The 60,948-nt window shown below is 42.7% G+C and overlaps 1 protein-coding gene across 3 annotated transcripts; it reads left to right on the forward strand.

Moving 5' to 3' along the window:
- Positions 1–2,143: 2,143 nt before the first annotated feature.
- LOC133282715 (core-binding factor subunit beta-like) lies at positions 2,144–59,464 on the forward strand. 3 transcript variants are annotated; one of them, XM_061478913.1, is made up of 6 exons: positions 2,144–2,329; positions 2,516–2,602; positions 7,465–7,545; positions 34,147–34,263; positions 34,863–34,958; positions 59,012–59,464. In XM_061478913.1, the coding sequence occupies exons 1-6, from the start codon at positions 2,252–2,254 to the stop codon at positions 59,078–59,080; spliced, it is 528 nt and encodes a 175-aa protein (XP_061334897.1). In that variant the 5' UTR covers positions 2,144–2,251; the 3' UTR covers positions 59,081–59,464. The 3 variants fall into 3 exon arrangements, with proteins under 3 accessions (XP_061334897.1, XP_061334895.1, XP_061334896.1); XM_061478911.1 differs by having other exon boundaries at positions 2,145–2,329; positions 7,429–7,545; XM_061478912.1 differs by having other exon boundaries at positions 2,146–2,329; positions 7,429–7,545; positions 34,863–34,989.
- Positions 59,465–60,948: the final 1,484 nt, after the last annotated feature.

Below are 60,948 nucleotides of genomic sequence, written 5' to 3' on the forward strand. Positions count from 1 at the left end.
AAAATGAAATTAATTCTTTAAGAACAAGTTTCTTAATAATCTGAAGTTCAGGAGTGTTGCATCCCGACTAGAAGGAAATGTTGCAGGAGGGCCAGGAGACCTCCATGGATAGATAAGGAGCTGCTGAGGAAACTTAGAGAGGAAAAAAAAAAGCTTATAAAAGGTGGAAGCAAGGACAGGCGGCCTGCGAAGAATACAGGGATGTTGTCTGGGAAGCTAGGGAGCAGGTCAGGAAAGCTAAGGCCCAGTTAGAATTAAACTTGGCTAGGGAAGTTAAGGATAACAGGAAGGGATTCTATAGGTATGTAGCAAATAAAAGACAGACTAGGGACAATGTGGGCCCTCTCGAGAAGCTATCAGGAGAACTGGCTACCCTGGATTTGGAGAAGGCTGAGGTTCTGAATGACTTCTTTGCCTCAGTCTTCACTGGAAAAGGCTCTGACTGCACCACCCAAGTCTTGGAAGGCAGATGCAGGGACTGTGAGAATGAAGACCTTGGGCCCACTGTAGGAGAGGATCTGGTTTGAGACCATCTTAAGAACCTCAACATGCACAAGCCCACGGGACCTGATGAAGGAGCTGGCAATTACAGGAGCTGGAATTACAGACCAGTCAGTCTCACCTCTGTGCCTGGCAAAATCTTGGAGCAGATTCTCCTGGTAGGCCTGCTAAGGCACATGAAAAACAAGGTGCTTGGTGACAGCCATCATGGCTCCACTAAGGGGAAATCCTGCCTCACCAATCTGGTGGCCTTCTATGATGGGGCTACGGAATTGATGGACAGGGGTAGAGCAGTTGACCTGGAATTGTGCAAAGTGTTTGACACTGTCCACATGACATCCTTGTCTCTAAACTGGAGAGACATCAATTTGATGGTTGGACCACCCGGTGAATAAATAATTGGCTGGATAGCCACACACAAAGAGTTGTGGTATATGGCTCAATGTCCAGCTGGAGACCAGTAACCAGTGGTGGCCCTCAGGGATCGGTGTTGGGGCCAGTCTTGTTTAACATCTTTGTCGCTGACATGGACAGTGGGATTGAGTGCGCCCTCAGCAAGTTTGATGATGACACCAAGCTGTGTGGTTCGGTTGATATGCTGGAGGGAAGGAATGCCACCCAGAGGGACCTCAACATGCTTGTAAGGTGGGCTGATGCCATCCTTATGAAGTTTAACCATGACAAGTGCAAGGTCCTACACCTGGGTCAGGGCAATCCCAGGCACAGCTACAGGTTGGTCAGAGAAGAGATTCAGAGCAGCCCTGCAGAGAAGGACTTGAGGGTGTTGGTTGATGAGAAAATGAACATGAACTGGCAGTGTGCGCTTGCAACCCAGAAAGCCAACCATATCCTGGGCTGCATCAAAAGGAGTGTGACCAGCAGGTTGAAGGAGGTGATCCTGCCCCTCTACTCTGAGACCTCACTTGGAGTATTATGTACAGTTCTGGTGTCCTCAACATAAAAAGGACATGGAACTGTTGGAACAAGTCCAGAGGAGGGCCACAAGGATGATCAGGGGACTGGAGAACCTCCCATATGAAGATGACAGGCTGAGAAAGTTGGGGCTGTTCAGCCTGGAGAAGAGAAGGCTGTGTGGAGACCTCATAGCAGCTTTCCAGTATCAGAAGGAGGCGCCTATAAGGATGCTGGGGAGGGACTCTTCGCTAGGGACTGTAGCAATAGGACAAGGGGTAACAGGTTAAAACTTAAACAGGGGAAGTTTAGATTGGATATAAGGAGGAAGTTCTTTACTGTAAGGGTCATGAGGCACTAGAATGTGTTGCCCAGGGAAGTTTTGAATGCTCCACCCCTGGCAGCGTTCAAGGCCAGTTTGGATGAAGCCTTGGGTGGTATGGTTTAGTGTGAGGTGTGGCAGGGGGGTTGGAACTATATGATCTTAAGGTCCTTTCCAACCCTAACTATTCTATGATTCTACGAAAGGGGGACGGAGTGTAGCGACCCCCCGCTCCCCTCAGCCCCGCGGGGTGATTCACCACACCCACACGTCCGGGGGAGGGGATGGAGATTAGCACAGCTTCACTCCATGTCTCTTCTCAGAGGGCGGTGCTCGGTGGCGCATGCGCGGTACGGTGCTCTGAGTTGTGAGTGGTTTGGCTGTTGGGACGGAGTTTACTAGTGGGAGAGGAAGTTGGGGGGTGGTGGCAGGAGGAGGAGGCTGATGGGCGGGTTAACAAAGGTCGAAGCTAGTGTTGGAGCGAGTCAATAGGCAGCTGACGGTAGGCTCTTCACTATGCCTCGGGTTGTCCCTGACCAGCGGAGCAAATTCGAGAATGAGGAGTTTTTCAGGAAGCTGAGCCGAGAGTGTGAGGTGAGGTGGTGACGAGCCCTTTTTTCTTCCTTTCTATTCTCGAAAGTTTCCGCGGAGGGGCCGGGGAAGCATTTCTTCTCGGTGGAGAGCCGAGCCCGGTGGCGTGGAGAGCTGCAGTCTGTGCACTCCGCTGCGCCCTTATCGCCGCGATTGGCCCTTCCTGATTGCGTGTTCTGTTCTTCGCAGGTTAAATACACTGGCTTCAGGGACCGGCCGCACGAGGAGAGGCAGGTCCGCTTCCAGAACGCCTGTCGTGATGGTCGTTCTGAGATTGTAAGTGGCGCTGAGCTTCTTTCGCGTCCCTGGTAGCCGCGAGTAGGAAGCGGCTGTCCCGGGGTCCGGCAGCTCCTCTGGGGCGCTTCACTCCGTGGATGGGTTTTTAAATTAGAAGTTACAGGAAGTCTTGGAGGGGGAAGCCTTTCGAAGTGTCTGAGCTGACGTGCAGGGTGTGGCGGGAGGGAGCGGTGGTCAGTGTCCGCGCTGAAAAGTTTTGCTTGAGGAAAAGAAAAATTCTGCCGCCTTTCAAAGGGCGAGGGAGAGGAGGTTTTCGTTAAAAGGCAGCATTTCTTCCCCTCTTCAGAATAGCGCTTTCCTCGCTGAAACATGTCGCTCTGCCTTCGCCAGCAGTGAAAATATCGTTGGGAGTTTGAAGGGAAGTGATGGGTAGGTGAGGAACATCTCGGGGCCACACGCGAATATGAACTGGCTGTGCTGCCTGCCCTGTGCACGTGTTAGTCATAACTTGCTTATTTCAATATTCGACTCAGTCTTCCAACCTCCCCCCCCCCCATCTCAAACTAGCTTTCAGAAGCGTGTAAAATTGTTCAGGAGATGCTAGCTAAAAGGTCTTGACCGAGCTGTGTGATGTGCTTGCGAATTAAATCATGGAATCATTTGGGTTGGAAGGGACCTTAAACAAATCAAATACTTTTAAAATTAGGTTTTGGAACTCACCACTTCAGCCCTTGTTTTATCATTCATTAAGATTAGTTGCAGGATACTTGCCGCTTCTTAATTCGGAAGTGAGATGAAGTATGGCCCAGAGTAGTCAAGAATTGACTAGTTATTTCCTCGGTTGATTTCTGCTATATGTTGCTTCTGCAGGATCAGTATCTTATTGTTGTTAAAGTCTTAACTCTTTGCTGTTAATAAAGTTAAGTAATTTCTCATTTATAGAATATAATGAAAGGTAAAAGAGGTAAAAATTCCTTTTCCATAGAAAATAATCCCTACTTTCACCAAGTTTGGTTTATGATTATTTTTTTAATTTCACATGGTATAGGTACTGCTAATCAATGTACGATGGAACTATTCTTATGCATGCACATCCCAGCAAATATAACTGAATACTAGTTACTGCAGCTGATCTTGTTTATTTGCATTTGTGAGTAAAAGGATATGCATTTAAGTACATGCTTATCTTTTATTGAATGACTTGATTTTTAGCTGAATCTTATCCTGTGGTCTTAGAACCTGTGATATTTAGTGAAAAGGTCCCTGTAGCCTGTAGTCAGTCTGTTTAATTTTCATTTATTTATTTATTAAACATTCACCAGGGAAACAATGGATAGGCAAGGAAAACATAATTTGCTAACACTTCAAGTTCTTGAGCAGGTAAAAGTGCATGGTATACCCGAGTCTACTAAAAAATAAAATAAATGGACACGTAGGCTATAACCTAGCTTTCTAATGCAGCCTACAGTTATATAAAAGGGAAATCAGTGTAGTTTCACCTCTGTACTTGCTGCTTTCTTAGCCAGAGCTTCATCTCTTGGGAAGCAACCAGTGATGCTTGTCTTGTGTACTTAATTATGAAACAGTGTCTAAACTATTTGATCTGAAACATCTGGTTTTGGTTTGTGAACAGGGCACAAGTAGTTGGGTTTATTTAGGAATGTGTGTGTAATGACTGATGTTAAAAAGAGCTAGCTATTTTACTTTTATTCAGTCTTGAATAAGTCCTTGATGTCTGGAAAAACATTTTTTATTTTCAAAGGGAGCCTTTGCAAATGACCTTACATATTTTCAAGCAGCAAAAAAATGCAGCGAATAGCTTAGGGATTTAATGTAGAACTGGCAGTAGGTTGTTGGTTACTTCTGTCAAATAACTTTTGATGGAATAAAGAAAATAATTACCAGTGTTACTGAAAAGTTTTACCGAAAGTTTTTGAGCTTACTGGTATTGCTTTGGTAACCTGAAAATAACTTTAGGTGTCCAGTTTATTTTGGGAGACTTCGAACTACCTTCTTTTGTGGAAGGTACTAGTATACAATTACACTTGCATGCAACGTAAAATGTATCTAAGTGGGTTAGATCACCCTTGTACTACCTGATGAGCTTTTTGTAAAATGTGAGGCATATGTGGGATAGTATTTCAGATTGAGCTTTATTTAAAAGACTCAGTAAAAAAAAAAAGCAAAAGCTAACAAAAAACCATTTCCCCCCCCCCCCCCCCAAAAAAAGGAATCAAAACATGATTTTTCAGACTTTCAAGTTTAAGCCCAAAACTTGTGGTGTGATTTTTCTTAATTTTTTTTTTTAATTTGCTTGTTATTAGAGGAAAATTGTATGGTTACTAGCAAGACTTCTCAGGTTTGGTTTTGTGATAAACATGTAAATGTATTGGCTTTCACAAATCGTAGGTGTTGCTGTGTGGATATAACTGTATGAGTTCCCAGTAACAGAAACAAAGCTTGCTAAGGACACAAGATTAGAGAATGAGTTGAAAATGGCTAGAACTCCTGAGCAAAATAGAGTCGCATAGCAAAATAATTTGTAAAGGTAAAAGGGGGCGGGGGATGACTTGATATGAGGAAAGCTAGTGCCTGGAAAGCATAGGGTTAAAGTACTTTTAGCTTAACTTAGGTCGAAGGTAAAGAACAATGTTTGTGTTGTAAGTTTGTGGTGAGATAACAGGATTTGGTGGCCCCACTAAACATGAGTGAATTATTTCACACCATCCTTCTACTTATCAGTTAGAGACTTCTCTGAACTTCTGTTATCTTTGGATACTCCTTGTCTGCCCGTCCTGTTTTACTTGCAATAAATTTTGCACAATGGTCACACTGCTCTAAAACTTAGCCAACTATCAGAAAAATTACAGATATGGCTGGTTTCAGCTAGCTTTGTGATTACTGGGGCATCCAGCTGTGCCAAAGGTGAAAAGTACACTGTGAGGAAGACTGCTTACTTCATCCTCAAGACTCCCACAGTCACTGGTGAGCAATGAGCAGACACCAAGAGGAGGAGACTTATGATAATAAGTTCTGGGAGCTAGATATAATTTTCCCCACCTATATGTGGGAATTATGAATATGTATATGCCTAATGCAATAGTGAAAGTATATAAACCTGTAACAAATGTTAATCAGTGCACCTCTAGCTATGGTCACGTGCCCAGTGCTGTTGCTTTTGCTTTATTGACGTCCCTCAATAAAACTGTTATCTTGATTAGAGGAGTGAGCTTGTATTTCACAGTTTTGATTTAAGAAGCACATTTAATTGGATGGTTTTATCTGCTCAAAGAGAGGGAACAGACTTCAAAAATCCAGAGAATAAATATCTACATAGCTTTTTAGATAGCCTGTGATTTAAAAATTGCCTGCGTAACTTGATGAGGATGTGGGAATTTGTGCTGCTTTTTTCTGATATTTTTCCCATTTTTTTTTTCATAGCACAAGTTTACAGGTGGAAGCAGGGAGGCATGGGCACTTCAGTCTTTTTTTTTGTTTCCCAGAAGGCAAGTATAGTACCCTTGGAGCCTGAAGAAACCAGAGTGGTCCAAAGGGATAAGGATAGTCTGGAAGGGAGCTCAGTTGCAGAGTAAATTGCTCCCCTTGGTGGAGGGGCAAAAAGTCAAGACAAAGAACTTCTATTTTAAAAATGGGAGGTATTAATGTTGTGACAGCATTGCAGTATGTGACTAGATCTATCTTAATGTGTCGAGCTATTGTGTCATAGGTAGCAGTATAGTTACACCAAAAAATTACTGAATTCTGGGTTGCTTGAAAAGAATCTGCTTGTCAGGCGATTCTAACTATAAGAACAGTATTTGTATGGCTTTTAAGGAAAACTGTATTCAGGATTAATGACTACTTAAAGTGATACTGGTAATCAGTGCAGTTACTTGATTGCAACAAATTATGTTTAACCCTGGGATTTTGAGTAGAGTTATTCTGGGAGCATGCTTGAGTATTCACATGCTTACAGGACACTTGAGTGTGCCAGTGAAGGGCATAAATACTGTGAACCTGACTTCTTGCAGAAATATTTTTTAATTGAAATAATGTCTAGAATTTTACATATGCTGCATGGCTTGGAGTTAGGATTACAAATAAATACAGAGTTTATAAAGAGAACCAAATCTTACTTTTATTTGATACCATAGTAAATTATTTACTTGAAAGCAGCTTATGCTTCTGATATGGTTAAGTCATGATCCTTTAATAAATCCTTTAATGATTTTTTACAAAGGGCTGCAGCTGAGAATTCCTACAGTTGCCTATTGTCATTGACACAGCATCTGCTGATTTGGATTTCACTGGTTTCCTAATATGGCAAGAGGGCTTCATCCTTTTAAGTTTAATTGAGCTGTATATTACGTGACAAAATAGGAATACTTACATTCCAATTAAGTGTTTACCTAGGTACAAGGTAGGTTGTGAAAGCAAACAGTCCTTTGAAAAAGAATTGTCCCATGTAACAGGTCTCAGGAGTTAATTTTCCTTCAGCAATACTTCTAGAGATATTCAAGCTCTTTGAAAAGCATGGGCAATGTTTAATGTTGTAGGAACTGTAAGTAGGTGCAGGGTATCCAGACAGAACTGAAAGGACGGATTCTAATGTCAGCAAAACTGATTTGAAAGAAGTATTGATTCTATGTTTTGTTTTATGCCCAAAGCAGCCAATGGCAAATGTCAAAATGGAATTGGATGTTTAACTTTATATTTAAGAAAAATGATGAGTGCCTGTTTTTGACTTTAAGTATTCTCTATGCTGCCTGGCTTCAGACATGAACTCATGTAAAAATTAATGATTGCCTGCATAATTTATGTAATGTTTTGCTCCCTGATTCTGTTTGTATTGATTTTTCTAAAAGGCTTTTGTGGCCACGGGAACCAATCTGTCTCTCCAGTTTTTCCCTGCCAGTTGGCAGGGGGAGCAGAGACAGACACCGACTCGGGAATATGTCGACTTTGAAAGAGAAGGAGGCAAGGTAAGAAGGAAATTGGTGTGATGAAATATACTTTCACGTTCTGCTTATGATTTTATTAATATGGACCACATGTATCAAGATGTGAAATATTAATTTCAGCTCATACATGTAGGTAGTCCCATGAGTACAGATGGAAACTGGTCTGATAAAGCCTGGTATCACTTTGTTTTAGAGCGCGTTAATATTTCTGGAGGGAAACACGTGGGCAGTCCCGGTGGCTTTTTATTATTTTGAAGAATGGAACATTATCTCTGTTGTCATGCTGCGACAAAATTTTGGGGAACAACTTAAATTTGGTATTGAGTAGGTGCTTCAAAAATGGTTCAAAAATTAGACTTTTGTCAGTGTATTGTGGTAGACTAATGAAAATTTGTGCTTTGAATAGGTTACTTCCTTGGGTTTTAAGTTGCCAGTTGATACAGCAAGCATTCACCATGCTGCTTAATGGAGTGAAACTTTTTCTTTCTCAGTTTCCTTGTGAGAGATAACACAGAAGCAGCATTACTTTTGGAATTGTTTTCTGAATTATTATTTTTTTTCTTCCTGAGGTGCCTGTCCCATAGATTGATATTGAAAGCTATAATTCCCTCATGACAGTGATGGTTACTGTGAAGCTGTACTAGATTTAAAGCCAGAAGCCTTGCTTAGTCTCATCAGAATAAAGTTGCTGAAATAGCACCTGCTTCCCCCCCTTCTACAGGAAAAACATGTATTTAAAAAGTGGATGCTGTCTTTTATCTGTGCTGCTGTAGGTGCTTTGGGACTGATCCAAAGGTCACTGAATTCAGTAGGAGACTTTCTGAAGACCTCAGTATGTTTGGACCACCACTTAAGCCCCCACAGCCTTTCTGTTTCAGGCTAACTTCTGTATAATTTTTTCTACTTTAAAACATTTTTAGTAGACCACAAAATGCTTGCTTTTATCTCAAATTTTTACTCCTTCTTGTAACAAGTAACAGCTACTGCTACCAAACCTACTGGGCTGGAGGAAATAATTGAACCATATTTGGGTTTAATGGCATATTGGGTCTTTTAAATGCTGCTAGGTGGAAAATAAATATTTCCTATAGTGGGTAAAGTTGATTGGAAAAAAAAAAAAAATCCTGAGTGCAGTTCTGGCATTTGGGATTCAAGTTAATGAGCTCTTTTGGAAGAAAGTTTTCCATTTAGTCCTGTGAGGCTTGCAGAAGTTTGACAAACTGGGGAGGAGGAGTGAATTTGGCTATGCTGAGTATTGACTGCTTTGCTAAGGAAACTGAATTGAATTTGGCTCTGACTGAGAAAATATTGATTCTGGCTCACAATTGAATGAGGAATTTTTCTTGTAATGTGTAAGAAGACTGAAGTCTCTCTCCTTGCCAGTTCAAAACTAAATTTATTTACTCCAATGATTTTTTTTAACTTTTTTTTTCTCTGAATGAATTCTTAAAGTACTGAACTAATTAATCCATTTTCTTGTGTTGTCTTAATTATGTAATCATGGTAGATATGCTGTGTATTAAAATAGAGCATGAGCCTCACTAATGAATGCCACTCCTTGTTTTATGTGTTTACAGTAAATTCTAGACTGTTTTGTTAAAATGTTTAGAAGAATTCATCTGGATGAGGCTGGAGGTGGACAAACTAATAAATGGGAGTAGCATTATGCTCCAGTATGAACAAATTGCAAATTCACGGTTGTAATTAAACTTTACTAGTGTCAATCACATGTGAATGGGGGCTTGCTCTGCACAGAATTAAACTTCTCTGGGAGTAAGCCACTCCTAGTGCTTCAGAAGAGGAGCAAGTAAGATGAGAGCATGTTCCTTGTATCAACAGAAAGTGTTTCATGTAAGTTGTCCTGAGACTGTCCTCTGTAGATTTTTGGTTGTTTGGCTTTAAGAATTTCCTAGGCTCCAGCAGTCTCAACATCATGTGATTTTTGTAGATCTGTGAAACATTGTTTTGAGAGCTTTGATTCTCGATGCAATGCATGATGTGCTTGTTCATCACCAGATTTAAGGCAGCAATGCATGTTTTTAATTATATGAGTAAAAAAAGTCTTGGGGGAGCTGTCAGTCTATTATTATTTTTAGGCATTAGTGTGAGATCTAGAATGTAGGTAAACTTCCCAACACGAGAATATTTTTGTTCTGGAATTCTGCTTTGGGGTTTGGATGAACAAATGATGGCCCAGAATATTATATCCAGAGTTGAAGTATGTCGCTATTGTGACTAAGCAGTTTTGTACAAAGATTGATAAAGCCACCAATCTGCTAGAATTGCTTCTTAAGTGATTGAATAACACCCTTGTAAATCCATGTGAAAGTTGGCATTCTGTGAATACTTTTTTACAGGCTTGAGGTTTCTCTTTCTGGTATTTCCTAACTGAGGGGGGTTTTGTATGCTTAATTTGCCTTTTAATTTGATGCAACTGATGTTCACGGTGGGTAGGTAGGCCTCTAGTGGGTACACTGTCTTAATTCAAGAATTGGATAGCTAAGTGCTCACTTAATGTTTCAACTTGCTTTAAACTCAAGCTTAACATTTTTTTTTCCAAGATAGTTTTAATGTTCTGTGCTGTCTTTGACCTGTGGCAAATCTAATTGTGTGTTTGCGCACTTTCTCAGGTATGTCATAGCAAAAGTAGAACTAAAGATGGGTCCCTATATTTGTAGAAATGATAGAACAATGTACTTCATTGTGATTGTGGGGGGTGTGGAGGGTACATCAAATTCAGTGTATGTACTGTTTTTGGATATCCAAACCATGCCAAGGCTTCCTAGTTTGTGGAGTTTTTTTTTTTTGTTTGTTTGCTTGGGTGTTGTTTTGTGTGTGTTTGTGTTGTATTTTGTTGTTTTTTTGTTGTTTTTTTGTTTTTTTGTTTGTTTTTTTCTTGCTGTTGTTTTAAGATACTGTTAAGAAATCCAGAGGCAGGCAGTAGTAGTCTAATGAAAAAATCACATAACTGAACTCTGGAATGAAATCGAGAGCTTTATTTTCACCTTGGTTCTCTGGTATTGTTAATTACTTAGACTGGTTTTTATTGTGCTTAATGAAGTCCTTGACTTCAGTTTATATTGATACCATATAAACAAACTTCAGGCAGAACTGTGTGTTTGGCCTTCAGTGCTTCTCAGAATCTGATTTTATTGAAAGTCCCCTTCTTTTGGTAAGAACTGTGATCAAATATCTTTACATGATTCATTTTGTGTACTTTTTACAGTAAGATAGTGTCCTGGGTTCAGCAGTAGCAGTCATTTTTCTCCTTGGTAGCTGGTGCAGTGCAGTGTTTTGACTTTCGGCTCGGGAACAGAGCTGATAGCAATGTTTTGGTTTGGCCAAGGACTTTGTGAGCCTCATGCTCTGCCAGGGAGGAGGGGAAGCCAGGAGGAAGCAGAGACAGGACACCTGACCCAAACGGACCAAAGAGGTATTCCATACCACAGCACGTCATGCCCAGGATGTTAACTGGGAGTTATCCGGAAGGGCTGGGAGACTGCAGGGTTGGAGGAGGTATCTGTCAGAGCTTGGTCGGGCTGGGGGGAACGAGTTATCGGTTGGCTGGTGGTGAGATGTCGTATTCTCTTCCCTTGTTATTTCCTTTATCATTATTATTATTGGTGGTAGCAGTAGTGATTTGTGTTATACCTTAGTTACTAAACTGGTCTTATCTCAACCCGTGGGAGTTGCATTCTTTTCGATTCTCCTCTCTGTCCCTCTGGGAGTAGGGGGAGGGAAAGAAGAGGGGGAGTGAGTGAACAAGTTACCTGGCTGGGTTTAAACCACGGCAGATAGCATGTTCCCAGTTTTTGATTGTTGCTCAGTATGTTCATACAGCTCATTTTTCTTACTAGAAAGTATATTGGGTCTCAGATTTTATTTTTTTTTCTTTTATTGTTTAAATACCAGTCACTAGGCTGATGAAATGTGTGAGGATTGTTTTATTTCCCCTCCCCTTTATAACACTATTTTCCACCTTGCTTTTAATGCAGCTTAACTTCCTGTCTGCTGCTTGGTGCAGCTGCTCATACATACAAGCTCTTCAATACAAGCTCATTTTGGTATAATATGCTGTAATTTCCACAACTCTGGAGGGAAGCACATCAGAGATGATCACAGTTTATTTGTAGTGCCTGGTATGCTGTGTCTGATATAGGCAGGATTTATACTCACTAGACCATTAACTTTGTTCTAGCCATAACCAAAGATTACCACACTTCAGCTTTCTTCCTGAAGATGCTGAGTTTCTACTCATTCAGTTTTTTTTTTTTTTTGTAACTAGGAAATTATATTTGGCTATAAGTTGATGTGAAGTGATTGGATGAATTAAACTGAAAATATCTGTGCTGCAGATGTTACAGCAGTTACAGAATGTAATGGGGGGGGGGGGGAGGAAGATGATATATTTGACCAAAAATTATATTTAAATGGAAGCCAACAGCACCAATTTTACCATTTGTGGCCTCTTCTATCACTAGAGGTTTGATAGGGTTTGTCCCTAAACCAACTTCTTTTCTGACTTCAATAAGATTTCATAGATTATTGGTTGGTGTTTTGGCTGTTCCATTTTCTGTGCAAATTCTGTTTCCAGTCAAACATAAGATCACAGTGTACCCAGTGGAATTTGTTTGGGAAATGGGAATCAATTTATGAGAAATACTTAAGTATCAGTGCTAAACTGTATCAAATCAGAAGTTTTTTCTTTAATTTTCTTGGTACCCACCAATGTTAGATGAAACTTTAAGTCATATAAAGTTGGAGTAGCAACTTCCTTTTTTTTTTTATGTATGATTAATTTAAAAAAAATGGGTAAGGGTGTCTGGGGAAACTGATTTACAGCTTCAGCTCTTGTTTTGCCCTTGCTGTAGTGTGAAAGAGCCAGATTGCTTAAGTTCCTGTGTTTTCAGTCCCACCAATATTTTATGTTTTTGCGTTGTCACTGTCTGAAATGTTCTCACAGTTAGCAGTTACTTGTATGTGTTCCCTGCCATCCACTGAGTCTCTGGACCAATAGGATTTGAGTTCAACTGTTTTCCAGGTCAGGGGGAAAGGATGTCTCATGTTAGGGATTTAGGGAAAAAGAAAAAAGTATGTTAAAGCCATACTGTGGTATGCCACAACATAGGGCAAATGATAGCCATGAGATTCATGTGGTCTTGGCAGTTATGAAGTCTTAATTTTATTTGTAGAAATTTAATGCTCCTTCAAATTATTATGAAGGTCTCTCTTTAAAGCACTTCAGGAGTTTGTGCTACAACCCTGAAGAGGTGGGCATTGCCTAATGTAAAAGTTCATGGAGCTGTTTGTATGTGGTGGAGGCATATGGGATGCAACTTAAAAAAACAAACTAGCAAATGTCACCCTTTAAGGTGTGTCCTGGCATTGTTTGTGGATTGTCTCTTAACATGGACATGGTAGGGTATCTGGTAAGGACACTTTGTTTCCCCAGGAGCTGTCCTGCTCATAAACACTCTCCCTTATGGAACAATCCTGTTACTTCCAGATCTGAAGTTGAGCTGAGGTTTGTTGTGTAGCTCTGCACAGTCCTTGACTGATTTTTAGCTAGTCCCTTAATGCACTGGTGGGTCAAGACAATATTTTGGGATCAGATTTTTATCATGTTCACCCCCTCTTCTCTCCATTTGAGCTAGCAGAATGTTGCAGAATTTCTCCTTTGGCATAATTTCAGCTTGCTTTGGGAATGTGGAGCAGGGAAGATCTGACCAATGACTGTCCTTGGAGCTTGGTGAACAACTGTTCATCCTCCTATTCAGGTCTAATTAATGATCCCGCAACCCCAAAACATTGTGGTAGGTGAGAGATTTTGTGAAAAGCAGCTGTTGGTCAGTGAAGGCACATCAGCTGCTGAATTGTGTGCTTTGGCCTTTGAGGTGCTTTTGCTTGCTTTGAACCAAGTAGTAGTGTTACCATATCCCTGTCATTCATTTTTGTCTTTCCCAGTTTTTTGTGTGTTTTTTTGTTTGTTTGGTTGTTTTCTGTTTGGTTGTGTTTTTTTTTTTGTGAGTTTTAAACAGGAAAGTTGGTGTGCAGTTATCCTGGCAGCAGATTGAATGGGTTTACTGCTGCCCCTCTGCTCTTGTGAGATTTCACTTGGAGTACTGTGTACAGTTCTGGTGTCTTCAACATAAGAAGGACATGGAGATGTTGGAGCAAGTCCAGAGGAGGGCCATGAGGACGATAGGAGGGCTGGAGCACCTCCTATATAAAGACAGGCTGAGAAAGTTGGAGCTGTTCAGCCTGGAGCTGTGTGGAGACCTCACAGCCATCCAGGATGTGTGGAGCAGCCATCCAGGATCTGAAGGGGGGCTATAAGGATGCTGGAGAGGTTTCCTTTATTAAGGACTGTAGTGATAGGACAAGGGGTAATGGGTTCAAACTTAAACAGGGGAAGTTCAGGTTAGACATAAGTAAGAAGCTCTTTACTGTGAGGGTGGTGAGGCACTGGAATGGGTTGCCCAGGGAAGTTGTGAATGCTCCATCTCTGTCAGTGTTCAAGGTCAGGTTGGACAGAGTCTTGGGTGACATGATCTAGTGTGAAGTGCCCCTGTCCATGGCAGGGGTGTTGGAACTAGATGATCTTAAGGTCCTTTCCAGCCCTTACTGTTCTGATTCTATTCAGCTTGTACCCAGCCTGGCTAAACAGCTTAATTTTTTTTCTTGGAGTTTTGTGATGGGAGTCCTGGAAAGGCATGGTTAATGTGAATACACTCTCCTGGGTGGTCACCTTGATCCGTTTTCATCCAGGATTGTCGATATGGTTTGGGCAAGATATTACTTTTCTATAAATGCTTGTAATTCTTGATTTTTATTGTTTGTGCTTAAGAGTTGTTTTATTTAACAGAGGCTGGTCAGTTTCTTGTTTTTCAGATACTTCATTTCTTTATGTTCCTGTTTTAGAGGAGAGAAACTGTTTTACCTCAACACTGAGGTGTTAGTTATTATGATCTGCTGTTGCACAGAAGAGAGCTATTTAACTGAAACTCCCTCTGAAGCAGGGTAGTCACAGTGTATCTTTTCCACTCCATCAAAACTGGAACATGCATCTGGTTTATAAACTCTTTAGAGTTAGGAACTTGGATTTTGGAAAGAGAAATCTTCAGAGCTCATAAGTTCTTAGGTGTGTGTTGTCCTGTGCTGGCAAGCAGCCATTGGCTGAGATTTGGGTAGTTGTTACTGAAATGTGGTTTATCATAGATTGCCTTCTGTCATCAGAGTATGAGTCACACCAGGCATCTTGTGATAAATGTCCAGTTTTTTCCCCTGTAATCCTCTCACTCCTCCTATTCTCCACATACTTTTGTTGCTGCATGCAGCCTTGTTCATGCATTACAGTGTGTGCAGTGACAATGCTATTATGAAACAGTGTATTTTGAAGCATGGCTATGCTGTTTGTGGTGCCTGTCAACCCTTTCTGAAGAACTTAATGTCTGCCATCACTAAACCTGCTTTTGATTAGTTTTAATTACATGTTGTACAGCAGTTATTCAGTCATATTTTAATATATTACCTTGAACTTTTTAAAATGCATTCATTGGAGATGCATAGGCAAGACTTCAAACTTGCTCATACCGACACCCAGAAGATGAATAAAGCCAGAGTTAGTGAGTGAAATATTGCATTTGGGAGCCTTCTTTATTTAAAGACAGTGCTGTGTGGATGAAAGCAGAACTTGATATCTCTGCAGCATAGATACTGGAAGTTATCTTGACATTTGGATTGTTGAATCCTCTTGTTTGATTATTGATCTCCACTTAATAAGCAAAGTTGTTAATGTTATGCTTCTCTGCTGTTCTTATAAATGAATGAGAAAAGAGCATCACTGTTGAGGATGCCTGTTTCTTCATATAAATCACTTAATGCTTTATTTAAAAAAAAAAGATTCTGAAACATTTGCTACAAGAAACTAACTTTTCTGGAAGTTACTGAAATGCTTCTTCAAGTTTTATTGTCCAAAACAAGTAACAAAATGAGCTAATGTGCTTGCATAATTGCATATTTGATGTTTAACAAGTTAGCCTGGTGAAATATGTACTGTGACAATAATATGGGGGGAGGGGATAACTCTTGCACATGACTGCTAATCTAAGAAGATGAGTGCTAATGAAAGGATAATTTTTTTGGCAATAGCTGATGCTGCAGATGTTCTGTCAAAGCAGAAAGCCTGTATAATTTGTTACAGTAATATCTAGACTTGTATATGAGATCCACATTGTAGCTGCTTGAGGAGACTGTGCAGAACTTCTTCCTTTATGTATGTAATATACTTTGCCTAGAGAGTTGCAGGGAGCAGCTGTGTTGTGGGACTTCTGAGTATGCAACTTATTTATGCTGAGATAAACAGATAAAACACTGAACATAAAATCAGTGGAAGGTGACATAAGTTCTTAAACCTGGCATAATTTCTTACAGTGTCGTGGTTTAAACCCAGCCAGACAGCTCGTTCACTCACTTCCCCCCTTTTTTCCCTCCCCCTACTCCCGGAGGGATGGAGAGGAGAATCAAAAAGAATGCAACTCCCACAGGTTGAGATAAGAACAGTTTAGTAACTAAGGTATAACACAAATCACTACTGCTACCACCAATAATAATAATGATAAAGGAAATAACAAGGGAAGAGAATACAACACCTCAGCACCAGCTGACTGATAACTTGCCCCCCCAGCCCGACCAAGCTCTGACCGATACCTCCTCCAACCCCGCAGTCTACTAGCCCTTCCGGATAACTGTTACATCCTGGGCATGATGTGCTGTGGTATGGAATACCTCTTTGGTCAGTTTGGGTCAGGTGTCCTGTCTCTGCTTCCTCCCAGCTTCCCCTCCTCCCTGGCAGAACATAAGGCTCACAAAGTCCTTGGCCAGACCAATACATCAGTGTTATCAGCTCTGTTCCCAGGCTGAAAGTCAAAACACAGCACTACACCAGCTACCAAGAAGGAGAAAAATGACTGCTACTGCTGAACCCAGGACATACAGTAAGGGTCATTAAACATTAAATTTTCAACTAAAATATGGTGACTGAGGACAAAGTGCTGTCTGTCACGTTTCAAATACTTACAGGCCCAAAATCTAGGGAAGAAAGCAGCTCTGGAACACTTGATGGGGCCTTTTATGTCCTGATGAAATATCCCCTGATGGGAGTTGAGGAGTAGTCAGCATTGTTTGACAGAACAGGTTAGACGTGATGAGAATTGTTTGGCCTCTTTTTGGCCAATTTTTATTTTATTTTTTTTTTTAAGGGAGGGGGATTCTTCAGCAGAGGCAATATTGGACTTTTTATTTTTGGAAAACTAATATAAGCCTAAAGAATGCTTAAGAATAGGAAAACTAAGCCAAGAAGACATGTAGAGAAAGTAAAACTTCAGTGTGTGTTTTTTTCATGCTACTAAAAAGCATTTTTGGGTTTCTTTAATAAACTTGCATGCTTCTCTCTCTTCTAATATATTGAGGGCAAGCATTTTCACTTGAGTAGAGGGCAGTGGGCAATCATCTTATGTCCAGATGCCAGCTAGGGGAACTGAAGTACAGTACCCTGCAATGTACTTGTACAACCTGCTAGAATGGTGAGTTTACGGTGCAGAAACAATCAGGAGTTTAGTTATAGCAAACTAGAAAGCTGTTGTTTCTTATCACTTCAGATGGTATGAGACTGTTAATGAAATATACATAATGGTGCTTTACAGACAAAGCATTCAGAGAAGCAGTTTGAAGTGTTTTATGTGTTTTTGGTGTGTGTTTGTTTTTTTTTTTTTTTTTGTGTGTGTGTGGTCTCTGTGTTCCTTCCCCACGAATTTTGCTGTTTGGAGAACTTGGTGTTAAGCATGTATCTGAAAGTGTGTCCTGGGTTCAGCAGTAGCAGTCATGTTTGTTTTTTTTTTTTTTCCTTTGTGCTAGCTGGTGCAGTGCTGTGTTTTGACTTCCAGCCTGAGAACAGTGTTGGTGAAGTTGATGTTTTCAGTTGTTGCTAAGTGATGTTTACCCTGACCAAGGACTTTGTGAGGCTCATGCTCTGCCAGGGAGGAGGGGAAGCCGGGAGGAAGCAGAGATGGGGCGCCTGACTCGGGCTAGCCAGGGAGGTATTCCATACCACAGCATGTCATGGCCGGGGTGGGGGGTGACTGGGAGTTACCCGGAAGGACAGGGGCTTCCAGGTGGAACTCGTCTTCCCTGCCGGTGGTATCGTATTCTCTTCCCTTGTTATTTTCCCTTATCATTGTTGTAGTTGATAGTAGCGGTGGTGATTTGTGTACATTGGTTGCTGGACTGTTCTTGTCTCAACCCGTGGGAGTTGCACTCTTTCGATCCTCCTCCCCGTTCCTCCAGGAGTGGGGGAGAACCCCGGTGGGGGGTGGGACATGGACCTCGATTGTTGTCAGCTCGGCACCACTCACTGGGAGTGAGTGAACAAGTTACCTGACTGGGTTTAAACCACGACAGTTCTTTTTGGGGCCCAACGTGGGGCACGAGGGGTTGAGATAAGAACAGATCTGACTGGATTGGTAGTCACTCGTCACAATGCTGATTTATTGGCTATCAAGGTTGTTCCTCTTGATCTCACAGTTTCAGTATATCGTATCTTACGTCCATCCGGTATTTGCTGTATTAGTGTTTTTCAAGTGTGGGGCTTGGGCTAAGGTTTTTGTCCCATTGTACTTTATGGTAATGACTTGTAATACAATAGAATCATTGATCATGAAACTGATCTGGCTTATGTTCCCAGTGTGGTCACCACCTTTATACTTTGGGAGGTATATGATGGAGGTGCTTAGCAATTACACATCTTTTTCCTCCTTCTCAGGTGCTCAACCTGTGAAGGAGACATTCTTTTACGCTCCCAGTCGTCCCCCCAGACCATTTACATTTGAGAGTTTTGAATTTTTTGAATAGCATTTTAATGCTGTTGAGACTTGTTTGCTGATGGTGATGGGAATCACCACGCTAGCACGCATACAGAGTGTGTTTTGCCCACGACTGATTTCAAGAGTTAAGCAGAGTCAGGTTTGGGTCTTGTCTGGGGTCAAACGACGATGCAGGAGGACCGAGAGATTTTTCCGTGAGGCTGGACAGCCATGAGTGGCAGGGTGTGTGGGATAGTATGGGCAAGTATCTAGGTCAGTGGGCCCCTCCAGTACTTTGGAATTTCACTACTGAACAACTGCAAAATCCAGAAGAATTAGTAAAACACTTAAATGAGGTGTGTGGTCATTCTGGCCATACCAGAGATGGACAAATCATGGCAACGTGCTGGGGCTTGGCCTATGCTTACAGGGCCTTGTTCAACACTATCCAGCACCTTCAAAAGGAAAAGAATGTCGGCGGATCTGAGGGCAAAGCAACAGTCGCTACTCAAACTTTGGCTGCAATGAACAGCGCAGCTACCCCAGCAGCAAGTACAGCAGCTGCTCAAACTTCAACTGCAACAGACAGCGCAGTTACCCCAGCTCCAAGCACAGCAGCTGCACCACCCCCAGCAACAAGTACAGTCGCTACTCAAACTTTGGCCTCAATGAACAGAGCAGCTACCCCAGTGGCAAGTACAGCAGCTGCTCAAAGTTTGACTGCAACAGACAGCGCGGTTACCCCAGCTCCAAGCACGGTAGCTACACCACCCCCAGCAACAAGTACAGTCGCTACTCAAACCACAGTGATAATCACTGCAGCCAAACCAGAGGACCAATTCGTACCAATATCGGTTGCCCCTGTACGCAAGAGAACAAGCAAAAAGGAGGCAAAAAGGGTGAAGCGAGATGAAGAACCAATGAATTCACCACCCGGTCCAGAATCTGATCAGGAGTCATCATCACATGACGAAGAAGAAGAAGAGGTAACTTCTCGACCTCGGACCTCAACCGAGCTGCGGAATATGCGAAAAGATTTTACCCGTCAACCAGGGGAGCACATCATCACCTGGTTACTCCGATGCTGGGCCAATGGGGCCGATGGTCACGAACTAGAAGGTACAGAAGCCAAGCAGCTGGGATCACTTGCTAGAGAAGGGGGAATTGACAAAGCAATTGCAAGAGAGAAAAAGTCCCTCAGCCTTTGGAGGAGGCTCTTGGCAGCTGTGAAAGAAAGGTTTCCGTACAAGGACGATGTTATGAGTCGTTCGGCCAAGTGGACTACTATAGACAAAGGTATCCAGTCTCTGAGGGAATCGGCCATCGTAGAGATGCTCTATCACATCAAGCCGAATAACGGGGATACACCCATAGATCCAGATGAAGTTGAATGTACACGACCCATGTGGCGAAAACTTACACGGAATGCACCGTCATCATATGCCCATTCATTGGCAACAGTGACCTGGAATGACATAGTACCACTAACAGTGGATGAAATGGTTCATAAACTCCGAGAGTTCGAAGACAATCTCACCCCTTCCATCATCTCAGCTGTGAAAAAACTGTCCCAGGGCCTCAAACAATTGAGGGATGATCTATCTGATTTATCCAGCTCCTCACGTGTACCAACACATGTCTCAGCTATTAACAAAAGACGTCCTATTGTTCGAGAGAGGAGATACAGAAGGTATACGCCACGGGGTACCCTATGGTTTTACCTGCTGGATCACGGAGAAGACATGACAAAGTGGGATGGAAAACCTACTTCAGCTTTGGAGGAACGGGTGAGTGAACTGAAGAGGGGAGCAAGGGCCAAGACTGATCATCCCATGAGAGCTACGGCTTCAGTCTCTGGTGAGCAGTTTCCCAGATGGAGTGGAAGAGCTGATTTTACTCCAGCTCCTGTGATAATGAAGAATAATCCCTTTCAACACGACTTAAGTGTCCAATGCTGTGACGACCATTAGAGGGGCCCTGCCTCCAGCCAGGTGGAGGTAGGGGACAATCGGATTTACTGGACTGTGTGGATCAGATGGCCTGGCACATCAGTCCCACAGAAGTATAAGGCTCTAGTAGATACCGGTGCACAGTGTACCCTGATGCCATCAAGCTGTCAAGGGGTGGAACCCATCTATATTTCTGGAGTAACAGGAGGATCCCAAGAGTTGACTGTGCTGGAGGCTGAAATCAGCCTGACTTGGAGGGCGTGGCAAAAGCACCCTATTGTGACTGGTCCAGAGGCTCCATGCATCCTCGGCATAGACTACCTCAAGAGAGGGTACTTCAAAGACCCAAAAGGGTACCGGTGGGCTTTTGGTATTGCTGCTTTGGAGACTGAGGAAATTGAGCAGCTGTCCACCTTGCCTGGTCTCTCAGAAGATCCCTCTGCTGTGGGGTTGCTGAAAGTTGAAGAACAACAAGTGCCAATTGCGACCACAACAGTGCACCGGCAGCAATATCGCACCAACCGAGACTCCCTGATTCCCATCCATCAGCTGATCCATAGACTGGAGAGTCAGGGGGTGATCAGCAGGACCCGCTCACCCTTCAATAGCCCCATATGGCCAGTGCGAAAGTCTAATGGAGAATGGAGACTAACAGTAGACTATCGTGGCCTGAATGAAGTCACACCACCATTGAGTGCTGCCGTACCGGACATGCTAGAACTTCAGTATGAACTAGAGTCAAAGGCAGCCAAGTGGTATGCCACGATTGATATTGCCAATGCATTTTTTCTCCATTCTTTTGGCAGCAGAGTGCAGGCCACAGTTTGCTTTTACTTGGAGGGGTGTCCAGTTCACTTGGAACCGACTGCCCCAGGGGTGGAAACACAGCCCTACCATTTGCCATGGACTGATCCAGACTGCACTGGAACAGGGGCAAGCTCCAGAACACCTGCAATACATTGATGACATTATTGTGTGGGGCGATACAGCGGAAGAAGTCTTTGAGAAAGGGAGGAAAATAATCCAAATCCTGCTGAGAGCTGGTTTTGCCATAAAACAGAGTGTGGCCAAGGGACCTGCACAGGAGATTCAATTTTTGGGAATAAAATGGCAAGATGGACGTCGCCAGATCCCCACAGATGTGATCAACAAGATAACAGCAATGTCTCCACCAACTAATAAGAAAGAAACGCAAGCTTTCTTGGGTGCTGTGGGGTTCTGGAGAATGCACATCCCAAATTACAGTTTGATTGTAAGCCCTCTCTCTATCATGTGACCCGGAAGAAGAATGATTTTAAATGGGGCCCTGAGCAGCAACAAGCCTTTGAGCAAATTAAAGGCGAGATAGTTCATGCAGTAGCCCTTGGACCAGTCCGGACCGTGCCAGATGTAAAAAATGTGCTGTACACTGCAGCTGGGGAGAACGGTCCTACCTGGTGCCTCTGGCAGAAAGCTCCAGGGGAGACTCGAGGTCGACCCCTCGGCTTTTGGAGTCGGGGATATAAAGGATCTGAGGCCAGCTATACCCCAACTGCGAAAGAGATACTGGCAGCCTATGAAGGGGTTCGAGCTGCTTCGGAAGTGATTGGCACTGAAGCACAGCTCCTCCTGGCACCCCGGCTGCCCGTGCTGGGCTGGATGTTCAAAGGCAGGGTCTCCTCTACACATCATGCAACTGATGCTACATGGAGTAAATGGGCTGCACTAATTACACAATGAACTCGAATAGGAAATCCCAGTCGTCCAGGCATTCTAGAAGTCATCATGGACTGGCCAGAGGGCAAAGATTTCGGAATGTCACCAGAGGAGGAGGTGATGCGTGCTCAAGAGGCCCCACCATAGAATAAACTGTCAGAAAGTGAAAAGCAGTATGCCTTGTTTACTGATGGGTCTTGCCGTATTGTGGGAAAGCATCGGAGATGGAAGGCAGCTGTATGGAGTCCTGGACGACAAGTTGCAGAAACTGCTGAAGGAGAGGGTGAATCGAGTCAATTTGCCGAGGTGAAAGCCATCCAGCTGGCCCTGGACATTGCTGAACGAGAAAAGTGGCCAGTACTTTATCTCTATACTGACTCATGGATGGTGGCAAATGCCCTGTGGGGGTGGTTGAAGCAATGGAAGCAGAGCAACTGGCAACGCAGAGGTAAACCCATCTGGGCTGCTGCACTGTGGAAAGATATTGCTGCCCGGGTGCAGAACCTGGTGGTGAAGGTACGTCATGTAGATGCCCATGTACCCAAGAGTCGGGCCACTGAGGAACACCAGAACAACCAACAAGTGGATAAAGCGGCTAAGATTGAAGTGGCTCAGATGGACTTAGATTGGCGACATAAAGGTGAATTATTTTTGGCCCGGTGGGCCCATGACCCTTCAGGCCATTGGGGCAGAGATGCAACATATAGATGGGCCCGTGACCGAGGGGTGGACTTAACAATGGACACTATTGCCCAGGTTATTCATGAGTGTGAAACATGTGCTGCAATTAAACAAGCCAAGCGGTTAAAGCCTCTTTGGTATGGAGGACGATGGTTGAAGTATAAATATGGGGAGGCCTGGCAGATTGACTATATCACACTGCCACCAACCCGCCAAGGCAAGCGCCATGTGCTTACCATGGTGGAAGCAACCACTGGGTGGCTGGAAACATACGCTGTGCCCCATGCCACTGCCCGGAACACCATCCTGGGCCTTGAGAAACAGATTTTGTGGCGACACAGCACCCCAGAGAGAATTGAGTCAGACAATGGGACTCATTTCCGGAATAACCTTATAGATATTTGGGCCAAAGAGCATGGCATTGAGTGGGTATATCACATCCCCTACCATGCACCAGCCTCTGGGAAAATCGAACGCTACAATGGGCTGTTAAAAACTACACTGAGAGCAATGGGTGGGGGAACTTTCAAGCATTGGGATACACATTTACCAAAGGCCACCTGGTTCGTCAACACCAGAGGATCTGCCAACAGGGCTGGCCCAGCCCAGTCAGAACTTTTACATATTGTAGAGGGGGACAAAGTTCCCATGGTGCATATGAAGAATTTGCTGGGGAAGACAGTCTGGGTTATTCCTGCTTCAGGTAAAGGCAAACCCACTCGTGGGATTGCTTTTGCTCAGGGACCTGGATATACTTGGTGGGTAATGCGGGAAGATGGGGAAGTCCGATGTATACCTCAAGGGGATTTGATTTTAGGGGAAAACAGCCAGTGAACTCAATTGTATGCCGTTGCCTGCTGTGTAATGCTTTTATGGCCCATCAACTAGATGTCTCCAGGTCACCAGCGACTGGCCCTGACTTCCCTCCAGCTATCATCCCAACAGAGAATGAACTTTGAACATCATGGACCGAATGGACTCGGCAGCATTGTAGGGATTGGTCCATGCTCTAAGAAAATGATCTTTTCCTCTTGGTCTGTATGTATATGGATGTATATATGTGGGAGAGCGATGGTGTATTGAAAATGTGGGATCTGAGCACGACGTGAATGGTATGGAATAAGGGGTGGATAATGTCCTGGGTTCAGCAGTAGCAGTCATGTTTTTTCCTTTGTGTTAACTGGTGCAGTGCTGTGTTTTGACTTCTAGCTTGAGAACAGTGTTGGTGAAGCCGATGTTTTCGGTTGTTGCTAAGTGATGTTTACCCTGACCAAGGACTCTGTGAGGCTCATGCTCTGCCAGGGAGGAGGGGAAGCTGTGAGGAAGCAGAGACGGGGCGCCTGACCCGGGCTAGCCGGGGAGGTATTCCATACCACAGCACGTCATGCCCGGGGTGGGGGGTAACTGGGAGTTACCCGGAAGGACAGGAGCTTCCGGGTGGAACTCGTTGTCTTGGCCGGTGGTATCGTATTCTCTTCCCTTGTTATTTTCCCTTATCATTGTTTTAGCTGATAGTAGCGGTGGTGATTTGTTGCTGGACTGTTCTTGTCTCAACCCGTAGGAGTTGCACTCTCTCGATCCTCCTCCCTGTTCCTCCGGGAGCGGGGAAGGGGAGAGCCCCTGTGGGGGGGGGGGGGGGGGGGGAGACGGACACAGACCTTGATTGTTGTCAGCTCGGCACCACTCACTGGGAGTGAGTGAACAAATTACCTGACTGGGTTTAAACCACGACATCTGGTCAGTTTCTGGATGATTTTTATTAGTTGCTTGCCCACATTGTCAAAATTTGGTATTTTCTAATTGAATATATTTCTGTTGTGCCTCTCAAATTTTCAGTTCCAGAATACAGGTTTAATAAGCTTTTCTTTGCATACAGGTAGCATAGTGTATAAATTGTGTTTTAGATAAACCTCTCTAACCCTCTGGAGTTTCTAGTTATGACTCCTTTTTTTGCTTTACTATTTTCTCAAAGCTTGAAAAGAATGAATTTCCCAACCAATTTCAAAATTTCCATCTGGAAAATATATTCTATCAATGTGGCAGAAAACTGTTTTGTCCCTGTTAATTAACTGGTTTTGTGAGCATAAGCATTTTTGGTTACATGCATGCATTCTTGTAGAAGCAGACCAGCAGCAGTGTCCTAGCAATGTTTAGCTGTGAAAACATTACTCTTTAAATGTTGCAAGAATGTGGTCTTTTTTGATGAGTGCCATTTCAGGAGAGTAGACGTAAAATCCAGCAATCTTTTTGATGTAGAATCTAGTGGTAAAGATGTACTAATAAAAGACCCTGTAAAGTTTCACAGGGGAAAACCCCATAATGTATTTGCTTTTCAGATTATATTCTCTTCATTGCATTTTTTGTTATTCCTCGGTTTGAGCTGTGTGGTTGGCTTTGTCATTTTGAAGGCAAATGGAGGGAGTCTGAGTACGAGATACTTCACACTGGGAGGCATCGGACCTTTCTGTAGTGACACTGCAAATACAAGAAGTTACCTACATTTTGCTTTGTATTGGGATTTTTTGGTGGTTTTGGTCAAGTGTAGTGAATTTTTCCTGCATTTGCAGTATTTTGAAATGAACTATAGAGATTTATTTGTTAAATGAATAAAATTTCTGTGCAGTAGAATTTTGGTATTTTTCTCTGCTAGCTTCTAAGCATAAATACTGACCAGTGATCTTAATCCAGGAATAAAATGCTGTAGTCTTCACAGATTTGAATTGCATTTACTGACATCCTTAATGCTTCATATCTGTTCTTGTTTATAGACTTGCTTTTTAGTTAACTGAAACAGTAACTTCCATAATCTAATGAAACATGCATCTCCTTTTTAAGAGGAGTCATGATTACATAGCTGAGCAAACTACACAGGAGAAATGTAACAACCAAGCACCAAAGAAAGTAAGAATATCAGATTTTCTTAAAGTGACTTGTAAATTCTGTCACCTCACTAAAGTGAGGATGCTACTTCTGCTATTCTTTGATGTCTTAGAAATCATGGTAGTATTCCAGTACTACAGAAAACATGCTGTAGCTTTAATTATTACACTAGTGAAGGTATCTATTGTGTTTTGTTCCCCAAATAATTGAGGATTTTAGTGCATTAGTTAATGTTTTAGAAAAGCTTTTTTTTATATGTTTTCTTTGGTTTTGTTTTAATAGATTGCTGCTTCTTTCATGATTGACTAGTGAACCTTATCTGTTTATCATATGAAAGTGAGTCTTGGTATCTTGGTATTTGGGGAGTGGGGGGACTGACTCAGCTTTATATTTCAGAACAGTTATGCCAAATCTGTATGGCAAGATCACTGCATTTTGTTTATGAATATATATATATTCTCCTTTAAGAAATCCATTAAAGGAAATGGTTGAATACATAATTTCTTCTCTGAGCATTTTGAATAGTCTCTTTTTACTCAGTAGTGTATACAGGCAATGCAAAGAGAAGCTGAAATGAGGTTAGCTTTAACCAATTTAACATCTTTCTTACTTGAATTAAATGTTTACAGCTGTTCCTTTCTTAGTGGTCAGTGTTTCATCTATGAAGTCACTGAGGAGGCTGCTGTTGAGCTGTTTAAAAGTGGGGTGTGATTCAGGGGAAGATGGGATCGAAACTGGGACATGTGTAGTTGGCTCAAGCAAAAGAGAGGCAGCTTGTGTGAGCAGTTGTGAATGGGCATGTGTGTGTGGTGAGGCAGGCTGAGTCAGAACTGAGCCTCCTCTGGAAGAATGCATTTTGCTCCAGTGTGCTGGGAAAATGAAAACAGGAGGAAGCCAAGATAATTTGGCAGAAAATAAACCCCCTTGTGTTCCAGCTGGCCCTCAGATATTAGAGGGGCTAGGTGTGGCTAGGCTTAGATTTTGAGTGATGCCCAATTTATCACTGTCAGTCTGGTTGCATTCAATATGTTGAACAGTCACAATTCTGGATGTGCTAATAGCGTGCTGCACCTTCAGTCTAATCATGCTTATGAACTAACACAGCCACACTGAGGGATTTGGTTCAATGAGAGAACTATTACGATTAGCTACTTAAACTGCAGTTTATTAAAGCAACAGATACAGGTTCTTATGGATTGCTGGTGATAAATACATTGTCTGCAAAAGCACGTGCAAATAATAAGCTATACACAAAGATGCTATTAAGTTATGAATGACACAGCCTGGCTTTAAAATATAAAAGTGAAAGGTAACTATAGAGATTCCTGATTTTCCTAGGGAAGCACTTAATACAGTGCAAGTTTTATCCCTGGGGGGGAGGTCCAGCACATTGACCAGTCCCAGGAGTCAAGAGTAATCTGTTAATGTAATTTTCCTCGACTGGTCCACAATGATGTCTTCCCCAGTATTCCCCCTTTGTTGGGCCATTTTATACAATTTTTTTGCCTTCAAGGTGGAGCTTGAGTGACTCTAGTCATACATACCTTTATTATTATTGGTATAAAACTCACTTTGCTTTTAAATGTATATACGACAAAGAATTCAAAGAGGAGTGATCTCACTTTGGAGGTGGGTAGCATTAGAGCTGGAGGTTTTTGTATTATAATGTGTTAAAAAGCATTATAATGAAGCAAAGTTCGCACAAAGGACAGCTTTTTGTCAAAAGATGACAGACTGTTGTCTCAGGGTAGCAATTATGCAGCTTATCAGTTTCTAGTACCACCTAATTCCCATCTTTCCTGGTGTTAGGACAGCGTGGCTGCAGAATCTCCACTCTGCTCCATCCTTAGTCAAGGTGGCCACGGGAGCTGTTGTGGAGTGCACTTTCCTGCCACACCAGGTGTAGCTGCATCTTCTCCTGGAAGTCCATTTTTCCTTTATGTGTGATCAATGCTACATTTTAAATATAAGTTTAATTTGTACTTATCCCACAGAAGGGGACTGCACTGTTTCACTGAGGACTGGTGTTTCCTGGGGGTATGACATTGGTGTTATCTGTGGTAGTGGCTGTTGTGAGCATGTTGATTCATTAGTCAGTGGGCGGTGAGGACTGCATGCAATCTCGGGGGGGAGGAAATGGCTTGGTTGCTTTAGGGAGAAGGAACATTCTGGAACTGTAGGATGTGTGGATGGAGCTTACAGATAGCATATCTATAGCATATCAGTTAAATACCCTGGTGTTGCGAGATAAGGACTTACTAGAGGACTAAAATAGGATGTGAAACTGAGGTTTTGCATTTTGTGCTCAAATAAAGCATCTTTTTTTTTTCTTTTAAAGTCATTGTGAATCATCTTCTGCTTCTATATTCAAATCAAGCTTGTTTTTTAAAATATGAACAAATGGTGTTATAGGAGTCATGTCCCTGTCTGTTTTTAACAAAGCTAGCTCCCAAGAAGTTGGAGGTGGGGGTTGCTGATTTAAATGCAGGTTAAAATAAATATCAAATTAGTTGAAAGAGTACAGAAAGCCAGGTGAGACACTGTTGAAAGTGTCCTTGAGATCAAGTGAGCTGGTAGGCAGAGAAAGCACAGAGTTCAACAGCTTAGAGCCCAGCATATTCATGCAGCACCTTCTCAAGTTTAATGGTGCTGTTCATCCTCCATCCAGATAATCTGCCAGGAGGTGTTTACTCTTGCTGGTTGTTCAGTCAGCAAGCAGGATACTTTTTCTAACACTAAAAGCCTATTCCAATGAAGAAGTAACATGTTTACTTTAATTAAAAAATGTAATGCTACTTGGATTTGTAATCAGAGTTTGAAATGGAAGATGCAGTTTGAGGTGAAATAAAACTTACGTAAAACAGTTGCCCAAACAAAAAATTTAGTTGGGTTAAACTAGTAAAACTTGCAGATATTGATATGTGATGTTTTACCTGTGGCTGTACCAATGTGTGGAAAATGAGGGTGCAAAGTGAGTGCAAACTAATTCTGTGTAATACACATTATATATAATAATGCCTAGTTACACAACTGTCTACTCTTGCTGTCAGAAAAGTTGTACCGCATTTGGTTTATAGAATAGTCTGTACTCTGACAGGAAGCAGCTGTATAATATCTTTTCTTGTATGTCCCTATAATGGTGTTTGTAAAATTAATTTAATGCATTCAATCCATCAAAAAAAAAATCCATGAAATTGGTAACTGTCTAATTTCCAACCCTTCCTCCTTCCTACTGCTATCTCGTGCTTTTCACTTAAGGGTTGGAGTTTTAAAAGACTGACTTTTGAATATTATGAAAAGTGCCCAGAGGTGTGGGTAAGAATTATAAAATTACATAAATGCAGTTAAGATGGAGTTAGGAACAAAACCTTGAAAGAGTTATTCTAACAAAGACATCCTTTTATCTACTTCTAATCAAATTGTATAGCTCATTAATACTAAGGGGTTGAGTTGGGGTCTTTATAGAAATAATGTCTTTTTCCTTTGCTTTCTTTACTGTGACTGTCTTAAGGCAACTTTCAGAATAGATAATTCTCAAGTTTTTAAAAGACTACTTTGCTGGATTTTGAGGTACCATAACAGATCATGGGCTCCTAGACAAGAGCAATAACCTATTAATAATTAAGTTTGGAAATTGAAAGGGAACCAGCATGGCTTTACTCGAAAAGATTTGTGGTTAAACTGTTTGGGCAAGCCTTACGTGGTTTCCATTCTCCAGAAAGAGGTGAGTTGGGGAAAAGGAGTCTGTCCTGGGTCCAGCAGTAGCAGTAATTTTTCTCCTTAGTAGCTGGTGCAGTGCTGTGTCTTCTGATGAGTCCTGGTGGTTAAAACACAAGACATGTGAAGCAGGACTCTCCTGGCATATTTTGTGCATTTCTTGCTCGTCTCTTTGACGTTCCTACTTTTGTGCTAACCAACTGCATTATCTCCTAGTTACACTCACCTTTTGCAGTGAGAGAATAACAGATGTTTAAAGATGCATTTGTAAAACATATGTAAATCATACTGAAAGGCAAAAAAAAGTGAAGTCTTAGTAAAACGAAGTCATTACAGCACTCAGCTGTTAATTATTGCTTAGGGGTAGAGGAGAGGCTACAAGTTTTGTGCAGGTTGATGAAGCATGAATCAGCTGGCTCCTACTGCAAGGAATGTCTGAATATCATATGTGCTACTGCAGGTACAGGCATTCCATAGTCTTTGTTTTTAAACTGGCTTGAGCATCGGCATGTGAAAACAGGCCTTAAGGGAGGGCTCTGTAAGCATAGGCCAAGTCCCAGCATGTTGCCATGATTTGTCCCTCTCAGGCATGCCCAGGATGACAATATACCTCATTTAAACGTTTTACTAATTTTTCTGGATTTTGCAGTTGTTCAGTGGTGAAGTTCCGAAGCACTGGAGGGGCCCACTGGCCTAGATACTTGCCCATGCTATCCCACGCACCCTGCCACTCATGACTGTCCAGCCTCAGGGAAAATCTCTTGGTCCTCCTATATCATTATCTAACCCTAGACAAGGCTCAAACCTGACCCTGCTTAACTTTTGAGATCAGACAAAACAGTCATAGGTAAAACACGCTCTGTATGCATGCCAACATGGTGATCCCCATCACAATCAGCAGGCAGGACTCAAGGGTACTCAAAGGCCATTCAAAACCTTCAAATGATGTTGTAAACAGTCTGGTGGGGGAGCTGGGAAGGTAAGGGAATGTTTTCTTTCACAGGTTGACCACCTAAGTAGGGGAAAAATGTGTAATTGCTTAACATTTCTGTTATATACCTCTCAAATATAGAGGTGGTGACCGCACTGGAAATGCAAACCACATCATTTTCTGTTGTGGTTTAAACACAGTCAGCCATAAATCGTGTAGTTGCTCTCTCACTCCCCCCCCCCCCCTTTTGGCCCTCACCCTGCTCCTGGAGGGATGGGGAGGAGAAGCAAAAGAATGCAACTCTCATGGGTTGAGATAAGAACAGTTTAGTAACTAAGGTATAACACAAATCACTGCTGCTACCACCAATAATAATGATAAAGGAAATAACAAGATAACAAGGGAAGAGAATATAACACCTCCCCACTCGCTGACTGATAACTCTCCTTCTCCTGCCTGGCTGAGCACTGACCAATACCTAGTCCAACCCCGCAGTCCTCTAGCCCTTCTGGGTAACTCTCAGTTACATCCTGGGCATGACATGCTGTGGTATGGAATACCTCTTTGGTCCGTTTGGGTCAGGTGTCCTGTCTCTGCTTCCTCCCGGCTTCCCCTCCCTGGCAGAGCATGAGGCTCAGAAGGTCCTTGGTCAGTCTAAACATTTGAGCAGTAACTAAAAAACATGGGTGTTATCAGCACTGTTCCCAGGCCGAAAGTCAAAACCACAGCCCTGCACCAGCTACTAGGAAGGAGAAAAATGACTGCTACTGCTGAACCCAGGACACTTTTATAATCAATGAATCTATTGTAATACAAGTCATTACCATAAAGTACAGTGAAACAATAACCTTAGCTGATAAACACTAAAACAGCAAATACCGGCTGAAGGTAAGATGTGACACACTGAAACTCTGAGAGCAAGAGCAACAACTTTGAGAGCCAGTAAATCAGCATTGTGATGAGTGCCTATTAATCTGAATCAATAAATGCTTATCATAAGTATGATTTGACACACTCTGGTCAGATCTGTTATCTAACCCTTCATGTACCACGTTGGGCGCCACAAAGAACAGGTGTGTTTTAATCCCAGCTGGTAACTCAGAGCCATGCAGCCCCTTGCTTGCTCCCCCCACCCCCATTTGTGTATAACACAAAGCCACTACTGCTACCACCGCTAATTATAATAATGATAAGGAAAGTAACAGGGGAAGAGAATACAATTGCTCACCACCTGCCAGCCAGTACCCAGCCCAACCTGAGCAGTGATCTAGCCCTTCAAGGTAACTGCCCCCTGTTTATATGCTGGTCATGACATGCTGTGGTATGGAATTCTCTTTTACTAGTTTGGGTCAGGTGTCCTGTCTCTGCTTCCTCCCTTCCCTGGCAGAGCTTGAGACTCAGAAAAGTCCTTGGTCAGAGTAAACATTACTTAGCAGCAACTAAAAACATCAGTGTTATCAGTGCTATTCTCAGTCTGAAAATCAAAACCACAGCACTGCACCAGCTACTAAGAAGGAGAAAAATTGACTGCTATTGCTGAACCCAGGACAGATTCTAAATTTCTTTATCTGAAGTCAAGTAGAATGCACCAGTGTGCTTTGTGCTTTTGAGAGAAGTTCCTGCATAAGCATGTCTAGTTTCAATGTGAATTATACTAAATTTGATGATATAGTTTTTTAAAAACTCAGATATCTTGCTAACCAATTCAGCTTTTCAGAGTTGAAAACTGTTTATTATCCGAGTTCTGAAGACCTACCAAGTCCAATGGTGCAAGGCTTTCAGGGCTCTGATTCAGGAACAAGGGTGGAGTACCTTATCTGGAAAGGTCAGTCTGCATGCCAGAGGCTCCTCAGCTGTTGGTCACTGTGCTTAGGGCAGATAGTAGGCATCAGTAATCACATTGCCTCTGTCAACTTGGTTCCCCCCCCTTGACTTCTGAAGACTTTCACAGAATTTTGAGCATTGCACACCTGAGCAAGTGATGCTTAAGGCATTGTATTAGAAGTACTGAGTCCTCAGCAGCTCTAAGCTATGTGCTGTTGCACTGAGCTATGAAGTTTGCATGCAGTGCACTAGCAGCTGAAGTGATCAAGGCAATTGAACAGCCACTGAAACAATGCAGTCAGTGGCAGCATGGCATTCGTTGTTGAGGAAACAAGCAAAAATTACTCTCTTTATAGGTAACTTGAGCAGCTAGATTGTTATCTGTGGGAAGTCCTCTAACTTGATATCCCAGGCTTTTGTTGTTCGCCAGAAGGGTAGGAGAGGCTAGGTGAAAGGTAAATCCTAAATGAAGATCAGTAAAAGGCTTGTTTGCTTCTTCAGAAAGAAATTAGCATTAGAGTACAGACTGTTTTATCTTTACAGACCCATAGTTGATGCTGTGCTTTTTTTTTTTTTAATTCTGCTTTCTCAGAAAATGACTTCTTAATCTAATAGCCTCTTGAACTGTCTTTCATTTCTAAACCACTTAAATGCATCTATTAAATTGACTGTGCCTACTTTGTTTCTTGTGAGATGAATGAGTGAAGATGGTGCTGAAAGGGAGTAATGTTGTATTTTCTATGTTGTTTGAAATTATTAATCTTGAAATGAGGGCTGTGGGACATGGTTTCCTGATAATCCACATCTTTCTAATGCTGGTTCTGACACCACTGCTTGCAAAGGCTCTTGGCTGGTAGATTTGTGCCCTGCATAGCATGCTGTCATGGAAGACAGGTGTGGTGACATGCATAGCTAGTCTGTGAATACAGGACAGAAAACTGCTCTGCTCTTCTCAGTGGAGACCCTGCAGTAGGAATGCTGATAGAAAGAAGATATGCTTTAACTAATATTATTTCTTCATTATTAAGGTACTGCATGTTGTACTAATTAAAACCTCTAGAGTATGTCACTTCATACTGAAGTGTGATAAGTTGTAAAAATGAAGCTTGGAGATTAAAATCTGTATTTTCTTTGGCAAATAACATTACTTGCTTGTCAGTTGGTTTTATTTGTTCCCTTCCGCTCATGGACTGCCTTTCATGTTGTTCAGTACTTAATTTTACCATGACAGCCTTAGTGTAAGGAAGGCTTACCTACCTCCTGTAGCTCTAAGCCTTTGCTTTTTCTGCTTGAATGACCTTAGCTGATGAGTGTGGAACAGAGCAAGTTGGCACATTTGGGGTGCTTTGAAATGCACCATAGTGCTAAACATCAATTATGCTTTGAGGATTTGCCATAGGATAAATTTAGAACTATTGGAGGAGGTGCTGTGTGAAAATTCCCCTACCTAGCTGGGTTGCTACTGAAGGCACATAGATGCTGCAGGTGGTGCTTCTTTTGAAAAGCATTTTCACAAATGCTAGGGTAGATAAGGGAAGCCTAATCTTAGCATGGTGTGTGTATGTATAGTATGTTTTACTAAACTCTGACTAGTTGGTAAATCTGAGGAGGACTGAAACTGGTGCTTGTTCTTTGTTGAAAGAGATTGTGTAGTGGGGTAAAATCCAGTGCTGCTTGAGAGTAGGAAAGCATGTGTTGGTTTAACCATTTGAATGTGCCATAAAGGATTCTCTGTCTGGCAGCATGCTGCTTCCTTTGCAAAACAAGGGTAAGCCGAGAAGAAAAAGTTACTTTAACTGAAAGCAGTAACAGAATTCTAACCAAATCCTGATGTGTGCCAGGTCATAAAATGAGAACACATCTTAAATTTATTCCATCCAGTGCAGTAGGCAAATGTTACATTACTCAGTTAAAATGAATTCTTGGAAAGGAGGCAGGAAAAACTACTTAAGTGGAGTCTCATGTTACCAGCTGGCTTGGAAGTTCTGAGAATATGTATCGAAGCTTCCTGCATCGGTATTGTCACTGTGCAGGCATGTGTGCAAATGCTTTCAACTTCATAGCATGTGTTTTGCTTTTGTTTCAGGTGTACTTGAAGGCACCTATGATTCTTAATGGTGTTTGTGTAATCTGGAAAGGCTGGATAGATCTTCAGAGACTGGATGGTATGGGCTGCCTGGAATTTGATGAAGAGAGAGCACAGGTAAGACAGTCTGCCCACAGCTACTGTGCCTTAGACATTTTTGTTCTGGAAGGAAACACAGGTAGTGATCACGCATTCTAATGTGCTTGTTTCCTGCCTTCATTCCGAGTACAAATTCCAAAGAAAAACTGAAAGCATGGAAGTTCTGAAATAAATGGTTGTAGTTAAACTACTGTTTTAAATTACATAAAAATATTAGGGGCAGGAATCATCTGTAGTTTACAACTTTGCGGATGATTTAACAATATGCTATGGATTAGTACATCTTGACATATTTGAAAAGCTATGTGTAACTTGTAACAATTCAACTGGTTGGTCAATTTTAGCATTTACTTTAGGGTAGTTGTTTTATAAGTCTTTTTTTTTTTATTACATATGGGGGAGGATGAATAGGGTTTTACCATTTGTTATCTTCTTTTCCTGGTCCTGCCCCCTCCCCCCCCCCTTTCCCTCCCCATTGCCATTTGCTGGAATTCGCGTGTGTTCTAGTAGATTGTGTAGGGCATCCTTGTCTTTGCTGTCAAGTGATCCCTAATATTCAAAAGAAACGTGATCTGATAAAAACAAGGGTAGCCTCTTGTGTCACTCTGGTTTGGTAGCAGGAGGATGCATTGGCACAACAAGCCTTTGAAGAAGCTCGGCGGCGAACTCGTGAATTTGAGGATAGAGACAGGTCTCATCGGGAGGAAATGGAGGTGAGGGCTTCACAGCTGATGTCAGTAATTGGTTAGTACTTTCCAAAAACTTTAGATTTGTTTCCATTTATTTGTTTCTGTACTATGTTGTGTTTGCTGTTTGTTGTTGTATAAAAAAAGCAAAATGCATTTTTTAAATCTTAAAATCAATTTCAAGGTTTTGAAGTTTTGAAAAGAATTCTCAGGTTTTATCCTTCTATCCTGGGTTCAGCAGTAGCAGTCATTTTTCTCAGTCTTAGTAGCTGGTGCAGTGCTGTGTTTTTGACTTTCAGCCTGGGAACAGAGCTGATAACACCAGTGTTTTTAGTTGCTGCTCAGTAATGTTTGCTCTGACCAAGGACTTTCTGAGTCTCATGCTGTGCCAGGGAGGAGGGGAAGTCGGGAGGAAGCAGAGACGGGACACCTGACCCAAACAAATCAAAAAGGTATTCCATACCACAGCATGTCATACCCAGTATATAAACTAGGGGCAGTTACCCGGAAGGGCTAGATCACTGCTCAGGTCGGGCTGGGTATCAGTTGGCGGGTGGTGAGCAGTTGTATTCTCATACCTTGTTATTTCCCTTATCATTATTGGTGGTAGCAGTAGTGGTTTCTGTTATACCTTAGTTACTGGACTGTTCTTCTCTCAACCTGTGGGAGTTACATTGTTTCAAATTTCCTCCCCATCCCTCCGGAAGTGGGGGTGTCAGTGAACGGCTGCGTGGTTTTCTGGGTTGCTGGCTGGGCTTAAACCATGACAGTTCTTTGTGGCGTCCAATGTGGGGCACAAAGGGTTGAGATAACGACAGATCTCACCAGAGTGTGTCTAATCATATTTGTGATAAGCATTCATTATTTCATATTAATAGTCACTCATCACAATGCTGATTTATTGGATTTCAAAGTTGTTGCTCTTGATCTCAGAGTTCCAACATGTCATACATTACTTGCGGCCGGTATTTGCTGTTTTAGTATTTATCGGCTGGGGGCCTTGGGCTAAGGTTCTTGTTTCACTATACTTTATGGTAATGACTTGTAATACAATAACCTCATTGATCATGAAGCTGACGTGGCTTGCGTTCCCATTGTGGTCACCACCTCTATATTTGAGAGGTATATAACAGAAATGTTAGGCAATTCCACATCTTTTTTCCCCTACTCGGATGGTCAACCTGTGAAAGAAAACATTCCCTTACCTTCCCAGCTCCCCCACCAGACTGTTTACAACATCATTTGAGCGTCCTGAAGGTTTTGAATGGCCTTTGAGTACCCTTGAGTCCTGCCTGCTGATTGTGATGGGGATCACCATGTTGGCATGCATACAGAGCGTGTTTTACCTATGACTGTTTTGTCTGATCTCAAAAGTTAAGCAGGGTCAGGTTTGAGCCTTGTCTAGGGTTAGATAATGATATAGGAGGACCAAGAGATTTTCCCTGAGGCTGGACAGTCATGAGTGGCAGGGTGCGTGGGATAGCATGGGCAAGTATCTAGGCCAGTGGAAACTTACACAGAATGCACCATCATCATATGCCCACTCATTGGCAGCAATAACCTGGCATGATGTAGCACCCCCAACAGTGGATGGAATGTTTCGTCAGCTCCGAGAGTTCGAAGACAATCTCACCCCTTCCATCATTTCAACTGTTGAAAAACTCTCAGGAGTTCAGATAATGGACTGGGGTAGAGCAGTTGATGTCATCTATCTGGACCTGTGCAAAGTATTTGACACTGTGCCACGCGACATCCTTGTCTCTAAATTGGAGAGACATCAATTTGATAAGCGGACCACTCGGTGGATAAAGAACTGGCTGGGTGGCCGCATGCAAAGAGTTATGGTCAATGGCTCAGTGTTGGGCTGGAGACCAGTAACGTGTGGTATCCCTCAGAGATTGGTGTTGGGACCAGTCTTGTTCAACATCTTTGTTGGTGGTATGGACAGTGGGATTGAGTGCACCCTCAGCAAGTTTGCTGAAGACACCAAGCTGTGTGGTTCGGTTGATACGCTGGAGGGAAGGGAGGCCATTCAGAGGGACCTTGGCATGCTTGTAAGGGGGGCTGATGTCAACCTTCTGAAGTTTAACCATGCCATGTGCAAGGTCCTACACCTGTGTCAGAGCAATCCCATGCACAGCTACAGGTTGGGCAAAGAAGAGATTCAGAGCAGCCCTGCGGAGAAGGACTTGAGGGTGTTGGTCGATGAGAAAATGAACATGAGCTGGCAGTGTGTGCTTGCAGCCCAGAAAGCCAACTGTATCCTGGGCTGCATCAAAAGGAATGTGACCAGCAAGTCAAAGGAGGTGATTCTGCCCCTCTATTCTGCCCTCATGAGACCTCACTTGGAGTATTGTGTACAGTTCTGGTGTCCTCAACATAAAAAGGACATGGAACTATTGGAACAAGTCCAGAAGAGGGCCATGAGGATGATCAGGGGACTGGAGCACTTCCCGTATGAAGACAGGCTGAGAAAGTTAGGGCACTTCACCCTGGAGAAGAGAAGGCTGTGTGGAGACATCACAGCTGCTTGCCAGTATCTGAAGGGGGGCTATAGGGATACTGGCGATGGGACTCTTCATTAGGGACTGTAGTGGTAGGACAAGGGGTAATGGGTTAAAGCTTCAACAGGGGATGTTTAGGTTAGATATAAGGAAGAAATTCTTTACTGTAAGGGTGGTGAGGCATTGGAATGGGTTGCCCAGGGAGGCTGTGAATGCTCCATTCCTTGTGATGTTCAAGGCCATGTTGGACGAGGTCTTGGTTGGCATGGTTTAGTGTTAGGTGTCCTTGCCCATGGCAGGGGGGTTGGAAATATATGATCTTAAGGTCCTTTCCAACCCTAACTGTTCTGTGATTCTAATTGAGAGACGATCTATCCGAACTATCCAGTTCCCCACGTGTACCAACCCACATCTCAGCTATTAACAAAAGGCGTCCTACTGCTTGGCAGGTAGATATAGGGGGTATACGCTACGGGCCACCCTATGGTTTTACCTGCGGCATCACGGAGAAGACATGACGAAGTGGGATGGAGAAACTACCTTGGCTCTGGAGGAATGGGTATTTGAATTGAAGAGGAGAACAAAGGTCAAGGATGATCCCAGGAAAGCTGCGGCTTCAGTCTCTGGTGAGCAGGATCCCAGATGGAGTAGAAGAGCTGATTTTACATCAGCTATTGTGATAAAGGTCCTGTGTCAACAGGACCTAAGTGACCAGTGTGATGATTATTAGAGGGGCCCTGCCTCCAGCCAGGTGGAGGTAGGGGACAGTCGGATTTATTGGACTGTGTGGATCAGATGGCCTGGCACATCAGTCCCACAAAAGTATAAGGCTCCAGTAGATACTGGTGCACAGTGTACCCTGATACCATCAAGCTGTCAAGGGGTGGAACCCATCTATATTTCTGGAGTAACAGGAGGATCCCAAGAGTTGACTGTACTGGAGGCTGAAATCAGCCTGACTGGGAGGAAATGGCAAAAGCACCCCATTGTGACTGGCCCAGATGCTCCATGCACCATTGGCATACCCTCAGGAGAGGGTACTTCAAAGACCCAAAAGGGTACCGGTGGGCTTTTGGTATTGCTGCTTTGGAGACTGAGGAAATTGAGCAGGTGTCCACCTTGCCTGGTCTCTCAGAGAATCCTTCTGTTGTGGGGTTGCTGGAGGTGGAAGAACAACAAGTGCCAATCACGACTACAACAGTTCACCCATGGCAATATCACACCAGCTGAGACTCCCTGATTCCCATCCATAAACTCATCTGTAGACTGGAGAGCCAAGGAGTGATCAGTAGGACCTGCTCACCCTTTAATAGTTCCATATGGGGAAAGTGTAACAGAGTATGGAGGCTAACAGTAGACTATTGTGGCCTGAATGAAGTCACACCACCATTGAGTGCTGCCGTACTGGGCATGCTAGTACTTCAGTATGAAGTCTTGTCAAAGGCAGCCAAGTGGTATGCCACGATTGATATTGCCAATGCATTTTTCTCAATTCCCTTGGCAGCAGAGTGCAGGCCACAGTTGGCTTTTACTTGGAGGGGTGTCCAGTACACTTGGAACTGACTGCCCCAGGGGTGGAAACGCAGCCCTTCCATCTGGCATGGGCTGATCCAGACTGCACTGGAACAGGGGCAAGCTCCAGAACACCTGAAGTACATTGATGACATAATCGTGTGTGGTGATACAGCAGCAGAAGTTTTTGAGAAAGGGAGGAAAATAATACAAATGCTTCTAGGGGCCGGTTTTGCCATAAAACGGAGTAAGGTCAAGGGACTTGCACAGGAGATTCAATTTTTGGGACTAAATTGGCCAGATGGATGTCACTAAATCCCCACACATGTTAACAACAAGATAGCAGCAATGTCTCCACCAACTAATAAGAAAGAAACGCAAGCTTTCTTGGGTGCTGTGGGGTTCTGAAGAATGCATACCCTAAATTACAGTTCGATTGTAAGCCCTCTCTATCATGTGACCTGGAAGAAGGATGCTGTTAAACGGGGCCCTGAGCAACAACAAACTTTTGAACAAATTAAATGCGAGATAGTTCATGCAGTAGCCGTTGGACCAGTCCGGAGTGGGCCTGATGTATAAAATGTACTCTACACCACAGCCGGGGAGAATGGTCCTACCTGGAGCCTCTGGCAGAAAGCTCCAGGGTAGACTGGAGGTCAACCCCTTGGCTTTTGGAGTTGGGGATACAGAGGATCTGAGGCTAGCTATACCCCAACTGAGAAAGAGATAGTGGCAGCCTATATAGGGGTTTGAGATGCTTCAGACGTGGCAGCCTATATAGGGGTTTGAGATGCTTCAGACGTAAACCCATCTGGGCTGCTGCACTGTGGCAGGATATTGCTGCCCGAGTGCTAAACCTGGTGGTGAAGGTACGCCATGTAGGTGTTCATGTACCCAAGAGTTGGGCCGCTGAGGAACACCAGAACAACCAACAAATGGATAAAGCGGCTAAGATTGAAGTGGCTCAGATGGACTTAGATTGGCAACATAAGGATGAATTACTTTTGGCCCAGTCGGCCCATGACCTTTCAGGCCATTGGGGCAGAGATGCAACATACTGATGGCCTTGTGATTGAGGGGTGGGTTTAACAGTGGATGCTATTGCCCAGGTTATTCATGAGTGTGAATCGTGCTTCAGCTAAGCAAGCTAAATGGTTAAAGCCTCTTTGGTATGAAGGATGATGGCTGAAATACAAATATGGGGAGGCCTGGCACATTGATTATATCACACTCCCACCAACCCGCCAAGGGCAAGTGCCATGTGTTTAGCATGGTGGAAGCAACCACTGGGTGGCTGGAAACATATGTTGTGCCCCATGCCACTGCCCGGAACACTATTCTGGGCCTTGAGAAATAGATTTTGTGGGGACACGGCACCCCAGAGAGAATTGAGTCAGACAATGGGACTCATTTCCGGAACATTCTTATAGACGTTCGGGCCAAAGAGCATGGCACTGAGTGGGTATATCATATTTCCTGCCATGCACCAGCCTCTGGGAAAATCGAACGGTACAATGGGCTGTTAAAAACTACACTGAGAGCAGTGGGTTGGGGAACTTTCAAGCATTGGGATACACACTTACCAAAGGCCTCCTGGTTGGTCAACACCAGAGGATCTGCCAACAGGGCTGGCCCAGCCCAGTCAGAACTTTTACATATTGTAGAGGGGGACAAAGTTCCCGTGGTGCATATGAAGAATTTGCTGGGGAAGACAGTCTGGGTTATTCCTGCTTCAGGTAAAGGCAAACCCACTCGTGGGATTGCTTTTGCTCAGGGACCTGGATATACTTGGTGGGTAATGCGGGAAGATGGGGAAGTCCGATGTATACCTCAAGGGGATTTGGTTTTAGGGGAAAACAGCCAGTGAACTCAATTGTATGTTGTTGCCTGCTGTGTAATACTTTTATAGCTCATCAACTAGATGTCTCCAGGTCACCAGCGACTAGCCCTGACTTCCCTCCAACCATCATCCCAACAGGGAATGAACTTTGATGAAACCAGATGAGTTCTGTGATATCATCAGCAGGCAGTGATCCAACACTGCGTACAGCTTTTTCTGCTCTGAAAGACTGTTACAAGAGATGGAGTCTTACATGGCCCAGATGAACTCAGCAGCTTTATGGGGATTGGTCCATGCGCTAAGCAGTGATCTCTCCTTCTGTGTGTGTGTGTGTATCTGTATATATTTCTATGAGATAAGAGTGATGGTATATTGAAAATGTGGGATCTGAGCGTGACGTGAATGGTATGGCAGAAGGGGTGGGTACTGTCCTGGGTTCAGCAATAGCAGTCATTTTTGTCCTTCTTAGTAGCTGTTGCAGTGCTGTGGTTTTGACTTTCAGCCTGGGAACAGCACTGATAACACTGATGATTTTAGTTGCTGCTAAGTAATGTTTAGTTTGATAAAGGGCTTTCTGAGTCTCATGCTCTGCCAGGGAGGAGGGGAAGCCAGGAGGAAACACAGAGAGGACCCCTGACCCAAAGTAGCCAAAGGGGTATTGCCCAATATATAAACTGGGGGCAGTTACTTGGAAGGGCTAGATCACTGCTCGGGTCTGGATGGGTATTGGGTGGTGAGTGTTTGTGTTCTCTTCCCTTGTTATTTCCCTTATCATTGTTATTATTGGTGGTAGCAGTAGTGGGTTTGTGTTATACCTTAGTTACCAGAGTGTTCTTATTTCAGCCCGTGGGAGTTACATTCTTTTGATTTTCCTCCACATTCTTTTGATTTTCCTCCACATTCTTCCGGAATGGGGGGGAGTGAGTGAACGGCTGCGTGGTTTTCTGGATTTTTATCTGGGCTTAAACCAGGACACCTTTCTTTCTGTACATGATCTTTTCTGTGGGTACTTAAGCTTTAAGTGTACGTTCTTTCTGTGCATTTGTTTACAGAAGTGATGTATCTCTTAGCTGATACTTTAATAGCAGAGAGGGATCTTTTCCCCCATGTGTTTCAGGAAAAGGCTTTGCGAGCTGTGGGCACATCATTTTGTAGCTCTCTATCCCATGCTGTGGGCAACATTACCAGTGAGATTAATCAGATACCACAGTCTGCTTTTTTGTAGGGGCTGTTTTTTATTTCCTCTCAGTTTTTTCTTATTGGCAGGGAGTCTTACTCTTCTGTTTCACTGGTGTAGTTTCTGCTGTCTTGTTCTTTGCTTCTTTTAGAGCCCCTCAGTCTTCAATTTTGTTCTCTCTTGATGAGAGCAAAAATTACTGGGATCAAGCCAAGAGGAATCAGGAAAGAGAATGGAAACCAGCTGCTCTGGCATGTCAGGAAGGCAAGAGCTGTAAGAGGATGAGTAATACATAAGGAGAGTTGTTAGGCTTAGGCAGGCTGTAGTTTGGGCAAGAGAACAGAGAGAAAACTAACACTTTAATGTTTTCCCTTACTGATTTCTACTTCCTGCTTCATCAATACAGCCCAATTTTACTATAATCATAGAATATTTAGGGTTGGAAAGGTCCTTAAGATCATTTAGTTCCAACCCCCCTGCCATGGGAAAGGGATACCTCACACTAAATCATATCATCCAAGATTCTGTCCAGCCTGGCTTTGAACACCACCTGGGATGGAGCATTCACAGCTTTTCTGGGCAACCTGTTCCAATGTCTCACTACCCTCACAGTAAAGAACTTCTTCCTTATATCTAATCTAAACTTCCCCTGTTTAAGTTTAAACCCATTACCCCTTGTCCTATCACTGCCGTCCCTGATGCAGAGTCCTTCCCCAGCATTCCTTATAGGCCCCCTTCAGATATAGGAAGGCTGCTATGAGGTCTTCATGCAGCTTTCTCTTCTCCAGGGTGAACAGCCCCAAGTGTCTCAGCCTGTCTTTGTATGGGAGGTGCTCCAGCCCCCTGATCATCCTTGTGGCCCTCCTCTGGACTAGCTCCAACATGTTCCATGTCCTTCTTATGTCGAGGACACCAGAACTGTACACAGTACTCCAAGTGAGGTCTCATGAGAACAGAGTAGAAGGGCAGGATCACTTCCTTTGACCTGCTGGTCACGGTTCTTTTGATGCAGCCCAGGATATGGTTGGTTTCTGGCCTGTGAGTGCACACTGAGGCCAGTTAATGTTCAGTTTCTCAATGACCAACACCCCAAAGTCCTTCTCCACAGGGCTGCTCTGCATCTTTTCTCTGCCCAACCTGTAGCTGTGCCTGGGATTGCCCCAACCCAAGTGTAGGACCTTGCACTTGGCTTGCTTGAACTTCATGAGGCTGTCACCAGTCCACCTCACAAGCATGTCAAGGTTCCTCTGGATGCCTTTCCTTCCCTCTAGCATATCAACCAAACTACACAGCTTGGTGTCTTCGGCCAAGTTACTGAGGGTGCACTCAATCCTACTGTCCGTGTTGCTAATGAAGATGTTGAACAAAATCAGTCCCAACACTGATCCCTGAGGGGGATACCAGTTGTTACTGGTCTCTGACTGGACCTTGAGCCATTGACCACAATTCTTCATGTGTGGCTATCCAGGCAGCTCTTTGATCACATTTGATTACTCAGTGAATAATTTGCTGTTTTTCAGGTGTTGTGGTTTAAGCCCAGCCCACAGCCCAGAACCACTCAGATGCTTGCTCACTTCCCCCCCTTCCTCCTCCCTGCTCCTGGAGGGATGGGGAAGAGAATCAAAAGAATGTAACTAACTCCCACAGGTTGAGATAAGAACACTCTGGTAACTAAGGTATAAGAAAAAAACACTACTGCTACCACCAGTAATAATAATGATAAGGGAAATAACAAGGGAAGAGAATACAACCGCTCACCACCCACTGACCAATACCCAGCCAGACCCGAGCAGTGATCTAGCCCTTCCAGGTAACTGCCCCCAGTTTAGATAGTGGGCATGACATGCTGTGGTATGGAATACCCCTTTGCCTAGTTTGGGTCAGGTGTCCTGTTTCTGCTTCCTCCCAGCTTCCCTCCTCCCTGGCACAGCATGAGACTCAGAAAGTCCTTGGTCAGAGTAAACATTTCTTAGTAACACCTAAAAACATTAGTTTTATCAGAGGTCTTCCCAGGTTGAAAGTCAGAACCACAGCACTGCACCAGCTACTAAGACTGAGAAAAATGACTGCTACTGCTGAACCCAGGATGTCAGGTTTTTAGAAAACTTGATTATTGTTACTGCTGAGCTACTTTTCTTCTGGCATCTTTATAGATAATTGAGATTAGACAAGCTTTTTTCCCTTCCAAGTACAATTGTAAGGCAGTGAGCATGAGAATGAGAGGAAGGAGGCAGATGCAGAGATTAATATCTCTCTCTTTGAAGGAATGACTGATGTGCCTCTCCTTGCAAACATTGATGTAGCCAGGTCAGATGTCAGCTGTAGCAGAGGTGAATTCCTTGCCTTGGAGGCTTCGCTGCCTCTGGATCTTTGGAGCAACAGTGAGATTATCTGAAGTTTTCTGCCTCTGTCACAGCAGAGCTGGTACCTGCTTGTAAGTTCAGTTCAACAGGAAGGTGGAATTAACTTAAAGCTCTTCATGGAGACCTGTGACAGCCTGCCTTAATTGTAACAACACAGTAGCAACTTCAAGCCTGCCTCATGTCCTTGACCTCAATTTACTTCAAGCTTTTCTTGATTTCTTTTTTTTTTTTTCCTTCCTTTTACTGTGCCCTTCTTCACTGTTCCTGTTACTACGGAGAAGCTGACGTGATTACTGAGTGCTGAAGGTTAAAAAAAGAATGAAGCTTCCTGAAATAACTTCTGAAGTTCTGTGCGACTTATTCTTTCCTCCAAGAGTAGAAGAAACTTTTTTGCAGCTAGGATGTGCAAAAACCCTTTTAATTAACATTGAGATTGAGGTAGTATTGGGTATTTGGGGTATCGTGACAGCCATCAGAACTTGTGACACTGAGACGTAAAAAGCAACATCCCTGGCCAGCTGCAGGAGCTGGATTCAATAACTTCTGAAAAGACTGTCTTTTCATAAGGCAGTAGGCAGTTGTTATTAAATATCCTTATTAGCTGCCAGTAGACACTTTCTCTTAAAGCAGTAGTAATCACTGTTCCAGCTCTAAAGCACTGGTGTAGATCACCTACAGAAAGGAAGAAAAGGAGGAATTACTGACTTGAAATATGCTTAAGCAGAATGAAAGTTTGTCAATAGGTACTTCAAATTTGTTATGTCAAATACAGGATTTTAATAATTGAAATAAATTGTTATGCATACTTTAGATTTTATTTTACTGTACATGTGTAATATGTATAACAAATATCTTTGCCTCAGTTACTTGTAGTTCTATAGTCAGTGTTTTTTACATTTCAATTTTTCATTTTTGTTTGGAGAAAGATGTCCTGGCTGTATATCTAGAATGATCTTTTGCAGTCTGGATCTTAAAACTGCATAAAAATTGGGATCTTTTGAAGCAGGGCAGGGGAGAGTGTTAAGATAGACTTACAATACATTCCTAAGGAGAAATCAAGTTTCCAAACAATTGTTTCCTTGACTTTCACTTTTGTTGTGTTCAATGCAGTGTTTGGGCAGAGTTAAATGAACTTTAATCAGTAAGTGCTTAACGTGTTCATGATCATCATACAGAATTCCCAATGGAAAGTAATGCAGAAATTCACATTCTCATGTTGTCTTTATGGCTTGTATCAAATTTTCCAATGCTTACATGCTTGGTCAGCTTGTACTGTATTGATAGTTGTGTTGCTGACAGCTATAAAAACATTAGTCCAAAGTGATTGTGTGCAGTTTATGCAATTTCAGTAGGTGAAATATCTTTGGTTGCACTTGAAGGTTTTCATATCTAGAAAAGGTGGGTTCTAAGTGTGGTAAGTGAATTTTTCATGTATGCTTCACTACACACAGATGAAGATCCCCTCAGCATACATAATCTTTTCAATACAGTAGCTATATACCTTTCATCATCACTAAAACTGAAAATTTTTCTTTCCTGCTAAGCTTAGAGAGTAAAACTCAGAATTGCCAGACCTGGAACAGGATCTCATCAGCATTAGACTGTTTTAAGAGCTGTAAAACTGCGTACAATTGGGATATTTCAGACAGTAGAATTACAGCTTGAAATGCCTTTAATAGAGACCAGATTCTGCTTCAGTGGGGGATGGGAATTTTGCGCTATTTCACCCACTCCTACCCAAAACAGGTGCCGGTGCTTTGGAAACATTTATCCACTCATAGCCTGGCACCATATGAAAATGATCGGATTCAGTTCTTTATACAGCTTTTGGTGTAAAAAACATTCCCTAATCTAAGTCTCGCTGTAGACTTTTAAAACAAAGTGGTATATCTTTGCCTAGGAATGATTAAGGAAGGTTGTTGAAAAGAGTAGAAGTGGTTTGTATGTGGCACTGAATATTAGAATGGTGATACTTTGAAGGGAAAATAGCAAGTGCATTAACAATTTGGGACTAATTACTAATTTTCTTAAGCATCCTAAAAATTCACAAAACCACCCCAAGAAATTAAAAAACAAACAAACAAAACCACAAAAAAACCTAAACCAAAACAAACAATAAAACCAAACAAAACCAAAGCCAACAAAACACAACAAACAAAACCAAACCAACAAAACACAACATCCAAAACCAAGCCAACAAAACCAAATAAAGGCACCAGCAGAAAACAAAAAACAACCCAAAAAAACCCTTGTGCTGTCAAGTTTGTTTTCCTTCCTTTAATCACATAAAAAAAGTTAGTTTTTGTTTTTTTTTTTTTTTTTTTGTTTGGGTTTTTTTTTGGTTTTTTTTTTTTGCATCCAAGGGCAGAATCAGTAGTGGTTGGTAGCTTGTGCTTAAATTTCCAGAAGTGATCAAATTTCTGTGCAGTTACAGCACTCCCCTAATGTAATGAGGGTGTGATTGGATTTAGGATTTTTTATTGAAATTAAGTGCCTCTAACTTGAACTTGGTTCTGTTGTGTTTTTAATGTTTTCAGTTTTAAATACAAGATGCTTTTGGTTTTTTTCTATCAACTTATGTAGCTTGGTCACATCAGCTACTGTGAACCCTGTCTCACTCTTCAGGATTCTTTTGTTTCAAAGATGCTTTTGAAGTCGGTGAGTTCTTAATGGCTTCAAAATTAATAATTCCAATGGCTTTCACTTCTAGAAAAACATTGGAATCCTGAGACAGTAAATATTTAATGATACACATGAAGAAAGTCCTTATCCCTAGTTAAAGACTATGGTAAAAATCAATGGTTGTGTGAAGCTTTGCCAGTTTAGGAATACTGATCTACTTGGCAAGCTTGCACTGTTTAGGGGCTTCATACTAGTTGAAGGCAAAATTCTCTTCCCATGACAAGTGCCTCACAACAGGGAACTTGGTCTAAGGCCATTTGTTTCAGGGTGTGTTCTGGAGCTGACGCCTTTGAACAGGTATATGAATTTGAAGTATTTGTTCCCCTTTGCCAAACTACTAGAAGAGAGGGAGGAGGCTAAAGGAGTATCAGCAAGGCAGATGCTTAATTTTCACTATCTTTCTAAACCAGGACACAAGGGGATAGAGTTAGTACTAGTGTTTTCTGTTTGCTATGGCTTCAGTATGAATGATCAGAGTTCATTGTCAGGATGAGAAGTGGCTTTTTATTCAGTGTTCTGACCATAGTAGCATGATGCAAAATGGTCATGTTTTAAGCCCAGCTGGTAAGGTAAAAACTATGCAGCCGCTTGCTTGCCCCCCCCCCCCCCCCCACTGGCAGAGCATGAGACTCAGAAAAGTCCTTGATGGGGGTAAGTATTACATAGCAACAGCTAAAAACATTAATGTGCTATCAGTGTTGTTCTCGGACTAAAGCCAAAAACACTGCACCGCACCAGCTACTAGGAAGGGGAAAAATAACTGTCATAGCTGAACCCAGGGCAGCATTACACTGTCCAGAGAGAGATTTAAACAGCCCCCAGTTGGTGAAATTAGAATACATTGCAAGTAACAGCCTGTGTTCAGTCCGGGGGGGGATGTGTATGAATATGCATTGCCTCAAAAGGCTCTACAATGTGAGTATAGTACAAGTAGGCCTGTAAGGTTATGACTAGATGGTTTCATTGCTTCACAAGAACTTTCAGTAGCTGGTACTTCTGTAAAAATGCTAATGAATGCATATCTTGCAAAAACAATTTGTGCTGTACAGAGTCAATGCTTAGGGTAGTAGAGAAGAGATCACTTTTGCAAATCAGGCAATACTGTAATATAAGCGTCATCTTTCAGTTAGTGAAGGTTAGAAAGGGTCTGAACAATAGAGGAATACTTTCTAGAGGTAATCAATATTAATGATACCCTTTATACCAGCTTTCAAACAATACTTTCTAGAAGTTTTAGTCTTTATTAAAGCTCTTGAGCTATGCACTTGCCATGTTGCTGCTTTTCTTGGTTTGATCTTAGTCCACTTATCAATGTGGTGGTACTAGAATCTGTAGCTTCATAATAGCATTTAAACAAAGATGCAACTGCTGTGAAGATTTCAGGTAGAAGACCGCATCAGGACTGGTAAGCAAATTATGCTCCTTGGCCTGGTCATGCTCTATAGTTCTCTGTAGCTGGTGGTGTGAGAGCAGACTCTGAATTTAACATGACTGATATGTGTTTAGGAGTACTCTGTTTTTAGAAGTAGATCATTGGAGGCTTAAAATAAAATCTTGATGGAGGTAGGTGCTAAATAATTTTTATCTATGACCTTTATTAAGAAAATTGTTTATTTTGACATTCAGTATAGTTTCTCTTACTAAATTTGAGACCTTTCCATTTCTTGTATAGTGATTGATATTATAATTAAAGATCAAGGTTACTTCTTCCCAGGTTCAAGTGAATAGAAGAGGTGAGTGCAAAATAGCTGTTATGGCCAGCTAACAGCTTTCAGAGACTGGATCTGGGCCACAAAGTCTTATGCTGATATCTATACCTGCTAGGAATGTGGTAAAAATCATATACCCTACTGAGTGCCAGTGGGTTATAGGTGCATTATGTAGTGATGATGGGGTCCTTCTGATGCTGTAGCTGTCGTGGTTTAAACCCAGTCAGGTAATTCGTTCGCTCACTTCCCCCCCTTTCTTGCCCTCCCCCTGCTCTCGGAGGGACGGAGAGGAGAATCAAAAGAATGCAACTCCCACGGGTTGAGATAAGAACAGTTTAGTAACTAAGGTATAACACAAATCACTACTGCTACCACCAATGATAATAATGATAAAGGAAATAACAAGGGAACAGAATACAACACCTCACCACCCGCTGACCGATAACTCGCCCCCCAAGCCCGACCAAGCTCCGACCGATACCTCCTCCAACCCTGCAGTCTCCCAGCCCTTCCGGGTAACTCTCCATTACATCCTGGGCATGACGTGCTGTGGTATGGAATACCTCTTTGGTCAGTTTGGGTCAGGTGTCCTGTCTCTGCTTCCTCCTGGCTTCCCCTCCCCCCTGGCAGAGCATGAGGCTCACAAAGTCCTTGGCCAAACCAAAACATCCTTGTTATCAGCTCTGTTCCCAGGCTGAAAGTCAAAACACAGCACTGCATCAGCTACCAAGAAGGGGAAAAATGACTGCTACTGCTGAACCCAGGACAGTAGCTAAAGCTCTTCTGAGAACTGAAGATTGAGGAGAGTCTCTTCAAGCCCTGCAGAGACCTGAAAGCACACGGGGTGCTTTATCAGGCTGTGACTGTGACCAAAGTAAGTCCTATTATATGTAAGCTGTCATTCTTACTGTATTGTAGGGGCCTGGTTTTGGTGACTTCAGTTCTGAGAAGGCTGAGTTTTTTTCCACTTCTACTCTTCTACTGAATAAAGGTGATTAAAGTGGAGGCATGGTCAGCATTTTAACCATGTTTAAATCTCTACAGGAGAGGTTCTAGCTAACCAGCAGCTTGGAGAAGAGCTTTCAGTTTGTCACTTTTCTTGATGTGGGTCTGCTTCAGCTTAGCAAGGCTAACATGGAGAGGTGTACTTGATTGGAACTGGTCATCTTTGAATGGTGCTCTCTCTTTCAGATTTTTTTTTCTGGGTGTGTTTTTGTCCAGGTGTGTGTTTTGTCCTGTGGTTGTATACTTTTTGAAAAATATCTGCAGTGTGTTCTTAGGCTTGTATTTTGTTTTGGTGTCTTATTTAAATTATTTTCAGGAGGTTCACAGTCCTTCTAAGAGAATCCAAATGTTCACTGTTTAGTTTATCATACCCTCATTTTTTCCCTTATTTAGTAAAATATAGGTGACATGCCAAGGCACATAATGCATCTGCTCTGTTTCAGCAGTATGGAGTTGCCAGAATGCAATTAAAGAATTGTAGTTGAGTTGTCTGTGGAGAGACTTTATTTTGGCTATTCCTTGTGACAGCCCTTCAAATTATCTCCTTCCCTCCTCATTAGCTCTTCACCAGTGTCCCAAGTTATATATGCAGTGCATATTGTTGTACTTGTGATTTCACTGCCTAGTATTCAGAGGTCCCAATTTTGCCTGCTGGGGTATTTTTTAGGTGATTCATTGAGAGGAAGGGCCATCTTCATGGCAGCCCTGTCCATCCTCACTAAATTTACTTCCAACTTTCTCAGCTCTGCTTTCTCAGAGCTATCATGTAAAACACATGGTGGGACTGTTTTATTTTCCTGATGAACTTGTGGTAAAAGGAGTTAATTATTCTCGGGTATGCCTGAGGCCTCTGGACATGCACAGGAAGGGGCTACTTACAGATGCTTTCTCAAAGCCAGCTTAATGAGTTTGATTTGCACTGTGAAATTCATGATCAGCTGCAGTATGTCAGGATTGAGTGGGCAGAGGAGGATGGTGGTGTCTGACTGTCTTGGCTGCTGGAGGAACTGCTTGAGTGCCACCTTCCTTTATCACCATTATGCTTAGATTTGTTTTTCCTAAGTGCCCCAGTAAGAGATGCAAATGCTTCAGTGTGATTCTTGTCCAAAAGAGTAACAATCCTAAGTGAATGATTTGATGAATTGAAGTTATCTTAATTAAGAAGAAAATATTATACAGAGATTACTGCATCATTCTTTTGATAGGTATTTTAGTCTGTACCAGTTAGACTATATTTAAGTTTGGGAAAAGCTCAGAGATCACAGGGTTGAAGAGAGCATAGGTGTAAGAGCATTGAAGGGACTACTTCATGTGTTGGTGTAACCTCAAGTCAAGATTATTTTGTTAGTAACTTTTCTGTTAGTATCTTAGTACTCCTATGTGTCCTGGGTTCAGCTGTAGCAGTCATTTTTCTCTTCCTTAGTAGCTGGTGCAGTGTTGTGTTTTTGACTTCAGCCTGAGAGTAGTGCTGATAACAGAGTGATGAGTTGTTCCTAAGGAATGTTTACTCTAATCAAGGACTTTTCAGAATCTCATGCTCTGCCAGTGAGGAGGGGCATGGGAACCTGGGAGGAAGGAGGCAGGGCACCTAACCCAAACTAGCTAAAGTGGTATTCCATACCACAGCACATCATGCCCAGTATATAAACAGGGAGGCATTACCCAGAAGGCACAAATGTCTGCTCCGGGTCAGGCTGGGTATTGGGTGGTGAGCAACTATATTGTGCATCACTTGTGTTAGTAGTTTTTGGTGTTTGGGTTGGTTTTTTTGTTTGTTTTTTTTTTTCTTTGTTGGTGGTTGTTTTGAGGGTTTGGTGTGCCATCCGGCTGGCCGGTCCCTCCTCCCCCCCCCCCTTTTAGTTTTATGTTCTCTCTCCTTGCTGTTTCCCTTATGATGGTGATTATTGGTGGTGGTAGTAGTATTAGTTTTGTATTATACCTTAGTTACTGGACAGTTTCTATCTCAGCCCCTGGGTTTTAAATTCTTTTGATTCTCCTCCCCATCCCTCTGGGAATTGGGGGAGGAAGAAAAGGGGGGGGGGGAGTGAGTGAGCGGCTACATGGTTCCGAGTTATCAACTGGGCTTAAACCATGACATTTCAGTGCCCAACATGGGGCATGAAGGGTTGAGATAATGACAGATCTGACCAGAGTGTGTCTAATCGTATTTGTGATAAGCCTTCATTGTTTCAGAATTAATAGTCACTTGTCACAATGTTGATTTATTTGCTCTCAGAGTTGTTGTGCTTGGTCTCAGAGTTTCAGCATGTCGTACCTTACTTATAGCCAGTATTTGCTGTTTTAGTGTTTATCGGCTGGGAGGCCTGGGCTAAGGTTCTTGTTTTGCTGTACTTCATGGCGATGACTTTTAATACAGTAGAATCATTGATCATTAAACTGGTCTGTCATGTGTTCTCACCATGGTTATTGCCCCTATACTTTGGGAGGCATATAATGGAATTGCTGAGCAATTAGACAGCTTTATTTTTTTCATCCTCAGAGAGTCAACCTATGAAGGAGATATTCCCTCACACCCTTTGCTCCCCCACCAGGCTATTTAGAGCAGCATTTAAGAATTCTAAAGGTTTTGGATGGCCTTTGGATACCCTTGAAACATGCTTGCTGCTTTTGCTGGGAATCAGCATGTTGCCACAAACACTACATGTGTTCTACCCACAGCCATACCACCTTGAGAACACCCTATTTCATCTGATTTCAAAAGTTAAGCAGGGTTGGGCTCAGGTCTTGTCTATGTGAGGACCACCAAGAAATTTTCCCTGAGGCTGGACTGTCACGAGTAGCAGGATGTGTGGGATTGTATGGGCAAGCAACTAGGCCAGTGGGCCCCTCCAGTGCTTGGGAACTTGACCATTGAACAAGTGGAAAATCTAGAAAAACTAGTAAAACACTTAAATAAGGTGTGCTCTTGTCTTGGCAATACAAGAGAGGGACAAATCATGGCAAAATGCTGGGGCTTGCTCTACACCTATAGAACCCTGCTCAACACTATTCACCACCTTCAAGGGGAAGAAGATGCCTCTGGATCTGATGGCAAAGTGACAGACAATGCAGCTGCTCAACCCCCAAACATGGCAGCCACTCCAACCCCACTGAAAGACACTGCAGCCACTCCAACCATTGTGACAGACTGCAGCTGAACCAGAGGACCAATCTGTGCCAATATCAGTTGCCCTATGAGCAAGGGTAAAAGCATATGACAGCCACAAAGAGTAACCGATGCAGTGAAGAAAGATGAAGACCCAATGCATGTACTAGAGGGGATGGCAAATGACCGAGAGTTATTAATACAGGAATCAGAGGAATAGATAACTTTTGGATCCTGGACCTTGAACAAGCTGCGGAATATGCACATGTTCACCTGGTTGTTCTGATGCTGGGACAATGGGTCCGATATTCATGAACTAGAAGGTAGGGAAGCCAAGCAGCTGGGATCACTTGATGGGGAAGGAGGAACTGACAAAGCGATTGCACAAGAAACAAGCCCTCAGCCTTTGGAGGCGCAGCTCCTGGCAGCATAGTGCATGCCACAGTTTACTTTTACTTGGAGGGGGATCCAGTACACTTGGAATCATAGAATTATACAATCATAGAACAGTTGGGGTTGGAAAGGACCTTAAGATCATCAAGTTCCATCCCCCCTGCCAAGGGACCTGCACAGGAGATTCAATTTTGGGGAATAAATTGGCAAGATGGACGTCGCTAAATCCCTGCAGATGTGATCAACAAGATAACAGCGATGTCTCCACGAACTAATAAAGCAAGACAAGCTTTCTTCGATGTTGTGGGGTTCTGGAGAATGCACATCCCAAATTACACTCTGATTGTAACCCGTGTCTATCACGTGGCCCTGAAGAATTCTTTGATATGGGTCCCTGAGCAACAACAAGCCTTTGAACAAACTGAATGAGTGATTGTTCATGCAGTAGCCCTTGGACCAGTCTGGACTGGGCAGGATGTGAAAAATGTGCTTTATGCTGCAGTTGGGGAGAATGGTCCTACCTGGAGCCTCTGGCAGAAAGCTCCAGGGGAGACTCGAGGTCGATCCCTTGGCTTTTGGAGTTGGGGATACAAAGGGTCTGAGGCCAGCTCTGTTCCCACTGAAAAAGAGATACCGGCAGCCTATGAAGGAGTTCAGGCTGCTTCAGAAGTGATTGGCACTGAAGCACAGCTCCTCCTGGTGCCCAGGTTGCCCGTTCTAGGCTGAATGTTCAAAGGCAGTATCTCCTCTACACATCATGCAGCTGATGCTACATGGAGTAAGTGGGCTGTGCTCATTACGCAACAGGCTCGAATAGGAAATCCCAGTCGTACAGGAGTTCTAGCAGTCATCATGGACTGGCCAGAGGGCAAAGATTTTGGAATGTCACCAGAGGAGGAGATGATGTGTGCTGAAGAGGCCCCACCATATAATAAACTGTCAGAAAGTGAAAAGCAGTATGCCTTGTTTACTGATGGCTCTTGCCGTATTGTGGGAAAGCATCGGAGATGGAAGGCAGCTGTATGGAGTCCTGGACGACAAGTTGCAGAAACTGCTGAAGGAGAGGGTGAATCGAGTCAGTTTGCTGAGGTGAAAGCCATCCAGCTGGCCTTGGACATTGCTGAATGAGAAAACCGGCCAGTACTTTATACTGACTCATGGATGGTGGCAAATACCCTGTGGGGGTGGTTGCAGCAATGGAAGCAGAGCAACTGGCAACACAGAGGTAAACCCATCTGGGCTATTGCACTGTGGCAAGATATTGCTGCCAGGGTGCAGAACCTGGTGATGAAGGTACGCCATGTAGATGCTGATGTACTGAGCAGTCGGGCCACTGAGGAATATTGGAATAACCAACAAGGTGTGTCAGGCTGCTAAGATTGAAGTGGCTCAGATGATTTTAGATTGGCAACCTAAGGGTGAATTTTCTTTAGTCTGGTGTGTGCATGACACCTTAGGCTGTCAAGGCAGAGATGCAACATATAGATTGGCTTGTGATCAAGGGGTGGACTTAATAATGGACACTGTTGCCCAGGTTATTCATGACTGTGAAACATGTGCTGCAGTTGAGCATACCAAGTGGTTAAAGCCTGTTTGGTATGGAGGATGATGGCTGAAGTACAAGTATGGGGAGGCCTGGCACCTTGAATATATCACATTCCCACTGACTTGTCAAGGCAGGTGCCATGTGCTTACCATGGTGGAAGCAACCACCAGATGGCTGGAACCATATGCTGTGCCCCATGCCACTGCCCAGAACACTCTCCTGGGCCTTTTAGAAACAGATTTTGTGGCGACGCTGCACCCCAGAGAGAATTGAGTCAGACAGTGGGTCTCATTTCCAGAACACCCTTATAGACACTTGGGCCAAAGAGCATGGCATTGAGTGGGTGTATCATATTCCCTACCATGCACCAGCCTCTGGGAAAATTGAATGGTACAATGGGCTGGTAAAAACTACACTGAGTGGACTAGGTGGTGGACTTTCAAACATTGGGGCACACAGCGAAAGCCACCTTGTTGGTCAACAGTAGGGAATCTGCCAACAGGGCTGGCCCAGGCCAGTCAGAACTTTTACATACTGTAGAGGGGGACAAAGTTCCTGTAGTGCATAGGAAGAATTTGCTGGGGAAGACAGTCTGGATTATTCCTGCTTCAGGTAAAGGCAAACCCACTCGTGGGATTGCTTTTGCTCAGGGACCTGGATATACTTGGTGGGTAATGCAGGAAGATGGGAAGTCCGACGTCTACTTCTAGGGGATTTAGTTTTGGGGTAGAACGCTTAATGAACTTGATTATATGCTGTTGCTTGCTGTATAACACTTGTGTAGCCCATCAGCTAAATGCCTGTTTTGACCACTTTGGCCTTTTAAAACAAGGTTTGTGCTGTCATGATCACCAGCAGAGAATGAACTCATGGGAAAAGCCAACAGCAACAGAACTGTCCTCAGGTCACCATTGACTGACCCTGAATTCCCTTTGATCATCAGTCCAAGAAAGAATCAACTTTGAAACCAGATGAGTTCAGCAGTGTTGTCAGCAGGCAGTAATCCAACACTACACACTGTCTCTCCTGCCCTGAAAGTCTGTTACAAGTGATGGAGCCTGACTACATGGACTGAATGAATTCAGCAACTTTATAGGGATTGGTACTGCTCTCTTTGTGTGTGCATGTGTGTATATGAGACTAAAAGGAATGGTATATTGAAAAATAGGTGATTTGAGCATTATGTGGATGGTATGGAATAAGGGGTGGATACAGGTGTTCAGCTGTAACAGCTATTTTTCTCCTTCCTTGTAGCTGGTGTAGTGCTATGTTTTCAGCTTTAGTCTGAGAACAATGCTGATAACACACTAATGTTCTTAGTTGTTGCTAAGTAATGTTTACTCCCTTCAAGGATTTTTTCAGTCTCATGCTCTGCCAGTGAGGAGGGGCATGGGAAGCTGGGACAGGATGCCTGACCTAAACTAGCCAAAGGTGTGTTCCATAACACAGCACATCATGCCTAGTATAGAAACTGGGGGGAGTTACCCAGAAGGGCCAGATCACTGATCAGGTCAGGCTGGGTGTCGATTGGTGGGTGGTAAGTAATTGTGTTGTGCATCGCTTGTGTTTTATTGTTTTCCTTTTCCCCTTTTATATTCTCTCCCCTTGTTATTTCCCTTCTCATTATTGTCATTGGTGGTAGCAGTTGTAGTTTTATTTTATACTTTAGTTACTGGACTATTTTTATCTCAACCTGTGCGTTTTACATTCTTTTGTTTCTCCTCCCCATCCTTTCATGGCTTGGGAGAGTGAATGAGTGGCTGTGTGTTTTTGAGTTACCAGATGTGTTTAAAGTATGACAATCAGCAGTAGTAATGTCAGTTGTCTTGCTCATTGTTGTCCTGTTCAGATTTTTCTTGCATGTAGGAAAAGCAGATTGTTTCTTTTTGCTGGAGTATGACTGTTGTAGATAGAACAGAGCAAGATTTTCTTGCCCTTATATACTTAAAATGCAACAGCAGCACTGGATGCATAAATGTAGTAGGTAGCAATTGTGATATTTAAAATAGCAAGGGTGCTTCCAAAAGAAGAATGGCAATACAACCACTAAAGAAAGGCAGGAGGGAATTGTCTTCTCTGGGAACATGCAGATTACTAGAGGGATTTATTGAATAATCTCTGTGTACATCAGAATGGGATCTTTGCGCATGAAAGGAAAATGTCACTTTAAATCAGTATTTAAATGGAAGAAGGAAGTAACAGTTATCTGTTTGGGTTAAGCTGACCAGTTGTGCTGGGAGTGTAAAATGAGGCAGATGCAAATGGTAGATAAGGAAGAAGTGAACAAAGAAAGAAAAGTCTAAATTGGAGAAGGTGCTGGTGGCATTATGTGCCAGAGGATTAAGGCTGTTCCTGCCTCTTTCAACAAAATGACAAGCCTTTCAAAGTAGGGAGGTAGTCACTTGATTTGCATTTTTCCAGAGAGGTGTTTTTTTTTTTGTTTTGTTTTTTTTTTTGCAGCTGGTGAAACTAATGGAGCTACATGGAATAATGTTTGTGTAATAAAAGTATCAGCACTGAAGTGTCTTAAAAAACAGCTAGCATATATTAGATGTTCCCAGAATTGAAGTTGCTTTAAAATTCCAGTATATCAGTGTTTTAAAGTATTTACCTGCAGCATTTGTGTGTGCTACTTGAGAGCAGCCTGCATGTGTACAGGTAGGGAAAGTAGATAGTGATGTCTGATGACTGATATTATTATGACTGACCATCCTTAACTTCCTCTTTAAAATATCAACTCAAACTGTTTAACAGAATCACTTATTTAAAGATTTAAAGGAGAACTTACATTACTTTTTTTTTAACACAGGGCTGTAATAAGTACTAGAGTTTCTCAGTTTTGTATTATTGCTAACTTTACAGGTGCACTAGTATTCTATGGTAAAACCACAAGTGTTAAATGTGTGTCAGTCTGGAGTTTATATGGTGCTGGTGTGTTATGTATATTATGTTATCTATATTTATATGTTTATCACGCTTATTCCAGACAAACCTAAAGTAAATGTTTCTAACACAAAAATGCTGAGGGGAGATCTACTTGGCAGTGTTGTAACATACTCTGTCATCTAGCCTTTATCCCCACAACTCTTAGAATCATAGAATCGTTAGGGTTGGAAAGGACCTTAAGATCATCTAGTTCCAACCCCCCTGCCATGGGCAGGGACACCTCACACTAAACCATATCACCCAAGGCCTCGTCCAACCTGGTCTTGAACACTGCCAGGGATGGAGCATTCACAACCTCCAAGGGCAACCTATTCTAGTGCCTCACCACCCTAACAGGAATAGAACTTCCTCCTTATATCCAATCTAAACTGCCCCGTTGAAGTTTTACCCCTTGTCCTATCACTACAGTCCCTAATGAAGAGTCCCTCCCCAGCATCCCTATAGGCCCCCTTCAGATACTGGAAGGCTGCTATGAGGTCTCCACGCAGCCTTCTCTTCTCCAGGCTGAACAGCCCCAACTTCCTCAGCCTGTCTTCATATGGGAGGTGCTCCAGACCCCTGATCATCCTTGTGGCTCTTCTCTGGACTTGTTCCAACAGTTCCATGTCCTTTTTATGTTGAGGACACCAGAACTGCACACAATACTCCAGGTGAGGTCTCACAAGAGCAGAGTAAAGGGGCAGGATTACCTCCTTAGACCTGCTGGTCACACTCCTTTTGATGCAGCCCAGGGTACGGTTGGCTTTCTGGGCTGCAAGCGCACACTGCCTGCTCATGTTCATTTTCTCATCGACCAGCACCCCCAAGTCTTTCTCCACAGGGCTGCTTTGAATCTCTTCTCTGCCCAACCTGTAGCTGTGCCTGGGATTGCTCCGACCCAAGCGTAGGACCTTGCACTTGGCATGGTTGGTCCTGATCCTTGATCCTGAAAATGTTTACAAAAAAGGTTAACAGGGAATTTTTACAGAAAAGAAAATGTGTTTTGGAAGAAGAGACACAAAATTATTGCCTAACCATTCTGGAAGTCTCTTGCTGATGGCTGAAGTGATGTGTAGAAGCGTTTCAGTCTGGTTACGGGAGAGCCTCTGAGGCAGTCTGAGTGTGCATGTGTGTGTGCACACTCACTCCCCAGAGCACCAGCCTTGCCTGCTCCCAGGCCAGATTGGTTACTGCTTGAAACGTCAAGTTTCTGCCTTAGAATTGTTTATGTTCTTGGTCATGTTAGTATGCTAAAGAACTTAACTGATAACTTCTAAATTCTTTCTTTTTGATCCTAAATATGTCCATCTTAATGCAGGCAAGAAGACAACAAGACCTTAATCCTGGATCTAACCTAGGAAGTGGCAATGATCTCAAACTGCGTTAACAACACTGTCAGGTGTACCACGGGCCTGCACCCATGCATTGCTTCTACTTGACAAAGGATTTAATAAAAGACCAGAAACTGTGATAACTGGGTATAGTATTGTCTCCTTCCTGACCTGCAGCAGTCAGAATTCACCATGAACTGCCATAGTTTGCACTATGTGTTACAATACCTGCATTTCCCATTTTAAGCATGTAGCCAGTGGTAATTGGGTTTTTGTTTTCTATACAGACTTACTTTTGTTGGTACTATTTTAGTGAAATAGAAACTTATACAGCTATAAAACCATTTTCCTCAAACCTAATAATTATCACTTAAATAGGTCAAGATATTACAAATTTAAATTTTTTTTCTGTTTTGGTTGTTGGTTGGTTGTGTGTTTTGGCTTGGGTTTCTTTTTGGAGGGGGGTTGTATTGCTTTATTGGTGTTGGTGGTTTTTTTTTTTCTTTGGGTGGGTTTTTTGTGGGTTTTTTGTTTGGTTTTGTTTTTTTTTCTTTTGGAATTTTGTACTTATTGTGCCTCCTGCTTTTAGATATACATTTTTATCTTCCTTTTACTACTTTTTCTAAATTTGCAAGGCTTTAAAACTGCTGACATTGTTTTGCATTATTTCCAAGCTAAACCCAGTGAATCAGAGCTGTTGGAATCCCTTCTCAAACTTTGTGGGTTTTTAAATATTATTTGTAGTATTCTTTTAACTGCTAACAATCCATTGGTTCCACTTTCTAAAGGATAAACTCTTAAAATGTAATTTTAATGCATTAATAATGTATTCTGCCCCAGTATCTGTCTCATATTCTTATTACAATATCAAGTAAGTTTAGGTGGTGGTTATACCCCTGTATATAGTACTTTACTGAAACTCATAGTAAGTTGCAGGCTGGCTTCTGTTTTATTCAGGGATTTTTTTTTTTAACTAGTTCTTCAAAGGGATACTGCAACTCTACAGTCGGATTCAACTGGGAACAGAAGGTGATATGTATTAAGTCATGCTTAAGATAGCTGCTTTAAGTATATTTTATAACTTAAGCTTTTTGTAAAGTGCTGAATGGTAAAAAGTTGAGATGAGGCTGTGTGCAGAGAATCTCATACTATGCATAAGCCAATCTTATGCAAATTAAGACTACATTGCAGTATATGTTGCATTTTCTAAGAGGTTAAGATTTAGAATGAATTTGTGTGAATTATCTTGTTTTATTTGGGGTGATGGTGAATGGGCATGTTCCAAATTTTTCATTGCATCCAATATTTGAAGAAAATAGATTGGGAATGTGATGTCATTTGGCTTTTTTAAAATGTTTTGCTTCCTGTACAGCCTGATGAATTAAGTTGTCACTGCAATTTCTTTTTTTTTTTTTTTTAAGTAGGTGATCTGGCTTCAGTATTTTAAAACTTATTTCAAAGTTAAACTTTGTATGGTATAGAACAGTTAAATCGTTATTAAATTCTATGATGTAGATAATTGCATTCTTCTCTAATTGCAAAACAATTGATACAAAAGAGGTCTTGCAAAAATGTAAGCAGATGTCAATGTGAAGGAGACTATGTTAATATGAATATTTAACATTCACATCAAAATATCAATAACAGTAAACTCTGATAATGTCATCAAATAGGAATAATTTGATACTTCACTTTAAATGTGATTCACTTGAAAAAGAACCTTTCTTCACTCTCTGACAACATAGTCTTGCTGCTCTTCCCCCAAAGAAAGAATTTTTCTAAAGTTTCTGCAATAAGTTAAGGGACACCTGCATGCATCTCTAGCCTTGGAATTCCTCTTCCATCTGTGGAGTAGAATAGTCTGAAGGTGTATTTTAAAAGGCTTCCCTAACTTTTTGGGCAGTGGTTTTACACCATGAGTACA

The sequence above is a fragment of the Pezoporus flaviventris genome, unplaced genomic scaffold (assembly GCF_033815535.1).
Source record: "Pezoporus flaviventris isolate CSIRO_AGI_PZ_B2104156 unplaced genomic scaffold, CSIRO_AGI_Pfla_v1 ptg000136l, whole genome shotgun sequence".
Classification (NCBI taxonomy): domain Eukaryota; kingdom Metazoa; phylum Chordata; class Aves; order Psittaciformes; family Psittacidae; genus Pezoporus; species Pezoporus flaviventris.

Coding starts and splice junctions, on each gene's coding strand:
- LOC133282715 (XM_061478911.1), top strand. CDS start 2,252: ATGCCTCGGGTTGTCCCTGACCAGCGGAGCAAATTCGAGAATGAGGAG. Junction 2,330..2,515: donor AGCTGAGCCGAGAGTGTGAG/GTGAGGTGGTGA, acceptor TGTTCTTCGCAG/GTTAAATACACTGGCTTCAG. Junction 34,959..59,011: donor CTCATCGGGAGGAAATGGAG/GTGAGGGCTTCA, acceptor ATCTTAATGCAG/GCAAGAAGACAACAAGACCT.